This window comes from Acanthopagrus latus, chromosome 19, assembly GCF_904848185.1.
Source record: "Acanthopagrus latus isolate v.2019 chromosome 19, fAcaLat1.1, whole genome shotgun sequence".
In the NCBI taxonomy this organism is placed as follows: domain Eukaryota; kingdom Metazoa; phylum Chordata; class Actinopteri; order Spariformes; family Sparidae; genus Acanthopagrus; species Acanthopagrus latus.
This window is the reverse complement of record NC_051057.1, coordinates 11,075-72,022: the sequence shown is the minus strand read 5'-3', so window position 1 is coordinate 72,022 and position 60,948 is coordinate 11,075. Positions and strand designations below refer to the sequence as shown.

The window sequence follows — 60,948 nt, the reverse complement described above, 5'->3', positions numbered from 1 at the left end:
TTGATTCTAAAACCATCAATAAGCGGAACTTTCCGCCGTAACTTTATGTCTCCACTAGTGCTGACCAATAAATTTTATTTTCATCATCATTGCAATATGAGTATGTGTGATTAACACATCGCAAAAGCCTGCCAGACAGACGATGAACAACATAAATCATACTGACACGTGCCATGCATTCACACTCGGCATGTGAACATTTGACCAATCAAATGGAGTCCAGGGCACATGGGCTGACAGCCCTGAACATTTGTTTATTTATCGCAAGTCTTATCATCATCGCGATTTTGAACAGTGTTATTGCACATCCCAAGTTTTCCTCATATCGTGCAGCCCTAGTCTCCACCAGTGGAGAGCAGCCTCTGCTGCACCTTTAGCTCTGGGGAAAGCCTTCACTGTCCAAGGTACTGTGTGGACACACCAGTGAAACAGACAGAGCATAGAGTTATTTTCTTTACTACAGAGCTGGTTTAAGTTGTTTAATGATGTAGTGTGAGTTGGTCAGACGAAGAAGAGCACATGACAGCTTGCGGTGCATGTATCAGGTTTCTACAGTGCCTAATGTCTCCAAGCACTCCCATTAGGAGTCAAGCCCACAAATGGTGGCCCATCAGTGGAAAGTGAATGATCTGGTCATCCAGCTGTGAGAGTGCATATATGCACCAGAGATGCTGCCATGGTTCCCGACAGTAGCTGATGTGCCCATCCTGTATTTTTCAACCTGGGCTCTATGTTTATAAATGTGGGTGTGTAAGTGAATAGTACAGACAAAAACTTTCAGAGTTGGTCCAGTAGATCGGCTCGGGCGGCAGCCGCGACAGGGCGGCAATGGCTACAAAGTAATTGTATGGGGGAACCACGACACTCTAGGTTGCGTCTATTATAAGTGCTTGTTTTCGCCAATAAATGGCTCAAATTGTTATTATAAGAGTCTGGTAACATTACTGAAGCAAGACTGTGACTCGACTCTCATTCTGAAATCTCACGAGACTTGAGAGTTGTTGCAGGAAAATACTTACTCAACAGATAGCTGTTCCTCTTAATACATTTATGATAGCTGTTCATTCGGTCCCTGTGGCCTTAGCCGCCTCTTCCAGTTTATTTTGGGCACATAAAAGAATGTCTCCAACACAGCCCTCTTGATCAGAGGGGGGAAATCCTCTGATGTGGTGACAAAGCATTGTATAGTGTCCGAGGTATCATCCCTGGACACATCACGACCACCAATTTTGGACATCAGCAGGTCCCACTCTTGACAACATAGACACTCTCCCTGTGTGGGCAGAGGGTCACAGAACCCACAGGAACACCACCAGTTTCCAGAGCTTTTCATCTTTGCAGCAGCTAGTTCACCCTCCTCTGCCTGTTGCCCCCTCACTCTCTCGTCCGTTCTTTTCTGTGTAGGAGCTCTTCGTCCGTGTACTCCGGCTCAAACAAATAGGGGCAGCATCGAATTAAAATCACTCATATTCATCTTCCACATAATAAAAAGTAGGCTAAATAAATTGTTGCTGGCAGTTTCTCTCAGTAAACTCCAAACTCCTAGCTCTAACTTTCACTCTCACTCATTTCCAGCTTCGTCTTCCTGCAACAACTCTCAAACTCGTGAGGATTTCAGAGCGAGACTTGAGTAGAGCGCTCTCAGCACTAGTGCCATAGGATTACATTGTAACCATTGCTGTCGTGCTGCGGCTGCCGCCCGAGCCAATCTACTGAACCAGTTATAAAAGTTTTGGTAAATACTATTCACTTACACACCCACATTTATAAACATAGGGCCCAGTTTGAAAAATACTGGAATTCCCCTTTAAACCTCCTCTGAATGCACCAGGGGGAAAGAGAAAAGGAGAGCACTGGGCTACGGTAAATACAGTTGCCAGTATTACCAGTATGTTTTTTGTGCCTTGATGATGTCAGTTTTCATTCACTAAATTCAAAAATTCATTCAATATATAAGTGTCAGTATGAGTATCAGTTATGAGAAGCAGGAAGTTATCGGTCATTGGTTTCAGTGGCAAAAAACAGTTATCGTGCATCCCTAATATACATATACACATACACACACACACACACACACACACACACACACACACACACACAACACAGCCCCTCCCGTCACTAGCAGCTGAACACATGACCGCTAGTTGACACAACACTGAGCCGGCTGAACATGGCAAGTCAGGGTTTCTGCCAGTGTATTTCAAGTCCAGAGTTGACTGTTGCGGGCACAATGGTAGCAAGCGAGTGAGTGATGGCGTGTGACGGTGGTGTTTCTGTACCACCACTGTGTCAGTGACAGAACTGTGAACATAGCAGTTCTGTGTGTGGACAGTTTAGTTATTTGTTGGTGAATATAAGCAACAACTCCTCAAGCTTCCCATGTCTTGCTTGCCACCAGCTGATTAAAGTGAAACCCAGGGGTTAGCAACAAACTTAAGGACCAACATTTAAGGTGGACCAGGTATAATCACTCTGAAGCCCCAAAGCAGGGCTGAGGTTTAAATGTCAGGGTTAGCCCATTTCACTTTAATCAGCTGGTGGCATGACACGGAAACTGAGCTTGAGTCTTGTTGAGTTGCATTTATTCACCAACAAATAGCCAGACTGTCCACACACTCAACTTAGATGTTCACAGTGTCGTGTAGCTGACACAGCACTGTGGTAGTATAGAGACTAATATCACTGTCAGACACCGTCACTCTGTATGTCTTCACTGCACTCGCAGTCAAGTCCTTTCCAGTCATCTGCCTCATGCCAAAGTTGAGTCTCAAGTCATGAATACCAAGTCAAAGTCAAGAAAAGTCTTTAACTCTAGTCAAGCAAGTCACAGGTCTTCAAATTTGCAACTCCAGTCAACTGATGTGACTCTAGTCCCCCACCTCTGACAAATATTGATTGAACTATAAATTGAAAAACAATAGGAGCTAAATTCCGTCCAGTAACAAAAAAATAAGCTCCTACATAATCAGTATTAACATACAGATGTGCATCTGCATGCTAAAAAAAAGCTTCAGGTTCATATGACAGATTGAAAGTTATCCACTTCCTTTCAGAATTCCATCGATGGCTATGATCCTCTGCAATGGGTCACACCATGCCTTGTCCTGAGAATACAAAAATAGACAATATGTATCATGTTCTTAAAAGTGCCTGCACACCAAGAAGTGGCAACGTTGTTGCCTGTATTGTTTTCCATGTACCCACAATGGCAACCTTGGCTCCTACCATCACAGCAGCAGCAGGTGGTTGCCATGAGGTTGCCACTCCAAAGGAGTGCAATTTGCCGCTTGAACTGAAATTGAGCATTAGGCAAACTTTGCCTCTTTCAGTGTAAAATAAAGACAGCAAGATTCACCGATTCGCATTGGTGCACCAGCATGAAAACTCAAAATGTGTTCCCCCGATTAAAAAGTGTGCACCAGATACTATTTGGGATGAACTTGCAATGCATCATTTCTTACATCTTTGCATCTGTAAAACACAGTTCATTTATATATAGATCCTGTGCCTTTTATTTGGAAATGTGACCAATAATACTGTATTTATATTGAGTCCTGCTGCCAGTGGACGGTGGCTACTATGGAGGCCAAGGCATGTCCAGGCGAGTCACATTACAGGAGCAACACTTTCCACGTATGGATATATTATCCACTGAATTCCTACAAATCAAAGGTTTGGCGTCACTTTAGATTTTTCTAAAGACACGGACAACTTGACAAGGCACATGCAATTTGCAAAATCTGCACAATACTCACCTGAAGTGGACATGTTTAAGAGGGACAGATGAGTTAAATTTAGTGTGTGAGGCTGGTATTTACACCAGCCTGTGCCTGCAAATAATAGTTTACCTTTTTACCTTTGAAAGCAGATATGAAAGACCTGTTTGTGAAAGACAGACTGGTTTAAAACGAGTTCCAGTGACAATTTTATTCTGTCTTCTGTCGGAGACTTTTTTGCACTAGAAAGGACTTGTGAAAAGGCCTGTTTGTGAAAGCGCCAAATGTTTTTACAAATATACATATTATATGTAAAATAACACAATTAAAATTGTGACCTACGGACATACGGATGCAGAGTGATGCTCAGGAGTGTATGTTGACCCCCATCAGCAGCCAAAACTTATTTTTCAAGAGGTAACCACATATACATGGAACAAGAGCAGGTACCAAAAGCAGAGAAGAACAGGCTAGTAGCCGATATGTGGACATGTGTATGGTTTAACATTATATTGACTAGCAATAATGGGATAGTCCACCTCAGGCCATGTTGCAGAGAAACGCAAGTAATGTAATGAGTAGTGTAACGAGTTCTACAGGGCATTATTAAGTAAAGTAATGCATTACTTCTAATCTAAAGTAACGAGTAATGTGTAATGCATTACTTTTTTGTTCATTCACCATAGCACTGTTCGCCACACATTCACAAAAATATCCCTGGTGATTTTGAAATTGAGGGATGCATAATGACACTGACAACACTTTTCCTTAAGACATAAACACACCCTCCAAACATGCTCCATAAATACTTAAGACAAAGCGCCACCGGGCTATTGTGAAATCTCCGGTAAACATTGTCTAAATAAACTGTCACCGCGAACCTACCTACGTAACCAAACCGGGTCGGACGATGTGGGCCCGGAGGTGTCTTCTGAAAACAGCAAATAACAGGTATCGCCTGCCTGTCTGTCTGTGCTCCATTCAAAGGGACTAACTGCACACTGCAAAGTTTAGTCGAGCTATTTAGCTACAGTACAACTTCAATAAAGCATGCGTTTCTGTATAATCCAAATAAATTCTTATTGTTTAATACTTACTTCTCCGTCCCTCCGTCTGTTTCAAAGCGTCTCTGCTTTCGATACGTTGGAGTGATGTCACTGTGTTTTGAATATATCGACCTATGTTATGGTTCAGTCACAGGTGCATATAAGTCTGTGGCTTAGCCCCCTCTCGGCTCTTTTCCAGTCACAACTCTATCTATCCTATCCCAATCTACAAAACACTCCTTAAAAGGAGTAAAATAGCCACCAAAGAAGTGGAGATGTGGACCGGAAATGCGGTTGATGAACTTAAGGGAGCCCTTGAAAGTACAGACTGGAATGTTTTTAACTACTTCCACTGATCTTGATGAGAGGCCAGGGGTGATATCCTCTTGTATTCTTTACCTAAAAGACTCAGTCGTCCAAACTAAACATGTGAAAGTGTTTTCACATAATAAACCCTGGTTAAATGAAGCAGTGATGATTTTGGACATCTGCATAGTGACCCATTTGACATATTGAGTGACTGTACTGCCTAACCCTAACCCTAACCTCTCAGACTACAATCAGTGCCCATTCCGTCAGATCCATATTCTGTAAATGTAATATTAGAAAGAGGCCTGGGCCTAACATGATCACTGGCATATTTCTTAAACTCTGTGTAGATCAATTATGTGACATCTTTTTTACCTACATATATATTTTTGAAAGTGTATCGGCTGTGTATAAACTGTCACAATTATTGCATTGATAGATGCAAGCCTATTTAAGAGAGCTTTTGCTTGTGGGTTGTCTAATTGAGCTGTGGATTGGCTGAGGTCATGCACTGAGAGTTTATGTTCAGGCTAGTTGAAAGGCTCATACAGTGCTTAAATGGGTATGGTTAAAACACAAACACACATAACACATATGAGAACATGAATATGCTGAAATGCATTAGCTCATTTCAGGTGTTGAAGAATAATGTGGCGCAGACTCTAGATGGCAAAATACACGTATATATATATATATATATATATATATATATATATATATATATATATATATACACATATATATATAATAATATACAATACAATAATTTAATTACTGTTAGATAATGTTTATATAAAGTGAATCTCATATATTAATGGCAAACGCCTGTATACATTTGGATAGTGGCTTCTAATTACCGTTAACTAATGTTTATATGAAGTACACCACAGTCAGTAATGGGAAATGCCTGTAAAAACACTGGATAGTTGCTTTTAATTACAATCAAATAATGTTTATATGAGGTAAAATACATACATTAATGGTAAATGCCTGTAGATACATTGGGTAGTTGCTTATAAATACTGTCGTATTGTGTTTATTTAGAGTAATAACTTTTAAAATAATTTTCTGTAAGCTATAACCACATGATCGTTTTAAAAGAACAGCCTGAAGTTGTCAAGACCCTATTGATGGGTTTTAAGAAAGGGTAATTTGAATGTAATTTTGCATATTTTTTTGTGTTTTACATCCAGAAATCTGTACTTTTATAAAGAGTCCTTAATCCTATGACTTTACAAAAGAATACTGTATAAGAAAGTCTTTATTTAAATTGGGTAATTTTTTTTTTTTACATTTCTTCCTTTTCTGGAGTTTTACATTTCTATTACAATTCTAGACCTGTTTTATTATAAGAATATATTTTTGTTTTACAGCAGCTGTACTGTAGAAATACTGAGAATCCCTACAGTAAATGTCTGTATTTAAAAAAAAACTCTGTAGAATAACTAAAACTTTTTTTAACTGTAATTTGACAGTAACAGTTTCGCAACTGTTACTGCCATACTTTTTACCATTTCTGTACAGTTTTTTTTACATTGTTTTACATTAATTTCAAGTTAAACTGTAAAAAAACAAAAAGTTGTCCCAATTTTAAATTCAGCAATAGGATGTGTAATTTTTGTATTTTTACGTACAATTAAATGCAATTTCACATTCAAGAACATTAAGCAATTGATTAATCCTGTAAAAAAATCCATAATCATCTGTTATATTAATTTACAGATTACCACTTTTATTTTATGATAAATATTTGAAATAAAATTAATTTGCTGTATTTTTATGCCATTTACACTTAGTTTAGAAAAAAAACTGTAAAATTACACAGTAAATTTCTGTGAAAATACTTTTTTTTTTTTAATTTGTATTTTTTACAGTGTATTACCATTCAGTATTTCTGCTTTCTCAACCTTTAGAAATACTCAGCTTTTGGTGCAACATTTTCCCCATCTGGTTTCATGGGAAACGTTCAACTTCTGTTCAACTGCTTCAACATACATTCAGCAAGTAGTTCTGCTACTACTATTTCAATTTCTACTACTTCGACTACTACTACTACTACTACTACTACAGCAACTACTTTTAATACTACAACTACTTCTACTACTACCACTACATGAGGGTGTTTTCAGCAGTGTAGTACAATGCATTATAATTTTATGCATTCCAGACAATTATTTTCTAGTATGTTGAGCATCTTTTTTCAAAATTGCTTCAGCTGTCAGCATTCACGCTATATTTTTGCAGGAAGTCCAATTTTGTAGATATTATTCTTCTGTACATTTTTTGTTCGGTTTTTCCTTCTAACAATTTTAAGCCATTCAACTATCAAAATATTCCAACTTTTTAGTCCAAAATATTCCCAATTCATGCTTATAGGGAAATCAGTTGTAGCTAACTCACCTTTAGTCCACTGAGTCTGTATTCACAGAGTGACGCAAAGACTCCTTTAGCTGGAAAACAGGACACACAACATTCACATTTAAAAATTACTCAGACTTAACTTACATCTGATCTCATGTAAATTATTAGATTACTGATGTATTTACTGTAGTAGCTGCTATCTAACATGATGCATGCACTGCACTGAACTGTGAAACAGGATGTTTCTGTTTTGCAGTTCGCCTGAATATTTTAATTAACATTACTTCTGGCTTGCCCATGGCAAAATTGAGACAGTTGATCATAGAAATAAGTCTGTTTTACCTCTCCAATATTTGTAATCCCTGTCATGGAATACAGAATACAATAGGGTTATATGCAAAAGTAAATTTAACTGGCAACTAAATAGGGCTTGAATCTTTCCTGACTGTATGTCCAAAATGACTGTGCTGTGGTTATTGTGTGTAATGCAGTGTATGCAGTGATCGGTTTTGGCAGGCATATGGAGCATTTTGAGTTTGATGGATGTACATCCTAACAGCAAGGTCTGCTGCACTTCAGGTTAGACCACCTATACAGCAGTTGCACAACAATGCAGACAGCCTCTCCTGCTGCCAGTCTTGTCCATGTAAGCTGCCAGGCCCAGAGAGCCAATCCAGATATTGCACATGGATGGAGGCCAGCGGAGAGACCCCCGATGGGTACCAGTCTCCCCATGCCGACATACTGGAGCCAGTGGAAGCGGCTGTACATCTGAGATGGGATACTGTTTAGGCCATTATACTGCCTGGACAACACCCCGTTTTATCTACAAGTTGTGCTGTGCCTTCTGGCCTGATGTTATGAGACAAATGCATGAAGGCTTTGAAGGGCAAATTCAAAACCAATTGATCACTACACAATATAAATAATTACTTAAAATAACACTTACAGTAGCTTTAATCTTATCATTCTTTTTTTTCAGTTAGTTGACTAGTCAATCGACTAATTGATCAAGAATTTAAAGATGATGATTATTTTATAACTTCACTATATATTATTACAATTTATTTACCAAAAATAAATATCAAGAACTTTTCTAATTCATATTCCAATATTTTATTTATTCATCTAATCACCATTGTCATCATCTAATTTCCATGTCACTGCTGTGTTATGATATTTATAATAACATCAGACCCTCTGTGTCCAATGTGCAATCAGAAAAATGCTGTGAGACATAAATTAATTGTGTTCACTGAATGTCTGAAACACTTTACATGAACTGTATAATGACTATTTTTGCTTAAGTACTTAATGGTTAATGATAATGGTTATGGTATGGATCTATTTCAACAGAGGAGTAATACATATTTAGGTTAATCACTAGCAAAGGTATTGTTGCATCAGTGTGGAGTTGGGTATATTGATACTATTTGGGGATTGAAACAACTCCCTTTTGCATTTAATCAATTTCTTTACTTTCTCTTCATGACACTTTTAAATTAACAGAAGAAATAATCAGCTAAGAACATACAGTGATACAAAGCGCAATGTTGTATTAGGGTTGCAAGAAATTACACAAGACATGGGGGTGAAGAGGAAACTGCTGGCTTTGGATACGGCAAAATGTAGCAAAAGCCAGCACTAATATTAAGTTGAGTCGATGGGCTCTGTTTTGGGTGGATAAAATTGCTGCTGCCAAATCATCTGATACAGTGATTAAAGGGATTTCATATGTTACCTTTCCAAGCCACAGTTCTGAACAGTAGTTGGTTTTATGCTATTCTAATTTACTTAACCCTGCTGGCTCATAGCTGGTAGCATATGTTCACTTTCAGCTGTCTCAGAAGTGATATTAAGTTACTGCTGGTACTGCTGCTTGGATTTTGCTGCTTGAGGTTAAAGCTATTAATATTTATATTACCGAGGACTTTTACTGTGAAGGATTTATAGGATGTCTTTATCACCAAAGTAGCAGAGCTTTAATTGTGGTGATTCTTCAACAATACAGCAAAGGGAAAGAATACTTTATTGCTGCTCCTTTGAACACTACTGAACACAGACACCTTCTAGCACTTAGCCTTCTTGTAATGGAAATACAAATCATCATGCAACATGCAACATCTGTTGCATGATCTGGGTTTGATGGTGACTTGAAACATCAGGACAGTGTCGCAGGGACTTCTTATTTATTTTCTGTAGCAGCAAACTCAAAACATATTGTTTCACTTACTATGAAATTGCTATTGTGCTGGTCCGTCTCTCTCACACCAGGACAGCGCACTTCCTATAACAAATCTCCTGTTTCCATGGTCTACTTTTTTTCTTTAGAGCACACCATGTGTATAATTACTTTTCTGTTCCTCGCTTATTACTCCAACTGTTGTCTGCTCCCTGAGGGAGTAGCTCAGAATGGTTGTTTATTCAAAATGTATTAATCTTTAATTGTGTGCCGGGTGTCCAGATTGCACTAAATTTGAAACTGCACGTAGATCAGATGAATGGTTCTTAAGATATGCCAAAGAAAAGACAGAACGGCAGATGGACAGACAGAGATTCCTTGCTTTAGAGATTAATTATACTCAAGAAATGGGAATACTTAAAAAAAAAAAAAAAAAAAGTAAAGAAAAGATTTCATCTTCCCAACTGTTCTGGTTCAGAGTAATTGCTTTTGAAGTTTTAAAGGCAGCAGTCAACCACAAAGGAGTCCTTACTCTTTATGTGTTTCCCTACAGATCACAATGTGATGTTCTTACTCTCTGGAGGATGCCCACTATGTCTAGCTTGTCTGCCTTAGTGGGGGAACAGCTGACGTCTTTGAAGGTGCTCTCTGATTCAGGAGGTGACTGTCTGACATAGTCCATGTTCCAGGTTATACAGGAGGCGTGGCCATTCTGCACATCAGCCGTTGTGGTCCAGGGCAGAAGACAGCGCTGGGTGGCAACTGTCTTATTTTCGGACACCATTCCAGGTAGAAAGACTCTGAGTTGAGAGCAGAGCAGAGACTGCTCATCCAAGAGTCTGTGCATCTTCTGCTTAAGGAGAAAAAATATAATTAGAAAAACCTTACAGAATAACAAATCATGGGTAACACAGGAATACTGTTTTACTTACATAGGGCAGAACAACTGAGAAATGGATGTTGTTTTCTCTTTTTAAACACTAAAAAAAATATTTTGTCACCAAAAACAATTCTTAAATGCAAAGTTGGGGTGACCAAGTAGTAGAGAGGCTGAGGCCCTTACTATGTAACTGAAAAAGTAATGACTTTAATCTAACCTGACACAGACTTAAAGAGCTGGCACACGTGAGCAGTCTAGACTACAGTTTCTCTGTCCTCCCTCTGGAACCAGACACACTATTACATTTCCTCAATGACTCATGGTCACATCTCACTTTTTTAAACACACTGCTATTATTTCAAACACAACTGTGTACACCATTAAACTGCCACTGCTGCTGATCTTGTCAGGTCGAGGTAAAGGGGAAAACTATGGAAGGGAAGGGTGGACCCAAATGCAGTAACACCGTAGGCAAAATCAGGAGAACAAAAGGTGAGCTTTATTTAAAGCTGTTACAAAAACCAAAAGCAGACCAAAAGAGCAAAAGGCAAAGTAGCAAACAAAACATCAAGACAAAGTAGCAAAATAAAACAGTTCAACAAAGTACAAAAAGAAAAAGGCAAAGTACAAATCAAACATGGAAAACTCAAAACCAAAAACATACCGAGCATAGACAGGAGCAAGGAACAGGAGCAAGGAGTCAAAGCCGGGAGGGTGGAGGGGGTCTGGAGGAGGGCCAGAGTCAAAGCCGGGAGGGTGGAGGGGTTCAGGGGGAGGGCCAAGGTCCAAACAAACATGAGGGTGGAGGCGAGGACTGGAGCCCACTGGAGACCAGGGACAAAGGCAAAGGCGCAGGCTGGAACCTGCTGGAGACCGGTGACCAAGACATAGGCACGGTCTCAGACTCGCTGGAGGCCGGCGACGAAGGCGTAGGTGCGGTCTCAGACTCGCCGGAGGGCGGCGACGAAGGCGTAGGCATGGCCTGGAACTCACCGGCGGGCGGCGACGAAGGCGTAGGCACGGCCTGGAACTCGCCGGCGGGCGGCGACGAAGGCGTAGGCGCGGCCTGGAACTCGCCGGAGGGCGGCGACGAAGACGTAGGCGCGGCCTGGAACTCGCCGGAGGGCGGCGACGAAGACGTAGCCGCGGCCTGAAACTCGCCGGAGGGCAGCGACGAAGGCGTAGGCGTGGCCTGAAACTCGCCGGAGGGCGGCGACGAAGCCGTAGGAGCGGCCTGGAACTCACTGGAATCCGGCGATGAAGGCGAAGGCTAAGGTGCGGGCTGGAACCCCCTGGAGGCTGGCAACATAGACGAAGGCGAAGGCGTAGGTGCGGGCTGGGTTCCCCTGGGGGCTGGCGACGAAGGCGAAGGCGAAGGCAAGGGTGTAGGAGTGGCCTGGAACTCACTGGAATCCGGCAATGAAGGCGAAGGCTAAGGTGCGGGCTGGAACCCCCTGGAGGCTGGCGACGTAGACGAAGGCGAAGGCGTAGGCGTAGGTGCGGGCTGGGTTCCCCTGGGGGCTGGCGACGAAGGCGAAGGCAAGGGTGTAGGTGCGGGCTGGAACCCCCTGGAGGCTGGTAACGAAGGCGAAGGTGAAGGTGCGGGCTGGAACCCCCTGGAGGCTGGTGACGAAGGCGAGGGCTGAGACCCACTGAAGACCGGTGGCGAAGGCGTGGACGGAGACCCAGACCACCAGACCACTGGCTGGGAAACCCTCAAGGTTCTTGGCCGGACCACCGACGGAGTTTTGCCGGGAGCTGGTGGTCTGAGAGCCGATGAAGGGTCTCTGGCAACAAATGACCCCTGACCGAGGAGCAGGCAGTGGACTTGGCGTGAGACTCGGCCGGGCCTCCGACCGAGGAGCAGGCACTGGGCTTGGCGTGGGACTCGGCCGGGCCTCCGACCGAGGTGCAGGAGCAGGCGCAGGACCTGGCGTGGGCCTCGGCCGGTCCTCCGACCGAGGAGCAGGAACAGGCGCTGGACCTGGCGTGGGCCTCGGCCGGTCCTCCGACCGAGGTGCAGGAACAGACGCTGGACCTGGCTTGGGCCTCGGCCGGTCCCCCGACCAAGGAGCAGGAACAGGCCTCGGCCGATCCCCCGACCGAGGAGCAGGAACAGGCCTCGGCCGGTCCTCCGACCGAGGTGCAGGAACAAGACGTGGCGCGGGCCTCGGCCGGTCCTCCGACCGAGGTGCAGGAACAAGACGTGGCGTGGGCCTCGGCCGGTCCTCCGACCGAGGTGCAGGAACAAGACGTGGCGTGGGCCTCGGCCGGGCCTCCGACCGAGGTGCAGGTACAGGCCTCGGCCGGTCCTCCGACCGAGGTGCAGGTACAGGCCTCGGCCGGTCCTCCGACCGAGGTGCAGGTACAGGCCTCATCTGGACCGCCGACTGAAGACCACTGGCAGGTGTCGACCGGAACGCCGACTGGGGGCCACTGGCAGGTGTCGACCGGAACGCCGACTGGGGGCCACTGGCAGGTGTCGACGGGGTTGAGACTGAGGCCTGGACTGGGAGCTCGGCTGTGGCTGAGGCTGAGGCCTGGGCTGAGAGCTCGGCTGTGGCTGAAGCTGCGGCCTGGGCTGAGAGCTCGGCTGTGGCTGAAGCTGCGGCCTGGGCTGAGAGCTCGGCTGTGGCTGCGGCCTGGGCTGGAAGCTCGGCTGTGGCCTGGGCTGGAAGCTCGGCTGTGGCTGAGGCCTGGACTGGGAGCTCAGCTGTGGCTGAGACCTGGGCTGGAAGCTCGGCTGTGGCTGCGGCCTGGGCTGGAAGCTCGGCTGTGGCTGCGGCCTGGGCTGGAAGCTCGGCTGTGGCCTGGGCTGGAAGCTCGGCTGTGGCTGAGGCCTGGACTGGGAGCTTAGCTGTGGCTGAGACCTGGGCTGGAAGCTCGGCTGTGGCTGTGGCTGCGGCTGCGGCCTGGGCTGGAAGCTCGGCTGTGGCTGTGGCTGTGGCTGTGACTGTGGCCTGGGCTGGGAGTTTGGCTGTGGCTGTGGCTGTCGCTGCGGCTGAGGCCTGGGCTGAGAACTCGGCTGTGGCTGGGAGCTCGGCTGTGGCTGCGGCCTGGACTGGGAGCTCGGCTGTGGCTGCGGCTGCGGCCTGGGCTGGTAGCTTAGCTGTGGCTGAGACCTGGGCTGTAACTGAGGCATGGGCTGGTAGCTTGGCTGTGGCTGTAGCCACCAAGGCCTTCCTGAGGTTATCTAGCTCCGCTATCATCTGAGCGATCCAAGGGAGTTCTTTCAGCCAAGGCCTAATAAATAGTTCTTTTTCATAGTTCGCTATGGCCTTTAGCTTCTCCCCTGTGTCCGCCTGGCCGCTCAGAATCTCGACCAGTTTGTTCCCCAGCCTACAAATTACTACACTGTCTGGTAGGTCCATTTCTGGCCCAGTCATTCTGTCAGGTCGAGGTAAAGGGGAAAACTATGGAAGGGAAGGGTGGACCCAAATGCAGTAACACCGTAGGCAAAATCAGGAGAACAAAAGGTGAGCTTTATTTAAAGCTGTTACAAAAACCAAAAGCAGACCAAAAGAGCAAAAGGCAAAGTAGCAAACAAAACATCAAGACAAAGTAGCAAAATAAAACAGTTCAACAAAGTACAAAAAGAAAAAGGCAAAGTACAAATCAAACATGGAAAACTCAAAACCAAAAACATACAGCATGGACAGGAGCAAGGAACAGGAGCAAGGAACAGGAGCAAGGAACAGCTAACAGAAAACAATGACTTGGCAAGGAGTGAGTGGAACACGGAGACTAAATACACAGACACTAATGACATGACGAGGAACAGGTGAGGAAAGAGGAGGAAGGAAGCCAGGTGTGATAATGAGGGGGAGGAGCACAGAGGAACAGACCAGGAGGGAACAAGACAACAGACAGAGGGAGTCAGAGGGGAGGACATAGGAGAACTTAAAGGACACATGAGGGCATGGAAAAATCAAGACATGAGACACAAGACAAGGGAAAAACAAAACACATAACACAACAAGACATGATAAAAAAGATGAAAATCATAAACAAGAAACCAAAACCAGATACAAAGACAAAGACAAACAGGAATCATGACAGATCTGATGTGACTCAGGCACAAATGTTCACTTATGAGGTAATGGTAAAGTTCTAACCCTAACCTACTCAACAAAACAAAATATATGACAAAGGTCCATTTGTTTTTAGACATTCTAATGTAGAATTGATACATATACTTTTGAGCTCTATCTTTGTTTTCTTATTGAAAGACGATTATCAGACAGGCACACAATATGACACAGACAACATAAAGGTCAGATAACTACATGTCCCAAAGTAATTGATTCAAATGCAGGCACTATGCTATTTCATTGAAAAAAAAACTTGCAAAAATGTAAACAACCTGTATCACTACAAAGATTTTAGCATTCTAAAGGTTTTTTGCAAAACCTAGAAAAAAATTCACATTAACTAACAAACTAAAGTCATAAAAATTCACTGAACTAAGTTTTGCATATTGGACTTATGCAGCTATATTATATTTTGATGTTAGACTGGGGTGTCCCCACTTGATGAACCCTAACAATTTTCTTCTGCTGTCATCCTCAGGATAAAATATCAGACCACTAGGGCACCCATAGAATTTACATTTCAAACTAGGTGAAGATCTGAATATATTTGGTTCACCCCTTTTGCTATTCAGATTGTAATGAACGTTGTTGCCTCAAGCGCTGTGACTGTAGTATCAGAATAATGATAAACCATTAACTAAGAGTACTTTATCACATTCATTGTTTTACATGCATTATTTTCATTATAATTATCATTGCACAAGTTATCATCATATTAATTTGTGCTGATTGCATTCAATTTCTTTGATGCAGCTTTTCTATTGGGGCTATTCTCCCATCAAATAGGCATGAGGCATGTTGGTGTGAGTGAGTGAGTTACCATTTTCAAGCTATTATCATAGTGATGGGCCAGTTCATTCAACTGTTTCTCCAACTCTGCAGCCTCCTTTTTCACTGCTCGTCTCAGCTCCTGTATGTCCTGAACCTTCTCCCTACACACACGCATCACACACACACACACACAGACAACCTTATTAAGTGTTTGTCATAATGTTAGTATTCTTATCATTTTGATGATGCATTGATTTATAATAGGGTGAATGGTATCTCTGTCTCAACCAAATGTTGCTGTTCACTCAGAGCAGTCATGCTTTATGGCATATCTTGGATTTGTCCAAACTTTGTCTGGTGCAATGGAAAAAAAAAAATCCATAAGCATGCATGTTAACTTAGAGACATAACATTCATATGATGTGCCAAGATTTGTTTGTAGTTAGCAGGTAAATTGCATTACATCTGGGAGATTGTTAAAGAAACCTGGAATTTGTATTTAGGACAGTTGTGCTGCTCTATGAAATGATGGAAGGCTCCAAATCACACAAAATACAGATTATCATATAACGTTGCCTTAATTTCCTCATTGTAAAATTAACTCTCATGATATTGATTAATTTTTCTGATGACAGTTGCACAGGGGAGTACAGATTATTTGGCTCAGTAAAAGTGAGAGCAGTATTTCTTATTCGTTTTTTTTTTCCATAGTTTGTTTATTGTTTTTCAAGTACAAATATAAACATACAGGGTATTGACATGTGAGTATAAGGCACAATGGAAATAACAATTCAGAAGACTGAATTTAGAAATGACACCAAAAAGAAGAAAAAAAAACAACAACACCACACAGAACACCCCACCCACCCACCCTTATAACAGTCATGAAGGACATTATATGTGCAACCATATAGGCCTATCATACAAAGAAAAAAAAAAAAGATTATAATTATAGTAGTAATAGTGACAACAATGACAATTAAAACAAACAACTACAACACCAGAAAAAGAAAAAAAAATACACAAAGCCTGCATCCTATAAAGAGAGTTAACAGTAGTCTATTATATTGAATAAAACAGTGTGCACACAGTTCTAGTTCGTCATAGAGGAAAGGTTCAAATCTTCTATGTAGCTAGAAAGATATCCCCATGTTTTAGTGAACCTGCGGGTAGAGCCCCTGATGCTATATCTAATTTTTTCCATCTTCATAAAGTAAAGAATATCTTTAATCAGGGAACTGAATGAGGGAGCGTTTGAAGACTTCCACCTCAGCAGAATTAGACGTCTAGCTACAAGTGTGATAAATACAACAAAGTCAGCTTTGTATGAAGATAAGGGTACTGAAGGAGGGACAACGCCAAACAAGGCAATAAAAGGAGAGGGAGAAATTGTCTGTTCTAATACACATGCTAAAATATCAAAGACTTTGGACCAGTATCTATATAGACTTGGACAAAACCAGAGTGTGTGTGCCAAGGATGCAGGTGCCAAGTGACACCGCTCACATGTAGGGTCAATATCTGTGAAAAACTGGCTTAATTTGACCCTAGTCCAATGAACACGGTGGACAATCTTGCACTGGATTACGCCATGTTTAGCGCATATTGATGAGGAGTGTACGCGGTGCAAGGCTGAGTCCCATATTTTATCTGAGATCTCCACCCCCAGGTCCTCCTCCCATTGAGTTTTAATTGAATTGAGACTTACTGATCGTAAAGCATACATCTTATTATAAATATAGGATATCATTCCTCTAATATTAGGGAGGGGCATAAAGAGCAAGTCAGTAGGGTTGGTAGGTGGTATATTAGGAAAATTGGGAAATAAAGATCTAACAAGGCTACATATCTGTAAATATCTAAAGAAATGCAGTGTGGGCAATGAATATTTCTCAGACAGTTGTTGGAATGATGCAAATAAGCCATCTATATACAGGTCCTTAATTGTCCCAATACCCAAGCCAGACCATACAGACCATACTCCGTCCATCAGGGAAGGTTGGAAATAAAGGGTTTGAAGTAAGAGGAGAAAGGATGGAGAGAGCCTGTAGGTTAAAATGTTTTCTGAACTGGTTCCATATCCTCAGTGATGTTTTAACACATACGTTTTTGGTATATGAGGACAGTGAAAGTCCAAGAGGAGAGTACAATAAGGCTTTCAAAGAGGTAGGTTTACATGATAAAGCTTCCATCTGCAACCAAGCAGGAGGTGAACTGAGTGTGTCTGAATGTAGCCAGTAATGTAAAGCTCTAATATTAGCAGCCCAATAATAATATTGAAAATTTGGTAATGCCATACCCCCCAAGTCTTTTGGGCCTTTGAAGGAATGATTTGCAAATTCTGGGTGACTTCCTGTTCCAAATGAATTCTGTGACCAGACTCTCAATCTTACGAAAGAATGTCAGTGGAAGAAAAATGGGAATACTCTGAAAAAGGTAAGAGAATTTAGGAAGCGTGTTCATTTTGAAAGAATTAATTCAAGCTGGCAGTGGTAGGGGTAGTAAAGACCACCGTTCAAAGTCTTTCTGTTGTGATGGAAAAATTCCTTTTCATTATGGGTTGATGAATTTTGAACTATTTTGTTGAATATGATTTCTTATGCAAATGTATGAACACCTAACCTCTGCCCTATATGATTGTAATAGAGTCACGAACCAGCCAAAACTCAGATAGAAAGTTGCCTTCTTGTCTCATGTTTTATGTCTGATAATTTTATGCTTCACACAGAGTCCCAGGTCATGCGTCATGAAGTCTTAACTTTATGTCTTGTGTCGATGAGAAGCCTGTCTGATTGGGATAGTCGTATGTACGTGTGTGTGTAACTTAATCATTGCTGGCACCGAGAGTGCTTGTCTCTTCCCCTGACCTTGTTGATATCTGTGTATAAATTGTCAACACTCCTTTACTCGGGGCTCATTCACTCAGCTCATGAATTTGACTGTGTGGTGAGTCCATCTGCAGATGGTTGGATTAAACTTACCGAAAAGACAGATCTGACTTTACTCTTTTATTGACAGAAATTTCCACCACACTGTACACGGGACAGCAGACTTGCAAAATTAAACCTCAATAAATCATGGAACTTTTCTGTGATCTGTATTCCTAAATATGTAAATCTGTGATTTGCTATCTTAAATGGAAAAGACTGGGTAGGATATGCTCTAGCTGCGGCATTTATAGGGAACAACTCACTTTTACCCAAGTTTAATTTGTAGCCTGATATAGAGCCAAATGTTGTGAGGGATTGAAGTGCTGCAGGTATAGATGTGGAAATATTAGATACATAAAGTAAAAGATCATCCGCATAAAGTGACACTTTATGTTCTATACCTGATCTAGATATGCCTGTAATATCCTGATTGGAACTAAGGAGGACAGCCAGGGGTTCAATGGGCAACCTTGTCGTGTGGAGCGTTGTAAGCAGAAATATTCAGAAAAGTTGTTATTAGTTCTGACTGAGGCCTTTGGTCCAGAGTATAATAGTCGAACCCATGCTATGAATTTATGACCCAGGCCAAATTTCTGAGGTATTCCCATTCTACCCAATCAAAAGCTTTCTCCGCATCAAGGGAGATCAAGGCTGCAGGTGTCTTGGATGAGGGTTGGTTATATACGATATTATAAAGACGTCTTAGGTTGTAGAATGAATACCTATGTCTAATAAACCCTGTCTGATCTGGGGATATGATGGTGGGTAGAATGGGGTCTAAGTGAAGTGCTAATAATTTAGAAAGTAATTTGAAATCCACATTCAACAGACTAATGGGCCGATACGAAGCACAGTCCAGTGGGTCCTTGTTCTTTTTAAGAATCAGGGAGATGGTGGCTTGAGTAAGAGTTGATGGAAGCATGAGGTTTGCATATGATTCATTATACATATCGACCAGCAGGGGGGCCAATGACAGAAAAAACTTTCTATAAAACTCTACCGGGTAGCCATCCGGTCCTGGACACTTTCCACCCTGCATTGAGGCCATGGCAACCCCAAGTTCCTCCACAGACAGAGGCTGATCCAATTTGCTAGCCACCTCCTGATCAACTCTTGGGATGTCCAATGAGTCAAAACAATTATCAAAGGCAGTAGAATCGGGAGGGTGCTCAGAAGTATATTACAAGTTATAGTAATCTTTAAAGTGATCATTAATCTGTTTTGGATCTGTTGTTGTGCTCAAAGGAGACCTAATTTGAAGTATTTGATGAGAGGAGGATTCTTGTTTGAGTTGGTGTGCAAGCAGACGGCCTGCCTTATCCCCTTCTTCGTAATACTTAAACCCAGATCTAAGTAACATTTCCTCCTCCTTTTGTGTAGAACAAATATTAAAGTTTGCTTGTAGGGTAAGGCATTCCTTATATAAATCAGGAGAGGGGTTGGCTGCATATGTTCTGTCAAGTTCCCCAATTTTCTGTATCAGCCTCGACAGTTCTGCCTCCCTTGTCCTCCTCTCAAATGTAGTGTTTGAAATAATGCTCCCTCTTAGATATGCTTTCAATGTCTCCCAAAGCATCGATGCAGATATGTCAGGAGTTTTATTAATCTCTATGAAAGTGGTGATCTGATTGGAGATGTATTGGACAAAGTCATCACTAGATAACAGGCGGGTATTGAATCGCCAAGGAGGGCGTGTGGAGTTAGACCCATCAAAACCCAAAACCCCCTAACCCTCGTCAAAGAGATCGGAGCATGATCAGATATTACAATGGGATTATAGGTTACAGACTGAACAGAAGGTAATAAACTGTTTGGTGGACATTAGAGAAAAAAGAGTATTGTTTACTGTTCGGATGTAAAAAACGCCATGGGTCAGATATGTGAAATTCCTCCATAAGGGAATTAATTAATTTAGCAGATTTGGATAGGGAGTGTGCTTTGGTAGACGATAGATCAAGGGATGGGTCAATCGAGCAATTAAAGTCTCCTCCAAGTATGAGAGAATGTGTTGCAACATCTGTGAACTTGGAGAATAAAGTTCTAAAAAAATTGCAGTCATCCCAATTTGGCGCATAAATGTTTGCGAGAATAAGAGGTATATTATGAATTTTCCCAGTGACAATAATATATCTCCCATTTGGGTCTGCTAGGACACTGGAGCAAATGAAGGGGACTGATTTATGTATGAGGATAGCCGTACCCCTAGCCTTGGCCTGAAATGTTGAATGATATATTTGACCTATCCGATTCTTTCTCAGCCTAGTGTGGTCTGTCACTTTTAAATGAGTCTCTTGTAAATAAATTATGTGTGCCCCTAACTTACGAATATGACCCAGAACTTGGTACGTTTAACTGGTGCATTTAGTCCCCTACAATTCCAACTGACAAAATTCAACGTATTCCTATGAGACTGTGGCATCGGTCACTGTGTGATAATAAGATTGTAAACACTGAGTTACATCAATTAGGCCACTGTGAGACATTATTACAAAAAATAAAAAGATATGCAGGCAGGCACAACGTTCAATAGAAACATACAACATCAAATTAGGAAAAAAACACAAAATACATTCATCCCTTGCTAAAGCGTCCACTGAACCGGACGTGTGCATAATCCCCTTTAACAATGACGAACAATCCGAAGTAGCACCGTCGCTCATTCAGGAGAGCCGTCAACGTGCTAGAGACTAGTGACCTCACTCAAGTGAACTATAATTAAGCTATGGCAAATACAAATAATATAACATCAGCTCAAAATGTATGCTAGAGGATCGTTTCTAAAACCAGGAAAATTACGGGAGAGCCTATGGCCATGTTATTTGGAAAAAAAATGTAAAAAATAAATTTTAAAAAAGAGGACAAGGATGTTCAAGCTTAACGATTAAGTCCAAAGTACGCAATATTACCACTGGCTCACCATCAGGGGTCCATAACCGGTTCAGTGGTGGGTGTAATGGTCTTGACGAAATCCACCGCTGCAGAAGGGTCTTCGAATTTGTGTAGTGTGCCATCAGGTAGCGTAATTTTCAGCAGGGCTGGGAATAACAGTCTAAACTTCACTCCTTTGATAGGACGAAGGAGACGCTTTGCATCCCCGAACTGTGCATGTTTCTTGGCCACAGTAGTTGTGTAGTCAGGGAAGATTGAGACGCTCCTCTCCCGGTAGCTCAGGGGGGGAAGCCTCTTCAGCCCTGCGAAGAATCCGGTCCCGATCTTGGTAGTAGTGTAGGTGAATGATGAACGGTCTGGGAGGTTTGTCTTTGCTGGGCTTCTCGCGCAAACAACGGTGAGCTCTGTCCAGGACAGGTTTTGGTCAAGACCCAGAATGTCCTGCAGAAGGCCAGAGATAAATTCGGTCGGATTCGGACCCTCCACGTCTTCTAATATTCCAATCAGCCGAATATTATTTCTTCCTGAACGTCCCTTTAGGTCCTCGTACTTAGCATTCAGCTGATCAACTTGAGTTCTCAGAGACTGAACAATGTTGTCCAATTCACTCAGGTGGTCACTCTGACTTGATGCAGCATGCTCCAACTCTCTAATGGTGCTATCATGATTATCAACTTTCTGTTGCAATGGTGCTATTGCACTTTTCAGTTCAGCTCGTACTGTAGCAATCTCAGATCTCAGTTCGGTGGAGAGTGAGTCGATTTTACAGCATATGTCATCCCTGATACATTTCATCTCCTGTAGCGAGCTAGCATCAACAGCATTAGCATTAGCATCTTCGGCAGGTGAAGGTGGCTTCCTGCCTTTCGCGTCCGTTTTTATGCTGTCCACCCGAAGCCATTCTTCACTCAAGTACTCAATAAACTGTCACTGATGAAATAAAATAACTACACAATCAAATATTCTGCCAAAAATTAGTTACATAGGTCACTTAGCCTCGGAGCACTGGAGCACACGTCTTACATGTTCCGTGTCCCCTTATTCTTTAATTTTAAAGAAACTGACTGTTTTCTCTTCGCAGCTTCAGGCTCATGTTGAAGAGGTACTCCACAATCCTGCACAGCTAGTCTGCACAGGACTTAAGGAGCCTGGAGCTGATCCCGTCTGTACCCTTTGCCTTCATATTCCTCAGTTTGCTTCTCACTTGGATAATGGAGAGGGACAGATTGGAGCAGGGGGCTGAGTGTCAGGTGGGGGAGGTGGGTGACTGTCACCATTGTATGGTGTCTGCAAGGGGAATGCAGGTGAATGCGCCTCCTCCTCTCAGCTCGGACATTGGGCCACTTGAACACAGCCGAAAACAGTGAAAAAGCAGTAATAAGACCAGAGCGAAAAAGCAACTCTGGTCTCCATACTGCCCAGACAGGGAGCTCCAAGGGATGTAATTAAAAACATTTAAAAAGAAAGAAATATAAAAAGAGGAAAAAGCTCAAGGGCTAGCGTGAGCTGCTGTAACAGGCTGCCACTCATGCGGCAAGATCTTAAATTATGAGTGCCTCCTCAACCCCACGTACCAAGGAGGGTTGCTGTGGATGGCAGCGAAAACAGAGAGTAAGAGCAAATCCACCCAAATTACAAAAATACACCCAAAGAAAAGATTTGCTCCACATTCACAATACCACGCAAGTTCTCCATTCCACAACCTGAAAAACAACAGTCAAAACCACAAAAAATATGGGACAAACTCTAGAAGTAAAGGGCAACAGAGAGAATTAATGACTAGGCCTCAAATGCTGATTGTGGATGATGTTGCCGTGTAGGAGGGACACAGCTTTTGCAGTAAGAAGAACCAAAGTACTCTATTTTATTCAGCACTCTCCTCCACAGAAATATGGAGTTGCAGGAGAAGGGGTTCATTGGTTACAAGGGTTAAAGAAAATGCAGCCAGCGTTACTTGTAACAGCTTACCCCGCTAAAATGGCAAGGAAAAGAAAGCTTGAGGCAGAAAAGGCTGCCACGAAAAAGGCTCTGGATAAAGAAAGAAGTCTACATGAGTCGACATTGGTGCAGCATTTGAGTGGTGGAGACAACTAGGGCATGTGAAGGGCCTGAAAAGTGATGCAGAGGTTGCTCTCTTTTTGTTGGACAGGTAATGATTTGTTTTGTTTCAGGGGATTTGTTATTTTCATGAAATATGTGAGGTTTGCTAACTTGGCTGCGTTTGTAGCTCGTATTAGCCCAATGCTAATGTTAGCTTCTTTGAGTGTTGTTCTTAGCCATGAGAATGGCTAATGAGTCGGCCCAATTTCCACTGGTTGTGGTCCCCTGCCTTGTGGCTCCGATCCGGTTTTGCTCTGCCTTCCGGCAATTCCCACTGATTGCAGTTTGAGTCCACCATGGCACAGTATGGGGCCGAGGAGTTCCCGCGATAATCACATAATCACTCTTGACCACAGCTATAGGTCAGTGTTATTAAAAACAACAACACAAAGTTTTCCTGACTGATGGATCAGCAGAAGAGCTTGTGTTTGTCTCTTTTTTGAGATTTGTGTGCTGGTGTCAACGCAGAGTGTTTTATTTTGAAAAGTAACCGGATGTTATTTGTTATTTCAGCACTTGACGTCCTGTCTGCTCCATGCTAAATTCAGCTGAACTGCTACGTTGTGCTCCATCATCTCCTTCTTCCTGCTGGGTCCCACTGTCAGATGCGCGTTCAAGTTTAGAGGAAGTGCCACTTTCAAATCTTGCTAGCTCTCTTGCTAGCTCTCCAGGATTGTAGACCCTAGCTTTAATAAGTCAGGTAGTCAAAGTCAAGCTCCAACATGTTTTACTCAGTGCACCACACAACAGTTCCTCCTTCAAACCACAGCAACTGTAAAGACAGTACTCGGGAGGAGAACTACTACTGCCTGAGATAAGCTTTGAACAGAGAAGACAGCTGTGCTGAGAGGAGGAGACTTCACCACCGCCATCTTCGCCCCCCCCCCCCCCAAAAAAAAGTGCACTCCAGTCTCAACAAGAGGGAACTTCCACTCTCCACCAACCCGAACCCCACCCAACTCTCTGCACTCTCCAGTAACCCCCCTCCCGCGGATTTCACGGACAAGATGAAAAAGCTTGTCAATACTGGACTCAAACTCACACCACGTCCAAATCCCAAATCCCCTAAAACTCTATCACGGCCCAGCCCCCATCCCACTGCTACACTTGATTTGTATATCATTTCAGTTCTAAAATGACAAATGTTTTAGATGCAATTGCACTCACTAAAGTGAAGGTGGACTCTGGTAAGAAAAATTCTCATTGGAGGAATGCAAATGCTGGTCAAATTGTTGAAAAGCTGAGCGCAGGTAGCAAAAAACCAATCTCCAGGTTCATTTTGACATTTATAAAGAGAGACTTCACATTTTTATTTCTGAACTGAAGAAGTCAAGGCAGTCCTTCTTCTCAGACATTATCACCAGGCTAAAGATCAGCTCTGATCAGCTATCTACCAGGGCCTGTGATGAATTTTCATCCTTCTTCACTGACAAAGCTCAGAAAATTAGACAAGCGGTCAGTGCCGCATTGCCATGTACAGCAGGTGTGTTTTTCCAAGAGCTGAACAATAACTTTCAACGGCATCACAGCCCTGAGACTGCGCTAGTCAAGTTCCTCAGTGACATTCATTTAAACATTAAACATCTTGGTTATCTGGCATCTTCTGTTACCATGTTTACAAGCCTGCTCATGCACAGCAGGCTCCTCTGTGGGGAGGGGCTTTGAAGGCAGGGCTGCAGCAGCAGAGAGGGAGGAGGGACCTGGGAGCTGTATCATTCAAATATTCTGGCTAAGTCCACTTTTTCTCAAAACACCGGACTGCAGCTTTAAGCACAAGGTTCTGATGTTGGGTGTAAACTGGTGTCAGCATTTATTAACCTTAATATTGACACAAAGTGGAAGCTACAGCCTGTACAAGTTTTGGTCTAAACAGAGTGTTATAAACTTAAGTGTGTATACCTGTCCTGGTTAGAGAGAACACTGTAAACTGCAGCCTGGTCTTCAGAGAGCTGCTCCTCCATGTTGCAGAGCACAGAGAAAAATTGCTGCAGACACAGCATCATCTCCTCCAAATCATCCAAAGAGTACTATAGAGAGGTAAGAGCAAGAATGGAAGAACAACAGTTACCTTTCAAAACTATGTCCAAATCATGGAAAATATGAAAACTTTTCAAGCAAAAAAGGAAATTTCCCCCAAACCAGATTTCTAAAGCAATTCTACTACTTCATCTTCTTTTGCTCTATTGCTGTAGCTAGCCAGCTCCAGTTAGTGGCAACCAACCAAATGAAGCTCCTCCTGGCTTTCCCCTAGCAGCCCTTGAGCAGTGTGCAGCATCACACTTCTTTGAAACAGATTACAGATTTTATTTGATAATCCCTACCTAAGAAGTAAAAATAGGAGTTACACATTATTTTGCTAATATGATGTAACAACCCAATTTTGTATCAAATAAGACAAAAAACTAAAAACAGTACTTTTTTGTTAGTCGGTAAAGAAACAGTAATACTATACTTAGGTACTGTTTCTTATAATAAATAAATATTATAATACCATGCAATCTGCTCTTACTATGGTGGTGTAATTAGAGTAGTTAGACACCACATTTAATGCCACCATCATTGGCCTATTATAATTCACTTTGGTCAGTAAAGACATCAAACCATTAAACTGTCTGATATCTTAAGTGATAACTGCTTTTAGCAATGCGCTACAATGCATTGTTTATTTTTTACATTTAAGCATTTAGTGGGCACAACACAAAATGAATGTATGAACTAGAAAATTAGTATAATATGGCCTCTTTGAGTCTCCTCATTTAAGGCCAGGGATTTATTCATTTAGTCTTCCTGAGGTACTGAACAATAAAATACAATACCAATATACATTTTTTTTATTGTGTAATGTTTTACTTTACTTTATTGAAACAATCAGGCAATAAGTAGATTCATGCCAAGATTATTATATTTATTGTTCATTTGCTGCCTGTATTCTGATATTTTTATATTTCTATTTCATGTGTTGAAATAAATCATCCATCCTTCCTTGTCGTTAGTGATAAAATGTTGGAATAAGTTTAGTATATTTTATTTTTTTAAATCCGCAGACAGCACCACCACCACAGCTGCTCTTTGTTTCCAAAGTGTTTTTTGTATTTTGGATACTTTTAAAGGGATATTCCGGTGTAAGTTTGATCCATGTTCTAACATACCTTGACACCGAGTACGACCCCCTTTGAGAGATGAAGTTTGCGGACAGCTAGTTTACGTAGTTTTAGCATCCTCAGAAATTACCGCACAACAACAATACACTGCTGTAAATGGATCCAAGTATAAATCGCCATCAAAAAGCCACAAATGATGCTCAGAACAGCACCGAACTTAAGCAACATTACAAATAGGGCCCAAGCACATATTTCAAGGCATCAAACATTCAATATCGTTGCCGGCTTTGTCGGACAAGACAAACAAATCTCAACTCTCCAGCTGCAGGTTCGTTGTGGGGAAGCCCCGTGAGTCGATAAACGAGTGCTGTAGAGTTCCGCAGCTTTGTGAATATCATGACTGCGGGACTCAACTGCACTCGGTAATCGACTCGCAGGGCTTCCCAACAATAAGGCGGCTTCTCGGGTGGTGAGTTTTGTTTATCAGTTCAGTGAATTCTAGTCCTATATTACAGGGAATGAAATTGTGTTTATGGTGATATATCAGTCTTTAAAGATCATATTGCAGGTTATTTTATTTATTTATTTATTTATTTATTTTACAAAATGCATGTGTAATCTGGTCCAAAAAATACCTTTTGAAAAGTTGATTGAGGATTTAAAATGCTATTCAAGACGTTAGGGGAGATATTTAACTGAAAAGTGACAGTTTTGAGTAAAGCGCCAAATTTATTTATTTATTTTTTTTCCAACATCGCGTCATATTACATAACGAGAGGGAGTTATATGCAAGCAGCTGCCATAGCTCAGTGTGGGAGTAGGTACGTTATCAATCAGAGCGGTTGTGTTGTAGTGAATCAGTGTGTTGTCAGTAGTTTTGGATTGCGTTAATTTCTATCAACATGGAAAATTATTGCGTTTGTGGAGGTTGCACAAACTCCAGCCTGTCAGGACACCGAGTCCATCGGTTTCCTAACAGGAAAAAAAATGGTGCTATCTTCCGTGCCTGGGTCCGTTTTGTGCAGCTGAAGAGACGGGTCGTGTGTGGTGCTCACTTCAGACCGGAGGATTATCATCCAAGCGACCTGTTGGAACCAGCCTTCGGTTCCCACAGCTTCATCCGGACCGCTGTCAGCAGTAGCTGCTGGTACTGCCGCCGGCGGGCGACACGGTCATGGATCAGGTAGAGACTCAGCATGGCGTAAACGTGAACTGCGTACTGTAAGTCTTGTTTCTAACATTTGTTAACTACCTACTTATTCAACATAATGATTTAATTCATGAGAAGCAATGTGACTTGTATAGGTTGTTGTAGAGGAGTGCAGCTAGTTTTCAACTGCCAAGCAAATAAGCGGGCAACGCTAGCTAACGTTAGCTAACGCTAGCTAATTTTAGCAATGTTTTTTTTTGTTTGTTTGTTTTGTTTTAATAGAACTTGTCTTATGCAAAGACGTGAAGTTGCTCAAACCAGTGATGGTGAGGTGTGTTATGCGGTTAGCTACCCATGGTTTCGCCAAGGTGGCTGGGTAGTTGGCCCTGTCAAGGAAAAACCATCATATGGTTTTTCCATTTCAGTCAGTTTCTAAACATAATTGTGTAAGTCCATAAGTGAGTGAATGTGATCTAAATTTTTTCATCCTTCCCCCAGCATCTGCATCAGCCCTCATGGAGTCTCTGAGAGTCGAATACTCCAGGTCACCACAGGCTCTACGAGAGCACAGCACAGTTCTGTCCTCCTCTGCACCTGCGCCCCTTTGCAGATCCCTACAGAGAATCAACAAGGATGAGGCTGTTGGTGTGTACCTTGAACAGCATTCACGATTTAATACAAAACGTTGATGCCCCCACAGAGGCTTGCATACTCAATATACACACACAATATGACTTTCTATATATTTTTTATGTATTTGGCACATCTGCATAAAAGTTGCAATGTTGTGTTGTACAGAATGTGCCAAATTTCAACTTTATTTATGAATATAATTTATGAAATGTATGTTTGTTAGCAGTCTCAAACTGCTGCTGCATGCAGCTTTAACCATCAAATGCAGATCTGCTTGAGATACAAACGAAAAAAATCAGACATTGCTTTTGAATTTTGTTTCAACAGAAATATTTAAAAAACAAACAACAGAAAAAATGATGTTACCCTTAACTTCTTAAAATCTTAATTTATATTTTGCTGCACAACCTTTTGAGCCAATCACTGCAGTCATGTGATTTCTCTAACTCTTAGTCAGACTTCTGCACCTGTAGGGTGGGTTAGTACGTAAGTTAATAGTAAGCTACTTCAGAACAGTCCAGTGTTTTATTCTCAGCCATTCTCGGGTGTTTGTAGCTGCTGTGTATGTTGTATGTATTTATATTTGTATCTCCAGCTTTGTCTCATCTGTCCACAGACTTTCTGTGAGAATGTTCTTTGGTCTTTGCTGAAACTTTTTGAACCAAAACTGAAGCTTTTTTTTAAGTCACATCAGCTCTTTGTACACAGATGCAAAATGAAACATACAAGAACACTGTACCTACTGTGAAACATGGATCAGGCTCAGCTATGTTTTGATTCTGCTTTGCTGCACCTGGTACACAGTGTCTTGAATCTGTGCAGGATTCAATGAACTCTCAGGACTATCAAGTCATTCAGAAGCTAAATGTGTTGCCCAGTGTCACAAAGACCAGTGTAGGTCACAGGTCAGGGGTCGTCCAACAGGGTAATGACCCAAAACACACAGCAGCTACAAACACCCAGGAATGGCTGCGAATAAAACACTGGACTGTTCTGAAGTAGCTTCTTCTATGAGCCCTGATCTAAATCATGTTGAACATCTGTGGAAGGAGCTGGAACATACAGTCGGGAGAAGGAGCCCTTGAACGTGAATCAGCTGGAGCAGTTTGCTCATGAGGAGTCTACAGGTGCAGAAGTCACCTGTAGACTCCTTAGAAGAGTTACAGAAATTTATTGGCCAAAGTTGTTGGCTCAAAAGGTTGTGCAACAAAATATAAAGTTCAGATTAGGCTAGGGGTACCATCATTTTTGCCCAGGTCACTTTCATTATTAATTTCCACATTTTTTTAATGGATTGTTTGTCCCCTTTGTCAGTTTCAAGTTATTTCAGTGACAATTGTAGGTTTCTCTTCAACAGGACCAATTTTGTCCACATGTGTAAATGATCTACAATTTTGGACACATTTTCAGAGAGACACTTGGTAATTGTGATTTGTTTTTTATTATTAATTTCCACCCAAATGAGGCCATTCAAACCCTTTATAATCTCCTCCTTCCTCTGGAAACTGCTTTCTAATGGCAGACACAACACAAGCAGGTAGAGGCTTTCTGATGTGCCTGCCAAGAATGCCATTGGCCCAGCGTACAATCTGCCTGTATGCAGTGTATCGATATTGCCTGGGGATAGGGACAAAAAATTACTATGGCATCGAAAACTGTGACACGGGTAGTACTGATTATTATTATTATTATTATTATTATTATTATTATTATTATTATTATTATTATTATTATTATTACTATTATTATTATTTTTGCATTTAATTGTAATTGTGTGTATGTATGTATGTATGTATGTATGTATGTATATATATATATATATATATATATATATATATATATATATATATAATAATTTTATACATTTAAAATTCTGTGTTGAGCCATATGAACTTTTGTTCTGTTACACATTTTGTACTAAATGACAATAATGTCATACATATAAGCCACTTGTACTTCTTAAATGCATGTGTCTGTGTGTATATACTGTGTGAATTATAAACATTTTCAGTGTTTGTAAATACTGCAAGGAAGATGCTCATTCTACTTCATACTTAATAAGTCATATAAAGTGATGGTGGCTTTCAATATACTGCACCGTTTACCATTATTTATAAAACTATTACACACAGACATACATATAGTGTTAAGAAGACTGAATAAGTGAAAGAACTCAGAGTAATAAATTATTTCTGCCTTAAACCTACTCGTGTCTGCTGGCCTGGAAAGGTCCATGCTCCTGTCTGTAGTGCATGTAGGCTATCTGCAGCACATAGGGATTGAGGCAGCACGCCTCAAACCCTGGGTGCTGTGTGAAGCACTGCAGTTCTATCCTGGGGTCGACGGTGTCCACTAAGGCCCAGTAGGCATCTACCTCCCTGCAGCACATACTCTCCTTGGCTGTGGACATGGAGTCGCACTTCCCACACAAGCACCTATCAAATAAAAGGTGTGTCAGGACAGTGTTTATCTCGCCCTTTTCTCACTCTTTATCGCGGACGGTAAGTTAAAGCGCAACTAACGAGTATGAGACAGGACGTAAACAAGCTCTTTAGTTTCTGTTATTGGTACTGTAAGTGTCAATACTCAGGGCTATATTAGATAACCAATGCTAGTTTTTATTGACTGATGCATGATTGTAATGTGTACGATATTGTTATGTGAGCACAGCATTCATATGCGTCTAAGCTAACACCGGTCTCTCACCAAGACACCTGCCCTACTCTCCACTGATTTTCCTGGCACCACAGCTCTATCTCTTTCCTCTGGCCATTAATTCGTCCCCCAATCTCTCTCTGCTCTCTGTGTTGCACAACGGGCTCGTAGTTATATGGATGTGGTCCGTCGTATGTGTAATTGTACACATTTAAAGTTTCCTCGTGGTCAGAGCCGGCACCAGAATCCATTGTTTTGCTATCGTTCAAAATCGACCGCTCTCCCAAACATTTTCAAATGCGGAAGTAACATTTTATCATAAAAACGGCCACCAAAGCCTAAATACGGCATGTAAAAATATATTTTTAATAAAAAAAAATCCTACATTATTTTTCTAAACATTAATATGAGGGGGGGTCTAACCTGCAATATGCTCTTTAAAAAGGCAAAAAATATAATTGGATATGTAAGTAAGTAATACTTTGGCTTGTGACTAAATAAAATGTATTGATTATGGTATAATTAACAAAAAAAAACTTTGTACTGAATCAGAAATTTAACTTGAGAAAAATTTTAAAAATTGCGTGTAACAGAATTACAGCAATTCATTTAGTTTATTCCAAAGTAAAATTTATAATTGGATGAATGGGTAAAAATATACTCGGTGTCAAGGTGTGTTAGAACATGGATTAAATTTACACCGGAATATCCCTTTAATGTGTTTTGTTGATAACACTTTACTTATACCTCCTGAGCTCTTTGAGTTTTGGGATTGTTGGTGCGGTGACAAGTAGGGAATGAGACTCAAAAATCAACTATCTTACCAACAGCACTATTACTGTTTTTCGTTCAGATCAGGATAGTGGGCCGTTTGAGCACAGTTTTCAGGTCTTTTCACCGGCTTTCTGTCTGTCAAAGATTCGACTAAAAATATTTCTACTGGTTTCTACAGCACTGAATGTTTTGAATGGCCAAAGTCAATTTCTGATTTGCTTCTGCACCATGAACCAGATAGACCTCTCAGACAGTGTGGAACATGTTTGTTTACTGTCCCCAGGGTCAAAACTCTAAATGGAGAAGTAGCATGCAGTTTCTATGCACCACATTATGTAGAAAACAACCTTTTAAATTATTAATTTACTTTCAGCTCTATTTATGATATATGTCACTGCAGCTATAAAACTGGCAGATGTAAACTACCTGTTTTCTACTTTGGCTTCTTTTGCTAAATCTTTTCATATGACACATTTTTACACATTCAGTACCAACTTTCCTGTATTCTGAAATTAATTCAACACAGTTAATTTGGGTGTCATTTATGGATAATAATGAGTTAGATTAAATCAGAGACAACAAAAGAGGGAGGGTAGGTGACAGAAAAAAACAGGTGTTCTTCACAGGCTATGCATGCAAATAAGGCATTCATATGTTAATATGCTCCTGGCTTTGAAGACCATCCATCTCAAGAATTATGTTGACATGAGAACAAATACATGTTTATATTGAGCAGCAAACAATGTGGCTCATTGGAGGATTAATCATGGCTCACTGCTCATTTCTGTTTCTAACATTGCTACCAATGAAGCTACCAAAATCAGGATTAGTCAGAAGAAACCGTTTCACTTATCACAAAGGCACTGTTGTTCATTTATATTTTCTTTTGTAAGTAACCATATTATTGTGTAGGACTTGTTTTTGACCGACTGTAATTTTATGGGGGACAGCATGAGAAATAACTTAATCCAGAGCTTTTACACTTTTTATATTCACAGTAGACAATTAGCTCTTAATGTGTCACTCTAAATCTAAATCCGACCCACCTGCATCCCCAGCACAGATTCCCACTCCTGCCTGCACAGCTCCTCTCAAAATTATATATGCCAATGAGAGACTTTGGGCCTGAATTCTCCTCTGTTTCACTAGAAACCACTCTAGGCAAAACAAAGGAAGAGCTGATATATCCAAGATAATCCTGTGTTGATTCAGGAAATGCCAGATTGTGGATGTATCATTGCTAAACATTTGGAACAGCTTCCTGGATCCTGTGTTTAAATGTACAGCACCACAAGAATATAGCTTTATCATTCACAACAAAACCTGTGTCTCATCAACCTAACCACCTGTGCCTCATTAACTCAACCACCTCTGTCACCTTGATTCATTCACCTGTGAAATCTGTATAGGCAAGCCTAATCATTTCTCTCCTGTTTGTCTCAAGTTCTTGTAACCCTTCCCCAAGACCCTCTCCTTCTCCACTATACTCTCTCACAGGATCACCGGCAGCCCAGCCTTCGACATTGCAGGACAGAGCCGCAAGCAGTCATACTAGATGTTCTACATCCCCATCTACATTTTGGGATTTATGCAACAAAAATTGTAATTCTACATCTTTGTTTTTTATTGTGGGATAAGAAAGGGTCTGGATTATTTATTTATTTCTTAAGTCATTTACAGGAGTTTCTTCTTCCCAGCAGACAGAAAACAGGCAATAAACTTTGCAGATATTATCATACTTGCAGCTGTAGCAAAGTTCAAGTTGAATGTTTAATAAGTGCCATTCTTTTGATGATTACTTCATTATTAATTATAAATACTAAAAAGTAATTCACTACAGTGGTAACGTTGGCAAACCAATAGGTTAATGCATCTTCTTTCTTGTTGTTTTAGTGTTGCTTGAAAATGATCGGGGTCATGACACTGTAGGTCAGTGGTCCTCAATAGGCAGCCCCTGGGCTGCCCGCCGGCCTCCTATTTGTGGCCCCCGAACGATCATTCCTTCACCAAGTGTTTTGGTTGAGTCGATACGTATATACCAGCACCTGTCTCCATGCCAACGACACACAGACAGCTGCTGCAAGTGCAATTTCTAACTTTCACTTTCGTTTTTGGAGCAGTTCGCATGTTTACATTTTGCTGGCTGTAGGACCAACTTCACTGCTTCACTTGCATTCATTCTCCCTCCAACCAGCACCCATGTGCTTAATATGCCAGGAGACTATAGCTGTGATGAAGATTTCCAATTTGAAACGGCATTATGAGACGAAGCATAGGAATTTCGAAGAGACATTTCCCTGAAGAGACATTGTGGCCCTCTAAGATTTGTATTTGAGCACCCCTAGGTCATATTAACATATTAACTAACCCTTTCTCTGATCTCTCTGTTGCTTGAATGTGAGTGTGTTAAGTGGGGTGGCTGCAAGTGTCTTTGGCTCAGTGAATGATGACTGAGTGCGGATGTAAGTTGTCTGAGAGCTGCTTGGTTTCAGCCTCCAAGCCAGTAGTTTAAGGGCCGGATCCCCACAGTTTCATGGACTCCCCTCTCGACTGCCAGCATGTGTGTTGGAGTGTTGAAGCTAATATTCACACAACACTATTGACTGAAGCTTGTAGCAGCAAGGGAAGTACCTGCCTTGTAATCTATGTTCATATGGATATTTATACATTAAGCTAATATTTTGTTACACCTTACTTTCCTGATAGAGAACAACACCCTTAATATCCTGATATTCAAAACCCATCATACCCATAAATACTTAAATACAACAACAATTTACAGAAAATATTAAGTAAATATTACAAATCTGATTTGTTAGTCAAATGTAACTAACATTTGGGTGAAATAAACCTCATCTAATAAGACTTTTTGACATTTATTTTGGTATGTCCAACTCAAGCAATCACTTCAGTGATATTCATAGATTTTTTTGAAGGTAGCATAACTTTTTTTTATTGTGAATTTTTTGAAAAGAGTGTGTCAGTTCAAGGCTGTTTTGGAACTCCTCACTGCATCCATATACTATTACATGTGTGCAGTTAAAATTGTTATTCCATGATCTTGAAAATTATCAGACCAAATAGAAACAAAAATACAGGTTAATGACAGTAGCTTTGATGTCAGAAGGGCTATATACATTTAGCATTACCCATATATAACTGAGCAAGTATTTATACTGTTAAACATGAAAAACTTCAGCAAAATAATTTTAAACTATACATAACATTCAGACCCATTAGACCATTGACTAAACCAGATTTCAAGTGCTATGCGACACACATGATTCTTGTATTTGAACAGGTAGCGTATTACTTACAGCAATGTGTCCTAGAGTGTGTTGCTTGTTGTTCTGATGGTCACAGGTGCAGTAGCATGGCATGGTGGCTACTTGATTGCCCTCCCAAAGCTTGTCCTTGTCCACATTTTCACTCCTGTCCACCTCCTCTTCACCAGGCCACAGCTCTTTATCCACAGAGATTGACATAGCATTGTAATTTCTAGCCATCCCAGGGAGACAGTCATGTGACTGCTCATCGTAAGACAGCAGAGGGAAAGACGAAGATGAAGAGAAAATCAACGTAGGTCTTTGAGTCGTTTCTGAGGCAGCTGTGGATGCGGCAAACTTTGGGACTGTATGAAGAGCTCCATGTGATAATTTCTTGGTGACGGTGTTTCCTTGAATCTGCAGATCTGTCCATGACTGGACAGCACGGAAAGGGGTTGAAGTGTCTAAAGGTAGAACACTATGGAGAAGAGTGCGTTTTGATTCACTCATATAGGGAATATCCTTCCTATGGACAATATGAGAAGATGGAGATGAAGACATCTGAACAGAAACAGAGCAGCCTGGTGGCTTGAGGTCTGGGATTTCAAAGGGGGCTAGAATGAAGGAGGGGGGTGTATCTGTGAAGGAAGTTCCACTTCTTGCGGTTTGTTCAGTGTCAACTGTTGATAAGGATGAATAAGAGAAAGGCATAGCTCTGTCTGTGGATGAAAATGAATCTTGAGCTTCTGGTCCTCTTGGCCAATGTGTTTCAGGAGGGCCATCTGAAGTTTCAATGCTGCATGACTCCTCAAGCACCGGAGTTGGATTGGAAATATTGATTGGTTCTGCCCAATAGACTCTCCCTTCAGTATCAAGCTGCTGAAAAATGACATCTAGATCTCCATTTTCACCTTCAGAGCCATCCACTGAAGTTTGAAATACCAGATGTAAACTGTCAATCTCAATCAGATCCTTTGGTTTAACTTTAGTTATGCTCTGTGCCTCTATAACGTCATCATGGAAAGCTAAAGCACCTCTAAGTGATTCACTTTCTGTGCCATTAATTCCCAATTGACAGGCCTTTCTTAACTCTTCCGATTTAACTTTAGTTGAAACTTCATGCAAACTACAGGAGTGGACCTGTGGATCTATTTCTTTTTGGTTACATACTTCTTTAGACACTGAACAAGAAGGCTCTGACAGACCAGCAGAAGACTCCCTATCTGAGTTATATACGAGAGCATCCCGAGTCTGCAAAGTGTCAGTATATCTGTCACCCCCTACCAGTCCCTTTCTATTCATCTGAAGGGTATCATTTGATTCCAATGAGAGGTGATCCATTTTAACATGAATATTATCTGGGACAGGTGATTCTGGAGCAGGGTCTCTGCAATCATCAAGAGGACATGATCTGTTTTGTTGGGAGATGGATTGCTCTGTTAGGTCTGAAATTCTTTCAACAGCTGAATCTATAAGATCATGTGGATCCTGTGACTGTGATGACAAATCAGACTGACATATTGGATTGGAAGCATTATGCGACAGGCAAGGCAGTGCGGTACGCTTCCTTTTAAATTTAGAGTGACAGGATGGAAATAAGGGATTGCCCTTGTCCTCTTTCTTCCATGTATTGGTAGCTGGATCAGAGAGGCATATGGTAATGACAGAATCTTTTTTATTGTTTTCTGTATTCCGTGACAGGGATTGAAATAGTGGGGGAGATGGTGAAGAGGATGGATGATGAAAACCAGGAGTGGTATAGGGTGACAAACGTGAGGAAGCAGAGATGGCATATTCATGAGAAGCAACTTCAGGCCATCCTGACCTTGTGTTCCCTGGACTCAAGTTAGACTGGGCAGAAGATGTGACATCCAAGGCAGAATGATCACAATTTGGAGAGGGTGAAAGTGATGTGGCAGGTAGAGGGGAACTTGGAAGGCATGCTGTACCTTCAGAGTCATTAGAAAGAGTACATAAGTTGGGGGATAGGGCATCGTTATCCTCACTAGAGAGCACATGAGGGACGAGGACAGGAGATTGGAATTTCGTTATGATTTGTAACTCAGAAATGTACTTGCATACCAATGTAAGCAACGAAGCAGGTTGAAACTGGCTCTGATCTGGTGGTTTCTCCATCTCTGACAATTGCGGGTCAGATTTTGGGAGACACAATGAGACAGGACACAAGTGAGGCTCAAGGACTAGTGAATGCCCTGGTGAAGGACAGGGTGAGGAAAGGACAGATTTGTCATCAGGAGAGGTTAGAGATGAGGAGAGCAGGAACGATGGGTAGGTGTGAAAAAGCGGTGAGCCAGGCCTGTTATGGCTCTTGCTGTCATTGCTCCCTCCTGACCGGCTAGACAGAGCCTGCAATCAAAAAACAATACAGTCAAACAGGTACTCAGTTACTATTATATATATCTTGTATACAATATACCACCCATTTTAATGACCAAGTCCATTCTGTCATAAAGTCAGAGTGACTGATTTAAAGGGTACCATAATTTAGCACTGGACCTCCATCAAGTTGGGGTCTTGTGAGAGAAGTGAGTATGCAGTAGTAAGTAGGGAGACCTTAATGAGATCAGGTCCTGGTGATGCCTGAGAGAGGGAGGGGTTTGAGAGTTCCTCTGGAAAACTGCTGCTGTCTGACTGGTAGCTGTCGATCCGCATTACACTTGGCATTTCTTACACATACAAGTGAGGAAAGGGAAAACAAAAGGAAGGAGGGAAAGCATATCATAATCATAACACAACACCCCGTGATTTTCAAACTAAAGCAATAGTTCACTATTTTAGAATAAGTGGGCATATTGCTTCTTTTTAAGCTGCTCATTAGAGGATAAGTGTGTGTGTGTGTGTGTGTGTGTGTGAGAGAGAGAGAGAGAGAGAGAGAGAGAGAGAGAGAGAGGACAATGATAGAAGTAGCATCTTGTCCTGTAAGGAAACCTGTGACATACAGTATAAGTGTTGACAGTTTCATTTAGCTCTCAGATAGGTACTGTTGTGATAAAATGTGTGCTTGCACTTTAAAGCAGGGATGATTGAAAGTGAGTTAAAATGTAAGACCTACCTAAATTATTTACTGCTCCCATGTAGCTCCCAGTGACACTATTTTCCTCAAAACTGTTTATCTGGAATGACATAAAACATTAATAAACTTTACAGGGAAGTAAGTACTGACTACAACAGAAAATATATTAAAACCTGCACCTTCTTCAAGTGGATACACAATGTCAGCATTTTTCAGTTTGTGACAAGAAAAAGACAGGCAAAAAGTGTTTTGGGCAGGACAGCAATCAAACATGTAAAATGTGGGGAAGAATCAACAATTACTGTGTCTCAATTTAGGGTCTGCATCCTTCAAAGGACCTAGCCTTTGCGGCCTTTGAAGGTGAGTCCTTCGGAGAGACCTTTGAAGGCTACGTCAACCGTTGTGAAATGTGACGGTCTAGCCCTTCAGAGCATATCCTGGGTGCATCACCAGATGTTCCCGCCCCCTTGTCATGATTTCTGTTGCCCAGGCCCGCAAGAGTGATGATCTACACCACAAGATGTTGCCATTTCTTACTTTCTGTCTTCTATTTCGGGTGCGCAAAGAATCTTGGTATATAGGAAGCCGCTAAGGGTAGTAGCGGCGCATCCTCCAAAAAGAGGTAAAAGAAGGCTGCATTTGCAAGTCAAAATGGACAGTGCACGCCATCATCATGGCACTAAGGCTTTTCTGAGCAAATCTAAGGTGGACCTGGCCAATCTGGCCAACCTGTAAAGTGTAAAGAGAGTACAAAGACATAGAAAAATAAATGCATTTCTTGTTGCCACTAGGGGTTGCTATGACTGCAAGTGAATATGTGCATGTTAATATCCTCAGGCTGGAACTCTTACCAAACATATGAAGTTTGGGGGCAGATTTGACCATGCACAGTTAAGTTCCAGCAGCTACCTCTTTCATGGCAAATTATTTACCCTTGCAGCCAGGCTTTGGCCACATGGTGCAACGAAAACCTTTTAATAACCAATGTCAAAGGCATTGAGATTACCCTTACAGAACTTGAAGTCCACAAGGTAAACTTTGTAGGGGCAGATGGTAAAGGTCCAAAAGGTAAACCAAATAATTTAAGAAAGTGTTGGTTATCATAATGTGAAGTTTCATGCAGATTCAACCATGCACATTGATATAACAGCAACCTCCGGTTTTATAGCGAAACATTGATCTTCCCCATCCTGCCATGGCAATGCCATTCAACAAAGACTCAAGCTTTTGATAACTTCTATGACACAGATGTTAATTGGCAATTGGGTTAGGATGAGTTTGTTAAAATGAAAAAAACCCTGTAAATTGACAATGGCTGACTTCCTATTGGGTTACAGTTGTGCCACCAAGAGACTTTTATTAGGCAAACAAATGTGTACCGAATATTCATGCAGGTATGTCAAACCAGCTGCTGGGTTTGCAGTAAGAAGTATAAAAAAATAGTACTATATTTAGGCAACTTCAGAACTGATGAAACCTCTTTGATGAGAGGTGACATGTCTTGAAGGAAGTGAAACAAGTCCAGTTGCCTTCAGTATGGCACTTTGACCTGGATGACTGAGATTCTTCATCGGCAAGTAAAAATGTCATTTCCAGTTTTCCAGAACAGGAGACTTATAAAAATTCTGAAGTTTGGTGCAGATTCAATCATGTATTGAGATACAGTTGAGATGAGATACAACAACTTCCTGTTTTATGGTGAATCATTCATACTTCCACGCCATCATGGCCATGCCGTTCGATAAAAATTCAAGCTTTCAATAACTTTTCATCCAAAAGCTGTTAAGGTACAACGAGAGAGACAACCGAGCCAGGCGGTGAACAACTCGGAGGTTGTGGTGGAGGGAGGACCCGCGGGGCAGCAATGGACAGCCCACAGAGCATTGAGTACGTCTGCTTATAAGTTAGCATTGCTATGCTAACAGCTGATCGTTGAGGCTAACAGTTGATCAGTGGGGCTAACAGCTAATCAGCGGAGGAAAGTGAGTCCATGGAGCCAATTCTTCAGGTGTGCCTTTGAAGTCTGCACACCTGAAGAATTGGCTCCATGGACTCACTTTTTCACCTCTGCTTGTAAAGACAACTTTGCTTTCTTCTTTCAACAGAAAAAAGCTGTTTTGTAACAGATCGAGAAGCGGCGATATTAACGCCAGCGTCCTCTCGCATCCGGGTTGTATATTCTCTCTCTCTCTCTCTCTCTCTCTCTCTCTCTCTCTCTCTATATATATATATATATATATATATATATATATATATATATATTCTCTCTCTCTCTATCTCTATCTCTATATCTATATATATACCGTATTTTCACGGCCATAAGGCGCACCTAAACGTCTCAAATTTTCTCCAAAATGTGCGGCGCGCCCTATAGTGCAGTGCACCTAATGTGTTGTTTTTTTGTAAGGCGGATTACATGAGAACGTTGAAGGGTAAAGTGTGAGCGTTATTGTTGTTGTTGTAAGGCGGACGTAACAGAGGACTAGATGAGAACGTTGTGCCGGTATGTGCGTCATTGTTTTGGCAACCCCGATAATGGCAAAGAGACATGCTTATGAAGCACAGTTTAAACTGAAAGCTGTCAGTTACACGGTGGAACATGGGAATCGAGCAGCCGCGAGGGAATACAATATCAATGAATCCATGGTTCGCAAGTGGAGGAAGATGGAAAACGAGCTGCGACAGGTCAAGAAGACGCAGCTGAGTTTCCACGGACACAAGGCGAGATGGCCCGAGTTGGAAGACTGACTCGAGCAATGGATTGCCGGTCAAAGGACAGCTGGAAGAAGCGTCTCTACAGTCACCATATGACTAAGGGCAGTAACGCTAGCGGAAGAAATGAAAATTGAACATTTTCAAGGAGGTCCGTCTTGGTGCTTTCGCTTCATGAAACGGTGCCATCTTTCCATCCGGGCCAGGATTTCAATAAAGCACAACCAAACTCAGTTTTGCTCCCGCTGCCTTTTTAAATACACACATTAGCATGCATGTTTTACCGGTGTGTTTTACCATGCCTGCGCCCTATGGTCCAGTGCGCCTTATGTATTTGTTAAATACAGAAAAAGCACCCGTAACTGAAACCGCACCCTCTAACCCGGTGCACCCTATGGTCGTGAAAATATGGTATATATATATATATATATATCTTTTACTCTACTGTGCATGGTTGAATCTGCACCAAACTTCACATGTATGATAACCAACATGAAGTCCACCAATCTGATTTTTTTTCCTTAATCTATTAAGAGAAGAAAAAATATTTATTATTTACTGTTTGGACCTTTACAATCTGCCCCTACAGAGTTTACCTTGTGGACTTAAAGTTCTGTAAGGTTAATCTCAATGCGTTTGACATAACAGGTTATTAAAAGGTTTTTGTTGAAGCACGTGGCCAAGGCACAGTTGCAAAGGTAAATAATTTGCCATGAAAGAGGAAGCTGCTGGAACTTTACTATGCACGGTCAAATCTGCCCCCCAGACTTCATATGTTTGGCAAGAGTTCCAGCCTGAACACATTAACTTCACATGTATGATAACCAAAGACTGTAGTTGCTGTGCAACTTGCCTCAGTTTCAATTGATGAAATCTGCGAGACACTCTTCTTCCTTTGTGAAGACGTTTTTGCTGTCACAGGGTGACCTCCTCTCAGGGGCCGGGGTTGTGGTGTGCATTCTTGGGCTGCCAAAGAAGCCACCAGAGGCTGGGATTGGGGGTCTGGACCAGCTCCTTGCTCTTCTGCCAGAGGACAAAGACACACCTTCTCCTGAAGTCCAAGACTGACTCTCTTTTCTCCATGGGTAGGTGGAAGTTGCAGTGATTCAGGTGAAGCACAGGTAGGAGAGGTGGAAGAAGGTGTTAGTGGATCCTGGGTTTTATTTTTGTGGATTCTGCTGAGTGATTTTTTTGATGCTCGTCTGAACAGCATGCCTATACGCCTCCTTTTCTCCTGGTCTTCAGGAGGCAGTTCTTTCCCCTGGGATGTTCCAACAGGGGAGCAGGAGGACCCCATCAAAGAGGAAAAGGCTGTAGTTACGTGCTGGAGAACCTCAAGCTGTTTAAAACGATCTGAAGGAGACAGAAGAGAAGAGATATTACAGGGTCAAAATACAGCATCATGCACTGATATTATACTGGATCTGACATTTTTAAACCATTTCTTCCAACACCTAATGTCACAGAGAAAATAATCAGACACCATCAGCACTGCCATAACCATCTTATCACGAAGTACCACCAACTATGCTAATCAACAACACCCCAACATCACCACCAACTTGAAATTTTGGCTTCAAGTTTTAAAAGTAAGCTGTGCATTATGTTAATATTTGTATAATAGTTATTACGCAGACACACATCTATCCATGTCCTGGAAAAATAACAACTATGGTGCTGATCTTAAATTACAGACACTGACAATGGCTTGTGGTTACAGATGTATAGTGTTATTATGTACACCCATGCATGTGTACATAATTTTGGGTCGTAAATTGCATAATTTAGACATCATTTACATTTGAAATAGTTGTTGGTCCAATTAATAATCACTGGATTAAAAATTACAAAAAACAATGTCTCCGGTGTATTGTGACAGAGAAGAATACTGCTGTAACATTGCTTTCCCCAATGCCATTCAATTATGAATTCATTTTCCAGCCAAAAAAAGGCAAACGAGCTGCAGTTTAAGACTAGCCAGAGATCGATGTCAAATTGTGTTTCTTTTAAATAGTGCTTGGTGGTCTCTTTGGTTAAATGGACAGTGGTCTCGATAAAGGCCAATCAGAAGAGATGATCAGATAAACAGCAGAAGTGGTTTATTTACGTGTTGATACAACGCCATACCATACTGCATGGCTCAAGACTAACAGCCTCCTGTTGGATCCCAGTCAGGGGACTTCTTTGCATCATTTCTGTATTTTCATGTGTTTTCTAGTAGAGGTGTTTTGAGCCATTGCAGCGCATTCCTGTATATGGTCCTGTATACGCTGTGTATATTTGCAGTGCATTTTCTTAATACTGGTCATATACTGTCAAATTGATGAAAATGTGTTTGTTTATGTTTAGTCTGTTTGCATGTGATTTCTGTTAGAAGAATAATGTCCTGGTTCTTGGAGTTGCTGGAGGGTGCCCCACCCCTAGAGTGCTGGGCCACCTCTGTTGTGGCAACTGGGTTTTTGACTTTGAATCATCTTTTGTATATTCACATTTTCCTTATAAATGTGTTTTTGGACTTTGCAGCACAATCCTGTATTTGGTCATGTTGTTTATATTTGCAGTACATTTCCTAAAGGGTCCACATGCATGCAAATGTTCAATTCATTTGCTTGTGTTTTGTATATTTGCATTCATTTTCTTAAATTGAAACACATTTGCCCTTGTCAGTTACTGTACATTAGTGGCCTGATAATATTACTGATACACATCAGAAACATGACAGGTTGTGATTGGATGAAATAGAGAATGACCTGGAGAAGATTAGGAAACTTAGAGGACATTCATAAAGTCGTCTTGACTAAACTTTTAAGCTACGCTTCATTAGGAGAGACTTTTAATAGAAATGAAACACGGAAGACTGGAGAGAACACTTTGGGTCTTCTCTCCATGCTGCATGTAAGCTAAGTCTAAAATTCTTCTGAGAATTAGCAACTCTACTTCACAAGGGAAAATGTACAATCAATTTGTAAATGTGTGATCACAAACATCCTTTGAGTATCTTGGGAGGTGAGAGAGGCCAAACACATCATTAGCACTACAGTGCACCCCTTTCTTATTATTCAATGGACACCTCAACATCAGTGGCGTGCACAGACTTTTTGAAGAGCAGGGGCAAAAAGAAGGGCACTTTAGCGCGCGTTTTGCCTGCCAAGAGGGCACTTTAGCGCATGTATTGGCTCCCAAGAGGGCACTTTAGCGCGTGTTTGGGCTCCCAAGAGGGCAGTTTAGTGTGTGAAGCATCTCCGTCTTCACACGTGTAATGGGCACGTTCAAGTTGAACTCCTGCTGACTGACTGCTACAGGAGTTCAACTTGCAGATCAGCTGGTGACTGACACTCTCACTTCCCGTGGATGTGACGAGACTTGTGAGCTTGTGGTGTTTGCCTTTCTCGTCTGGGAAGAGGTGGAAGAAATTGAAACTCCATTAATGCTTGAGGAAAATCAACAACAACTGCGATCAGTTTTCCTACCTGATGCTACTGAACTTTGCTGGCCTTTTTCTTATATTAATCTCCCAAAATAGTAGTCAACCAAAACATGACACACACACACACACACACATATATATATATATACAGTGGTGAATTTTGATGGCTCACACCTGCAACAATGTCTGAATTATTTTTCAATGTATTGAGCAATTACAACCGCTGTCCCTTTATAATGTTTAATGCCCTTAGTTGTACCAGGATTATTCCTAGTGAAGCACTTAGAGTCTGAAAAAACCTTTTTCTGAGTTTAAAAATTCTGGCACCACTTGTCAGACTTTCTTTGAAAGTTTGACAGACACTAGATGTTAAAATACCTTACACCTCTGGAGTGTCCCAGTAGCTCAATTGGTAGAGCATGCACCCACTGACTAAAACAGTGGGCAGAGCTACTGTGATTCACTCGTAAGTTTCTAGAGAGCCAGATCAGGGCCACCTCTTCAGAATCAGAGTCATAATTTGTTTTAGTTGCCCCGCAAATGGGGAAATGTCTTCATCACAACAGCCAATGGCCAGTAATACTGCAATAAGCAATAATGTCATCATCTGTAACTGCTTTATCCCTTTTTAAAGGGTTTATTGCTGGAGCCAATCCCAGCTGTCTCCAGGCGAAGGCAGGGTACACCCTTGACAAGTCACCAGCTCATCACAGGATCCTCAATATCTTGCTCAATGACACTTTGACATGCAGCTCAGTTCAGCCCAGGGGAGGCGGAATTTGAACCATCAACTTTCCAAACACTAGCCGACCAGCTCTAACCGCTGAGCTACAGCACAAGCTACAAGTTCATACAGTTTCCTACCTGTCACTTAGCTTATGTTATGTTATGTTGATGTCAGTACTGAGGTGCGCTCCATTTCAGTATGCTGGTACACCGCGAGGGCGGGCAAATGGTTTAATACCCTAGGGTGGGCGCAACCAAGTCTACAATTGGGACGGGGGGGTTCACACATTTATGTTTTCCTTAAAAACAGATCTTCATCTGTGACTACACATACAAATTACTGCACTTAATCTTTTTGACCAGGGGTTACTAAATACTTACGTACATTAGCTACAAAAGTGAGAATAACAACCACCACTCTCAGAAGATGCTCACTTCTAAGCGTATTGTAGGCAGTGTAACAACATCGTCACTATGCTGCGGGAACAACTGAGAAACTCTGGAGGATCTTTAATAAACATCATATCCTGGTTCACTTTAAACACAACACAACACTTTCCAACACACTGAGGCAGAATTTTTTCCATCCTAAGGACAAAACACCCAGGCATAAACAGTTATTGTCAGGATCCCGGCTTTTATTGGGTTTTTTTCCAGTGTTATTTTGAAACCATGCCCTTGTGTGTCTCTTCGTGCTTTTCAGTTCCTCCTTTGTGTTTTGCCGTTGTATTACCTCACCTGTCATTTTCCTTCCTCACTCACCTCACCTGTTCCTCATCCTCCCATTAGTGTATGTGTTTATAGTCTTTGTTCTCCCTCATGTTTGTCAGTTTGTTCCGTGATACACACTTTCTGTCAGCTGTCTATCAGTGATGTTCTCTAGTGTTTCCCTCAGTGTCTCCTCCTGTGTCTCCCCCTTTGGTATGTTTGGATTTTGATTCCTTGATTTTTGTATTTGATTTGAACTTTGCATTCTGTTGCACTTTGAGCCTTTTAATTGTTACTCAGTTTGGTTTGTCTAGTTCTCTTGCTTTTTGTAGTTCTTGCTTTGTGTAAATTAAAGCTTGCTTTTTGTTTCCCCTATCCTACCTCCTGTGTGTGTCTGTGTTTGGGTTCTCATGAAATTTCCCCCTTAAGTGTAATAGAGCAAACTGACCTTAATTATCGACCCAGCAGACATTTGCACACATGTGGGCATTCAAGACACATGGTCTGCTTGTCTGAGTGGCAGGATAAAACTGAGTGGGTGCGCTTCAGGCCATCTCAGATTTTGAGGAGGAGCTGTTTCATAGGCCCTCATTTAAGGAGGTCCAGGATACCCTGGGATTTGTATGATAGGCAAAGATACTGAAGTGGCTTATGGATGAGTAGCAGGGCGGTGCTAGCTGCTAGCCATCCACCTGGTAGCCTCCCGTCAGCTCTGGTGCTAGCTCGCCATCAGCCGGTTAGCCTCCTGTCCGCTCCAACTCCTGCCAGCGGTTTTCAGTCAGCAGGCCACTGGACACCTGCCAGTGTCCCTCCATTGGCTCCAAGGCCGACAGCTACCAGTGTCCCTCCCAGCTTCCAGGCCGACAGCTACCAGTGCGTCTCTATCGGTTTCCAGGCCGACCATTGCCCCTGCCAGTGTTGCTACTGCCATCGGTTCTCCGCAGGTGTCCAAGTCGACAGTGGACAGACTTTCCCCGTCAATGCCCAAGTCAACCAGCGCCTGTCCAGCAAATGCCCACCAGTGCTTCCCCACTTTGTCGCCAGCCTCCAGAGGGTGTCAGCCTTTGACTTCGCCTTCTACGATGGCCTCCTGAGGGTCCCAGCCTTTGCTTCTCTGATGGCCTCCTGAGAGTCCAAGCCTTTGCTACGGGTTCCAGTGGGTTTCTGCTGTGGCCCCAGGTCTCCTGATTGGTCACTGCCCTTACCCTGACCTTCTGCTCTCTCGCCTACCTGACCTTTCAGTTTGTTCCATGATCTACCCTGTGATTCTGTCAGCCTCTGTCTATCCTTGATGTTCTCTTGTTTCCTTCAGTGTCTCCTCCTGTATCTCCCCCTTTGGTATGTTTGGACTTTCATTTCTTTTTTTAATTTGATTTGAACTTTGCTTTTCTGTTGTAATTCAAGCATTTTGATTGTTACTTAGTTTTTTGGTCCTCTTGGTTTTTGTAGTTTCATCTTTATGTAATTAAGCTCACTTTTCACGTTTCCCCTATCCTGCCTCCCCTGTGTTTCTGCGTCCTGGGTCCTCATAAAGTTTCCCCATTAAGTGTAACAGTTAGGTAGCTTTATGATGTTCAGTGCAGCTAAGAATACACAGATTTGTACATTTGGGACACAAAACAACCCCTCCATAAATGAATGACACAACACAGGAGGGCCAATCCTCAATTCAAGGAGTCATGAAGCTCTGGGCTTTGCCCACAGCTGTCTACTAAAGAGCTCACTGGCTTCTGCATGTGTCTGCTGGTTAAAGTGAATGGAGTCACTTGTTTATCCAAAAGTAAGGTATCTGTCATCATGCCGTTTTTGCACCTAATGCTGCAGAAAAGGATGCAGACCTCCTGGATTGGTAATGTCACCTGTCAACTTTCCACAGTACTGAAATGAGGCGATCCAACAGACAGAACATGTCACGTAATTTGGTTTTGTGGTGGAAATTTCTGTCAATCAAAGAGTAAAGTCAGATCTGTCTTTTCGGTAAGTTTAATCCAACCATCTGCAGATGGACTCACCACACAGTCAAATTCATGAGCTGAGTGAATGAGCCCCGAGTAAAGGAGTGTTCACAATTTTATACACAGATATCAACAAAGTCAGGGGAAGAGACAAGCACTCTCGGTGCCAGCAGTGATTAAGCTACACACACACGTACATACGACTATCCCAATCAGACAGGCTTCTCATCGACACAAGACGTAAAGTTAAAACTTCATGACGCATGACCTGGGACTCTGTGCAAAGCATAAAATTATCAGACATAAAACATAAGACAAGAAGACGACTTTCTATCTGAGTTTTGGCTGGTTCGTGACTCTGTTACAATCATATAGGGCAGAGTTTAGGTGTTCATGCATTTGCATAAGATATCAGTCACATGAAGCAAGTTAGATAAATGTTTTTAAGAAATCATATTCAACAAAATAGTTCAAAATTCATCAACCCATAATGAAAAGGAATTTTTCCATCACAGTTTCTTAGCTTGCTTCTTATTGGCAAGGAGAGATGGGGGGAAAAAAAGGAAAGAGTGCATCCAAACAGTATCAGACACATATACAGAGGCCAATGTTGAGCATCGAATTCATACCAGTGCATTGGTTTTGGTAAGGAAGCATTTCAGCATTCACACTGTATTTTCAGCAGGAACTGTAGTTGTTCATAGCGAATGAATGAAAGGTTTAAATTATGTTATATTATCTTATATATATTATTTCATCAGACTCATCAGTCTACTAGTTTCAGCAGAGTCATCTGCCATCAAAATCACCATTGTTCGGACTCCACAATGGGATCTTCCTTGCTGTGAATCTAACACCAAAGCCTTTCTGTTGAGACTTAAACGTGACATTTGTTCTGTTAGAATAAGTGATTATTTGAGCTTTATCTAGTTGTTTCTCCTGATAGAAATCAGCTACATATCAGTTGCCCTAACCATATACATTTGTTCACTTGATCTGGGCTTACCTTGTCTGGGCTGGGATCCTTACACTTATACCTGGCTTCACTTACATTAGTGTATTTTTGACATAGATCTGTCAGCATTGGATCAAATAGTCTTGTGGCCGACTGGAACAATGAGAATGCTAAAAGTGAGACTTACTGCTGACATCAGGATTCTCGAGGTCCAGCCGGTCCTTTTGGGCCTCCAGAAAAACCTGGAGGTTAATTCCTTTTGCCTGGGACTGATGGTTGATGAATCGAGCTGGGATACGTCCAGAGAGGTCAGGTTCGTCACAGCCAAAGCCCAGGTCCAAGAGAACCTCTTCCGGGTCATCATTCCACAGGTTGAGTATGTCCATCACACTGCCAAAAGGGGAGAAGGAGCTTGTGTGCAGAAAGGTGAGTGTGTAGTGACACCACTCTACACAAAAAAATTTCTGAACCCTGAAGTGTGGCTGTGTGTGAGGCCTAACCTGAGTGGCCAAGAGAGACCCGAAGTTGCTGAGCTGAAACTGTTCCACCTGCTGAAAGTCGTACTTGACCTGCTACACCTGAACATGTACAATACACAACAAAGAGCTCACTGTTCCAATGACTTGCTTTTGATATGTAGCTAGCAATGAAATCACGTCACTGACAAGGCTTTTATGTGTTCCCAAAGCCCAATATATCTTAATCATCTGTTCCATGGAGCTACATAGTCCAAAAATGTTTAAAAACATGTCAGTGAACAACACTGTTACACTTCACATTCTTCATTACCATGAACACACTCTTGTCATCACGTCTCATCACATGTTCACACAATAGAGAGGCCTACATATAAACCCAGAAGCCTAGCTTGGGGTCTCTATGCACCAGCAAAGCATGAAACCAATGATACCATGCCAAAAACGTGGTTAGGTGTGAGATTAGTCCAAATTCAAACTCCCATTGAACAAGAAGCACCAGAACTCACCTGTACCCTAGCAAAGTGGTCATAACATCATCCACACAAAAACACAGCCCCTGCTTGCTTTTTTCCATCATTACACATTGCTAAAGAGGCAGGTGTGACTCAAGAGGTAGATGTCATCCAATCAGAGGGAACATGATTTGACTCCCGGCCTGAGCAATCTGGGCCAAATATTGTTCCGCGTATTCCTCCTGGTGGCTCTTCCATCTGTAAACTTTGATTAACCACAGTCTTTAACAAGCCAGACGGGCAAGTAAAGAGGGCAGTCATAAGGACTTCTGGTGGAGGATCTTGGCTTCAATTGTGTCAATGGGTCGATCACTATAGCTGTTGTTGTCCAATCCTGATCTTCAGATCAAGAGCAAAATGAGAACAGTCACTGAGAATCCAGAAGCCTGCAAACACTGGGCTCCAAAAAAGATTCACAATGAACTGTTATTGTCAATGGCAAAAGAGCAAACAGAGGGGTAGGTAAAGTGTCATCGACATGCCACCCACAAAAAGGCAGAAGACCCCAAAAGAAGATGACATGAAACCAGCCACAATGGAGTAAAAAACAAGAAAAACATTTTTTTGGACAAAATCAGTAATGACTGATTGATAAGTGGCCGCTTCAGCCGCTGGGGTACTCTGGACACTCATCTATTTATCACTGTACTGATTTTTTTTTTTTTTCAAATCACAAGATCCAATTGAATACCAGTAAAATGGAGACATAAAACCTTGCGCTATGATATTTCAACAAATTATGAATCAATAATGTCTTAGAACAAGTCAGGAATTCATATGAGGGGTAGTTCCCTTTGCTTAAGGTGTTAACAGAAAGATAGGCTACCAGTTATTGTCCTGTAAGACATCAAAGAGTCATTGGTTTGGCATAAAGGTATGATTAACAATGTAATGAGGTATAAACCATTGTTCTGTTGTTACCTGAACGTATGTAAGTCTTTTTTCCATGCAACATATATTAAAGAGATCCGATTCATCACACTGAGTCAGATTTTTCAGAGAATAATCAGCTTTCAAAATTTAAGAAGGATGTGATATTGGCATATTAATAAGTGAATGCTGGGAAATATGAAGTTATAGAAAGTGTTAGAAACTGTAGTACATGCACCATTTTGCTGTTTACTTGAGCACTGAGCAGTATTTTTTTTTTTTTGGCAACCTGAATCGTCTCCTCCAATGCAAGTGCAGCATTGTGGCTACGTAATCAGATCTAACCAATGCAAGTGCAGCATTGTAGCTACGTAATCAGATCTAATCAATGCAGTGCTTCCATAACAGATACGTGACCACACACGCACACACAGCGAAGACTGCAGTGCGAAAACTAAAATCAAAACACAAAATGCAGAAGTGAAAGAGTGTCAGCATTGTGAAAATGAACCCCCTAACGCATTATTTTCAGAAAACAAGAGAGGATGATAAGAAAGAAGATAGAAACAAGAGCGACAAAGAAGAAGAAGAGGACGAAGAAGAGGGCGGGCTTTAAACAAGGTGGTAGACAAGGGAATAGATGAGCCGGGTCTGTCGCAGAGAAAGGGAGAGGGTGATGCAGGAGGCAGCTGGGGCACTGTAGCTGTGAAGCTTTATGAGTACAATCCTCAGTGGGAAAACGTGTTTAAGTGGTTGGTGTTTAAAGAGGGCAAAATGTTCTGTACTTTATTTGTTTGACAATGACGTTTTTACCAAAATTGCTGAATTTTCATTGTGCTACTAAAAAAATGTTGTGTGCTACTAAATTTTTCAGCATGGTAGAGCAGTGCTACTTGGAAAAAAGCGTAGCTTGAAGCCCTGCGGACCCAAGTCAACATCGGTATGCCATTTGAGCGGTGGAGACATTTGGGGCATGTGAAGGGCCGTTTGTAGCTTGTATTAGCTCAATGCTAACGTTAGCTTCTTTGTGTATTGTTTTTAGCCATGAGAATGGCTAATTAGTTGACTAAGTCGGCTCTGCCTCTCCCTGCTGAGTCCCACTGCCAGATGCCAAGTTTGTGGGGGCATGGCTTTGGACAGAGCACTGACGGGATAGGGGGGTGGGGATACTTAAAGGAGGTGCCACTTTCAAATCTTGCTAACTCTCTTGCTAGCTCTCCAGGATTGTAGACCCTAGGTTTAAGATACGGTAGGTCTTCTAAATGTAACCGAAAAAATGCACAAAAATGCATACACATATTGAATAACAGCTGTTGTGTACTCACATTTTGCTCCTGGTCTTTGCTGATCAGAACCCTGTCGAACATACTCTCCTTGTTCTTTTATATTTTCCCCATATGCCTTTAGCTGATTCATATTTTCTGTACAGCTGTCAAGCACTATCAAAACTTTCCTCTGATCCTTTTGCTTTCTATGCAAAATTCACTGTGTGTTGTGCACAAGGGGAGGTCTAGCTTATTTGCATGGTAAATATGACCTGTAGTTACTTGTCTGTCTGTTCAGGATTAGAAGCAGTAATAGTCTGAACCAATCTAAATTTGAAGACACACTACACATTAGATGATACACTAGAATATTGTTTTTAACAATGTTTAAATCAACCGAGGAAAAATAAACTGAGATTAAAAAAAAAAAAAAAGAGTGCCATGTACTATACTTTCTATAAAGCTCTTGGCAATAAAACATTACAGAAACAATTATTGTCTGCTCATCAGTCAGCCCATTTTGCAAGGATACTCTCAGGTCTTCTCAACCTAGTGTTGCTCTCTGTAACCAGATTGTATGCCTTAGTGACAACTCAATAATCCCCTATTAGATGGCATAAAGAAATAATTGAGTATTTTTTTTCCAACTTTTTGAACAGCTAGGATAACTAAGACTAATCCTCAACACAGACTTTAATAATCAAAGATAAAAACTTGCTATTATTGGCAAATAAGCTAACTATGTCACTGTAAAAAAAAAAAGAAAAAAAAAAGCTCTGATTGATTTATATTCTCTCATGCTGATAATGATGGATGGTGCTTTGCAGTTCAGGAGATCCAGGAAATTATATCAGGAGGATGTGTTTGGGATGTACCCAACTAAAGATCTTATCAATCAAATCTGATTTTGCAGTACAATATAATAACTAAAGATTTTTCACTTCAGCAGGACACTCAACTTTTTTATCAGCCAGCATCATTATGCTTATATCCAGCCTCAGACTTACATTTTAATGCCCTTCTTCCTCATCTGTGATGTGAAAACATTAGATTTCCACACAGCTGGAGAAAGTAACAGTGTGCCTCCTGACTAGAGTTCAGTTATAAATACTCAGCACAACACGCAGCTTCTCTCCTGTTGGGCTGCTCACAGTGCTGTCAGAGCAGTCAGTGGCTACACATTTTGGTATCCGTTTTTTAAACTTAAAAGTTGACCTGACACTATAATTAAGACTAATTTTAAATTTTACAATACTACAAATAGTTTGTCATAATGGTATACTGAATATGTTATGTATCTGGGTTTTATAGAAAGTATTGCAGATAGATTTCAGTGGTATTTAGAAAACTACGGTACAATGGGCTTTTAAATTAAATGTTACAGTCTACTGCCTCCATTTGATAGGAAGTTGAACAACCAGTGGCAGAGAGAGAAAAGGTCCTGCTACAATGTTAACATTCATATGTTCATTTGATTGAAGACATATGTTCTTTCAGTCATGGAATATGCTTAGTCCAGTTCAGCACGGATTACTGAATAGCAGATTGTGGTCTCCAAGAAAGTTCTAGGTGTTAATACATAAACATGAATTGCTATAGCTCTGTTTGTTAGTATAGTCCCACCATCATTCAAGTGTAAAACTGAGAATTTACATATTATATGTTTGTTGATCCAAGATTAGTACAAAAGTTATGGGTTTGATGGAGATGTGAAGAGTTTTGCAGGTTTCTGACATGCTGCCGTCTTTAAGTAATGCATCTGTTTAATTGAAAGCAAAAAATGATTTAACGATAATTCTGTTGCACTTGCAATCAGTTGTAGTTGTTTAAGAATGTAATCAAACCTTAAAGTTTAAACATTTTGTCCAAGATCAAATACAATTACATCTTGATTAAAAATGAAATTATTATAAAAATAGTCCATCATTTTCCTATGATGTATAACAAGCTGTTGAGTACGAATTAATTTTAGGACTGCACAATGTGCTAAAGTTTAGCCTCACTGCATACTGCTGGCTGTATGACTCTGTGTATCTGACAGGAGATGAGAGATGTCCTTACCGCAGAAACTCCTGGACTGTCCTCACTCCTTGGTTAGAATATAAAGATGCTGCAGAGGAGAAGTGATGTTATCTTAACAAGGCCACAGACAGAGCATGCAGAGCCATAAATTACCCAAGAACAAAGGGAAACATCAGGAAAGGAGGAAGGCAGACGACAAGGAAATGTCTCATGGTTTTTCTGGTTGTTGAACTTCAGTACATCCAATTCTGGTGTCAAATCTCCTCGAGCTATATTAGGAAAGTGTTTCTGTGTGTGTCTGTCTCTCACCCTCCCTCCCTCCTCTTCTTTTTTCCTCCAGAGGATGTTTGGGTTTTGGCAGCCACCCCTACCTCCCTCTCTCAGACAAGGACTTCATTTGACACTGGCATCAAGTCAAGAACCAAAAAATATTTCTCCCTCTGTACTGCAATGCTTTTTTGTTTTGGTAAAAGTATATGCATTTTTTCTACTCCTACATCTACTTAACCTGGAGGCATCTGGGTGACAGGTTTACGCTTCTTTTCAAAGTTAGAAGCATTGAGCACAAAGGAAAATCCTCAGTGCTCCTGAAGTTACATGTCATTGGCTCTTACGTAACACTGGGAGCAGATGCAAAGGAGTAGGGCACAAGGGGAGAGGCTCTCATCAAACCGTGAAGATAGTGCACACATTTGTGTAACTTGATCTCAAACAGATGTCATTTGATCTGTTAAATTCACAGAGGAAATGCTGGCAGTCTTTGTTGAATCTCAGAATACTTTATACCCTTTGCTGTTAAAAACAGACCAGACAATGTTTTCAGCAGCAGTAAGCTTTACATTTTTTTAACCGAGTGTTGCTTTATCACCTACATACAAGATCCACTCTGACATGATATAAGATATAAAATACTCTGGCTAGAATATGCTTATTCCACATAAAACTGTAAATCACTTGTTAGAGTTTTCAACCTGCCTCAGGAGCTGCAGATCCAGTTCTACTATACATTAATCCAGTCACTGTCTGGTTTTGATCAATCATCGAACAGGAGAAGAACAGACTACAGCAGACAGTCAGCACCGCCAAGTATATCATTGGTACAGCCCTGCCCTGCATGGAGAACCAGCAGTCTCAAGACTTTTTTTCACAGGATTTAACTTTCTCTTCGAAAATAAAGTCACTCTTTGTCTCTTGATATATAACAAGGAAGTATTTCAAACCTGGTTAAGTTGGTGTCATTCACTCTTAGCATTGCTAAAGCTGAGTTAAGTAAGCTACAATGTAAACTATACCCAAACGTCACTGATGAAGATCATATGATATTCTTTTGACCAGCTTAGTCAGCAGCAGTTTGGTTGAGTATTATATATTCTCGCTCCACTTTCAGTTATAACTTCCGTTTATTTATAACAATTGATTTTAAAGTCATTATATTATGACTAACTAGCATTACTGTTATGAGACGAGGCGAGATTTGAGGTTGGAAAACTTTGATATACATTGCAGGGTTTCTTATGTGTGTCTCACTGTAGCAATGACACTGTTTGATATGGTTAGTAAATCATGAAATTCTTGCTCAAGGAATGAACAATGAGCAGCTGTGGCTGCTACCCCCATAAAGAAAAGACCAGGCCTGCAGAACTGGAAGATTCTGCTTTATCAAGCATTGGATGTTGACAAGTAGGGTAAAGTAGCTTAAAATTGCTAGGCAGTGCTAACGACCATGGAGACACAATAGTTAGTCTATCACTCAGTGGCGGGTGAACCTGTATTCCAGAAAGAAATTTGGCTTGTTCTGCGTTCACACGGCAGCAAAGCTACTACAAAAACCATACTATATGCTCACACATATGGCATATATCACAGCTGTACATGTGCATTTCAATAATTTAGAATATCTTGTAAAAGTTAATTTATTTCAGTAATTACATGTAAAAAGTGAAACGTGTACATATAGTGTGGATTGATTACACAAAAAGTGAAATATTTCAAGCCTTTATTTGTTTTCATCTTTAATCTTTCATCTTGGCATGGAGTCGATCAACCTGTGGCACTGCTGAGGTGTTATGGGGCCCAGGTAGTTTCTATAGTGGCGTCCAGCTCATCTGCATTGTTGGGTCTTGTGCCTCTCATCTTCCTCTTGACAATACCCCATGAATTTTCTATGGAGTTCAGGTTCAAGTGAATGTGCTGGCCAGTCAAGCACAGTAATCCCATGGTCATTAAATGAGGTATTGGTACTTTTGGCAGTGTGGGCAGGTGCCAAGCCATGTTGGAAAATGAAATAAGCATCTCCATAAAGCATGTCTGCAGAAGGAAGTATGAAGTGCTTTGAAATTTCCTGGTAGACAGCTGCATTGACTGTGGACTTGATAAAACACAGTGGACAAACACCAGAAGATGGCATGGTGTCAGGACCGGTGACCAGAACTCAGATGCAGCCAAGAGTACATGTTTCAACACAGGTGAATTTATTGAAATTATTTATTGATCCGTCCTTCTTGCCCACTGTTACGTGTGACCAGGTTAGTGCCCTATGTGTGTGTGTGTCCTGTCTCCGCCCTGCTCTGCCTTCCTGAGCTCAGGTGTGGGCAATCACCTGAGCAGGTAAAAGGAGGCAGTATCAGGGCGTCTCTCTCTCTCTCTCTCTCTCTCTCTCTCTCTCTCTCTCTCTCTCTCTCTCTCATTTCAGGTGTGTTGCAGGAGGAGGGCCTCACAGTAATTTGCTGTTTTCTTCTTTGTTGTTGATTTGAGTGTGGGTTCAGTTCCCTGGCCTGTTAGAGTGCCAGGGCTTTGTTGTTTTAATTTGGGTTTGAGTTCCTGGTAGTCCTGTTTTCATATCTTTTTGTTTTCTTTTTCTAAGTAGGTTTAGTAGTTGTTTAAGCAGCTTTAGCTGGGAGGATTCCCCGGATGTGACGGTCATGGCTGGTCTGGGGTCTCTTCTCTCTTTTTTTTTAGTTTGGCCAGGAACTCTTGCCTTTTTCTTTTGTTAAATAAACACATTTAAACTTGACTGTGTTGAGTCGGCGTCCTTTATATGTTACTGGCCTCTTTTTGTTCGAGTCTTTGGTTGTGTTCAGTTTGGGGCCGTAACACCCACGAAGAAGAACCCGGCTCCCATTGGAGGGCCGTATGATGCAGTCGTATGGTCAGTGTGGGGGTAAAGAGAGGGCCTGCTGTTTACAAAACAGTAATCCCATGGTACTCAACAGGAATTTGTGACATGTCCAGCAGGACTGGTTCGGGCTTCTGGTGGGTTAATGAGGGAGGCAGAGCAGATCGCAGACAACTGGCATGACAGGCGGGACTTAAGTTACTTATCATAGCTGTAGTCCAGTCAATGTTGGGATTGTGTTTAGTTAGCCAGGAGTGCCCCAAAACCAGAGGTATATACCGAGAGTCAATAACAAAAAACAAAACAAGTTCAAAATGGTTACCTTATAGCTGGAGCTGGACTGGCCTGGTGTGGAGGGTGACTTGAGCCAGCAGTATCCCATGGAGTGTGCTCGCCTCCAGCGGCTCTTCAAGTAGCTCTATGGATAGCCCCAGCTGTTAAACTAGCGTGGTATCTAAAAAACTTTCGTCGGCTCCAGAATCCCTCCAGCAGATGGTGGCATGTAACTAGGTTCGAGGACGGGAAGACAGAGGTATAGTTGCTCGGCTCATTAGGATACTCCCCCTGGCTAGCAAGCCTTCCAGTTTAACGGATGGCTTGGGCAGGTAGTGAGGTAATGGCCAGGCTGTCCACAGTATAGGCAGGTGTTTTTTGCTCTGCATCTTTCACATTCCTCCGCGCTGAGTTGGTTCCGTCCCAGCTGCATCGGCTCGCCCTCGGAGTAATCCTCTCGCTGCACGGGTTCCTGTGGCTGAACATGCCTGGGAACAGGTCGAGGTCTCACCAGGACTGGGGAATACTCCCTCCGACGAGGTGTGACGTCACCTGGTTTTTTACTCTGTAAACTGTTGTATCTGTTGTTTACTTTGTAAACAACCAGCTTCTTTAGCAATGAGCTTCTGAGGCTTACCCTCCTTGTGGAGGGTGTCAATGACTGTCTTCTGCACAACTGTGGAGTCAGCAGTCTTCTCCATGATTGTGAAGCCTACTGAACCAGACTGAGACACCATTTAAATGTTGAGGAAACCTTTGCAGGTGTTTTGAGTTAAGTATTTGATTAGAGTGTGACACCTTAAGTCTACAATATTACATTTTTTTTCCACAATATTCAAATATTCTGGGATACTGAATTGTAGGTTTTCATTAACTGTAAGTTGTTGTCAGTAAGTTAAAACAAATCAAAGAAATATTTCATTTTGGGTGCAATGGATCTATATAATATGTGAGTTTCACTTTATTCTCCATCATGAAATATCTGAAACTGAAGCTCCATTTCCACCACCTCATAGCTGATAAACTGTGACAATTTAGACAATATGAGTTGTTTGGCAGGACTGGCAAGAGGAAAAACTGTTACAAGTGTGGTTGTGGAAACAACTCTCGACACACTCAGTGACAGTACTGACTTTATCGACCAAGTCCAGAAAAAACACAACTGCATTGTTCATTTGATGCTGCCTTCTAACTACAACATCCCCTACTGCTAAAATACATTCCTCCACAGAGTACTCTGTACTGACAAGTATTTTGATACTGGCTGAGGTATCACAAAACCACACACTGGCTGCTGCCATCCTGCACACCAATCAGTGCCCCACGAACCATGCTTAAAGATGTGTGAATAGTAAGAAATTGTGACAATCACCAGTAAAATTATACAGTTTTATCATACCATTAGGAAAAACGCACAAAAATAGCATCCACTCACTGACACACTTTCCACTGGCTCAACAACCACTCACAAATGTGCATGAAAGAGAGAGAGAGACATCAAGAGAGTGAGACATTAAAAGAGAAATAGAGGTTCAATAGAGAGGCATCAATAGAGGCATCGATGGAGATATACATCAATAGAGGGAGAGAGGTATTGATTGATATTGATAGATATGTTTATGTGATAATTTAATTGAATTTAAAAACATTTGCAGTGAGAAAAAATTTAAACATTTATGATGACCTTCTCTGAATTCTGAATTCTGAAGTCTAACAAATCAATAATATCTCTGAGGGAAGCTGTCAACTGTCTTTAATGGCCAACATGACAGTAGCCCACCTCCATGATGAAGGAATAAATCAGTGCATGAGGAGTAGCTACTGTCGTTGTAACGACACAGATCAACCGAATGTTGTTTATTTCAGTTTTCCCAACACATGATTACATTTGCTGTACCTAACTGTGCGACACTCATATGAAGCTTTTTTTGAAGCAGTTTTTTTCCCCTTCTGAAAGAATGATGATCCTGACTCTGTTCAGCTTTGCTTGTTTCAGTGTTTGACATTCACCCATGCAAAATAATACAGACTAACCAAAACACTGCTCTCTCCACTCCTCCTCTCTTTCTCTCTCACCCCTCTCCTAATCTCCTCTCCTGCCCTTTCTAAAAAATTATCAGCAGCTGTCACATTTCATCATTGAAGGTGCGCCACTGCTAGTTGCATCTAGGAGAAACACTGCATTGTGTGCACAATCCCTGTTAACACTGTACACCCACGACTGCACTCATCAAAAGAACTCTATTCTGAAGCATGCGGACAACACCACCATCATCAGCGTCATAACAAACATTGGTCAGAGTTCATATCAGGAAGAAATCACCAATATTGCAGATTGTGTAAAGAAAATAACCTACAGCAAAATCAAGTAGCATCAGCAGTAGTAGTATGTACTAGTGTCACATCGCGGTGAGGTTGTCTTGTCTTGGTATCTGTCTCGTGAATTTCATGTCTTATTTTGAAAGTAATTCTCCTCTCGTTTCAGGTCACTTGCCGTTTCTCGTGTCCCTGGTCTGACGTCATCCCTAATTCCTGATTGTTTCCACCTGTGCTCCCCTTCCCTATGTGTATAAAGTCTTTGTCTTCCCCTGTCTGCGTCGCCAAAGTATTTCGTCTTTCATGTCGTCTACCGAAGCCATTGTCCACAGCTTTGTTCCTCGCCTTGATAAGTATTGTTCATGTTTTATTTATCTGAGTTTTGTCCTCTCGAGAAGAGTGATTTTGAGTTTGTATTTTCTGGTTAAGGGTTTGTGTTTGTATTTTGAAACTTCATAGCTTTTCTCTTCTCGTCCCTGTGAGTGAATTTTTGTTGATACAGTTTCATAAGACAGAGTAGATAATTTTCATAGCCATTGCGCTTCCTCTTCGGAGAGTTTTGTTTTGTAATTTTGATATTGAAGACATATCATAGAATAGTGTAGGTTTTCCTCCTGCGGGAGTGTTTTCTGTTTATCTGTGTTTCATGTTGTTTGTCTTGTTTGTCACTCAGTGTTTCATAGCTATTTTGTTGTCATTCATTCTGGAGAGTTGCAAAAACAGATTAATAAAACTTGACATTACTTCTGCCTATACTGCATCTGAGTCCTCTTTCTTGTCCAAGCCTGACAACTAGTAGTATATTTTAGCAAAAAAAAAAAAAAAGACAAAGACACACACCCCTGTCTATAGTAGTGGATCTGAGTGGAGTTACTGGGAATCAGCATCACAAAGAACTAAAGTCTAGGGTAGCTTCAGTTCTGGGTTGAATGAGATAACTTAACTTGCAGCTGCTTTCTACATAGTGGTGACTGATAATTGCAACACATCCATGGTACATGCAGTGTAGTGACAATGACAAGCTATAAAATCCACAATAATGCAACATTGACGTGGCAATGTCGATGTTGCATTATCGGCTAGAAAATGAAATGAGGCCAAGGCATTAGGAGCAATTTGCTGTTCACAGGGTTTACTCAACCACCATTTGCATGCTTGTTTGAATTGGCTGGCGTCAGGGCAGGGTAGGGGGGAAAGTGTTGAACAACAACATCCTTGAATGTATTATAATGTGGCCTTTGATTTTATACAGCCATATATTAATTCAATCTCATTAACTAAATAAGATTAAAAATTTATTGTTTTGTAAAGGAAATGTGAAAGTATAATAGATGACAATTTAAGCAACTAATAAAAAGACAAAATAGACATTTTTAGAGAATGCTTTGAAAAGAGCTTTGAGGAATAAAATAATGACAGCAATGACTCCTGTGACATAATACATGCAGCCTAGTCATTAATTTTCTACTCTAGGAGGCCAAGCTCTATGTCAGTCATAACTTGACCAGAACTAAACTAAAACTGAAAAGGTCACTTGACTACTAAACCAGTGCTCAGAATCAAACAAATATTGTACTCACCAGCATGTACAACTGAATCATGAAAGCAAAATGTAAATAAAAGGCTGGCTGGGGTAGCAAACCCCTCGCTACAGTTTAAACAGAAATAGAGTGATTTCTATTGTTCATGCCTGCAGCTTCCGTATGTGGTTCATGCTTTGCATCT

At 41.5% G+C, this 60,948-nt stretch overlaps 2 protein-coding genes across 2 annotated transcripts; both read right to left on the bottom strand.

The window, feature by feature from the left end:
• Nucleotides 1-2,372: 2,372 nt before the first annotated feature.
• Nucleotides 2,373-36,121, bottom strand: LOC119008869. The gene is made up of 6 exons (XM_037079577.1): nt 34,906-36,121; nt 25,175-25,302; nt 15,406-15,517; nt 10,189-10,464; nt 7,472-7,521; nt 2,373-3,104 (listed from the first exon to the last, which is right to left on the bottom strand). The coding sequence occupies exons 1-5, from the start codon at nt 35,563-35,565 to the stop codon at nt 7,474-7,476; spliced, it is 1,224 nt and encodes a 407-aa protein (XP_036935472.1). The 5' UTR covers nt 35,566-36,121; the 3' UTR covers nt 2,373-3,104; nt 7,472-7,473.
• On the bottom strand, nt 35,748-53,612 carry itprid1 (ITPR interacting domain containing 1). The gene is made up of 8 exons (XM_037079913.1): nt 53,559-53,612; nt 48,872-48,949; nt 48,559-48,761; nt 41,454-41,953; nt 37,928-37,988; nt 37,429-37,541; nt 36,139-37,221; nt 35,748-35,780 (listed from the first exon to the last, which is right to left on the bottom strand). The coding sequence occupies exons 3-8, from the start codon at nt 48,755-48,757 to the stop codon at nt 35,748-35,750; spliced, it is 1,989 nt and encodes a 662-aa protein (XP_036935808.1). The 5' UTR covers nt 48,758-48,761; nt 48,872-48,949; nt 53,559-53,612.
• Nucleotides 53,613-60,948: the final 7,336 nt, after the last annotated feature.

Excerpts from the sequence above, each read along its gene's own strand:
- itprid1 (XM_037079913.1), bottom strand. The coding sequence starts at position 48,757 with ATGGACATACTCAACCTGTGGAATGATGACCCGGAAGAGGTTCTCTTG. Across the intron at positions 37,989-41,453 it reads TTTCATCAATTGAAACTGAG|ATAAACAGTTTTGAGGAAAA; the intron begins GCAAGTTGCACA and ends ATGTCATTCCAG. Across the intron at positions 37,542-37,927 it reads GGGAGCAGTAAATAATTTAG|AAATGCCAAGTGTAATGCGG; the intron begins GTAGGTCTTACA and ends TGTATGTGTAAG.
- LOC119008869 (XM_037079577.1), bottom strand. The coding sequence starts at position 35,565 with ATGCCTTTCTCTTATTCATCCTTATCAACAGTTGACACTGAACAAACC. Across the intron at positions 25,303-34,905 it reads ACACTCTAGGACACATTGCT|TACTCTTTGGATGATTTGGA; the intron begins GTAAGTAATACG and ends ACCTCTCTATAG. Across the intron at positions 7,522-10,188 it reads TAGTGGGCATCCTCCAGAGA|CTAAAGGAGTCTTTGCGTCA; the intron begins GTAAGAACATCA and ends CCTGTTTTCCAG.